This window comes from Adiantum capillus-veneris, chromosome 27, assembly GCF_014529385.1.
Source record: "Adiantum capillus-veneris isolate H3 chromosome 27, ASM1452938v2, whole genome shotgun sequence".
NCBI classification, from domain to species: domain Eukaryota; kingdom Viridiplantae; phylum Streptophyta; class Polypodiopsida; order Polypodiales; family Pteridaceae; genus Adiantum; species Adiantum capillus-veneris.
In genome coordinates, this window is record NC_140957.1 from 114,622,432 (window position 1) to 114,694,520 (window position 72,089).

General features: G+C 43.0%; 1 protein-coding gene and 1 pseudogene across 1 annotated transcript; both read left to right on the forward strand.

Moving 5' to 3' along the window:
• The first annotated feature begins 13,715 nt into the window (after positions 1–13,715).
• Positions 13,716–43,362, forward strand: LOC147422604 (small GTPase LIP1-like). The gene is made up of 7 exons (XM_086502803.1): positions 13,716–13,980; positions 41,174–41,265; positions 41,349–41,487; positions 41,572–41,870; positions 42,055–42,108; positions 42,186–42,325; positions 43,020–43,362. The coding sequence occupies exons 1-7, from the start codon at positions 13,890–13,892 to the stop codon at positions 43,198–43,200; spliced, it is 996 nt and encodes a 331-aa protein (XP_086358929.1). The 5' UTR covers positions 13,716–13,889; the 3' UTR covers positions 43,201–43,362.
• Positions 43,363–59,257: 15,895 nt separating this feature from the next.
• Positions 59,258–60,659, forward strand: LOC147422605 (uncharacterized; annotated as a pseudogene).
• The last annotated feature ends 11,430 nt before the right edge of the window (positions 60,660–72,089 follow it).

The window sequence follows — 72,089 nt, forward strand, 5'->3', positions numbered from 1 at the left end:
ACACCGCTACCACCTCCTGTGCTAGGACCGCAGCCCCCGCATCCAAGGGTCGCCCCTATGAACCAAGTGGGTTGCGAGCCATCTAATGCTTATGCAGATGGTTGTGAGGAGGAAATAGACACTAGTATTTCCTACGGACTTGATACATTGGAAGAGTGTCCTATATACTACATGGAAGATTGTTGGGGGCAAGTCAAGCCGGTTTATCAAGCTGCTGCTCTCGCATCCAGAGGTCAAAATATCAACACCCAGGCTAGGAGGCCACCTCTTCAATGCTACGAGTGTGGTGGACCACATCAGACAGCGGAGTGCCCTATTAGGCTGCAAAAGAATGCTGCACAGATGCAAATGAATCAAGGGAGCACGTCTGCAATGCCAATACTCACATGTAATCGTTGTGGCATAGATCACTTGATTGCCCAATGCCCCTATAACCCAAATGCGCCTAAAATCACACCCCTAAATTTGGTCGAAATTGCTAGTGTGACATCGCCAATACCACCCGTCGCACCCGCCTATGCGATTACACGGTCCATGCTTCAAGGGCCAGGCCATATCCTCGAAGAGAGAGATACCGCGTCAGTTATCCAAGCAAAGAAAAAGAAGACACGAAGGAAGAGGTCGCAGAATACGGGAAATTCAAAGCCAAGTTCCAAAACAAACATAGGAACAGGAGATGACCCCGTGTATATGAATGACCTCGAGGATGATTCAGATTCAATCGAGACAATGGAGACTAGAACCAATGCCACAAAGGGAAAGACCGACAAAGAAAACCGTAACATGGAACCAAATGAAAACCGAATAAGAGAAAACCATAAAGAGCCTCTGAAAACACCACAAGTGTTTCCAAATCCAATCCAAGACCCCCAAGATAAACTGCAGGGGCAAAAAGGGAAGAATCGTAAAAAGAAGATTGGGACGTACCCAAACCCAGTAGACGAGATTGAGCAAGTGAAACATCTAAGAGGTTTAGTGGAGGAGACTCAAAGGAAACTAGAACCAACACCCATGCATGTCAAAATTCATGACACAGTGTTTCCCACGCAAGTTCATCCACCCCACATGAACCATAGACCGTTAGCCATATCTAGTATCATCCAAGAAGGGAGTGAGGACGGGACATCAGAAAGTGAGCAAACACCTTTCTTGTTGGAAAGGATGTTTAATGAAGGAATACCTGATCCCATTGAGGAATATGAGATTCCATCCTCACCAGTTCCTAGTCAAGGACCTACACCCTGCAAAATGCCAATGAATGTTGCCAAACTAGTGGACTTCATGTCTTCTGAGGTCCGAACCACGATCATAGCAAAGCTATATGGAGATCCTGAGTTATTCCTTGCACTTCGAGCATTCCTTAACGGAGAGCTACGAACGGGATTACCACAATTTGCGCAACCAAATAGGCCTGACTCGATTATGATTGATGAGGAAAATCATGTGCAATCACTTGACTTAGATGGACACGAGTCCGTGATCGAGGTACCCATTAACGAATTAGGGCAGTATTTTGAAGGCGACGAGTCTAATGCGACCCTACCCATCACTACCAAGGGATTAACTATAAAGGGAATTCTTGATGGTGGTGCGGGAGTTAGCAGCGTTACAAAAGATTGTTGGGAATCCATGGGAAAACCCCGCCTCAGTGTTACTAACATTGTGGTAAAGATGGCAAATGGTACCATAGCCAAACCTATGGGGATGCTCAAGGATCTTAAGATCAAAGTTCTAGGACACAAGGTACGACATACGTTCATTGTAATGGATTTCTCTAAACACCTTATGTCATATGAAATGATTTTAGGACGACCATTCATGAGGGAAGCACAAATGGTTCACGATTGGTCTAAAAATCATGTCTATTTGCAATTCCAAGACTCTGTCCTTAGAGTGGATTTGGTGACTGGTAAGGTACACCCCTTAGGGAGTAAAACCATTATTGATCATCGCTCTGACACCACAGTTCACTCGGCCCCACTACAATATTGTTACACTTGTAAGAAGGATACAGACATTGGCCAAGATTCTCCTTACATGGATGTGTTACCGGGTATGACGGAATCAGACAACGTAGACTGGGTACACCTAGCTGCAACCATAGATACCTGGGGAAATAGAGGAACCACTTGGGTCACACTAGAGGGGGAAGAGGTACCACAAATTGCACCTCTGAACATGATAAGTGCCATACATGCATCTTCTAAGGGCAAGGCAATTGTGGACCAATCTGACAGTGACACCGATAGCTCAATAGAAGACTTTGACCAACACGACTTGGACACTGACTCCCAGAGTGAAACGGATTCTGAATCTCATGAATTAGAGAGTGGAGCAAGTTCAGAGTCAAAACATTCGGAAGGACCGAGCACATCAACCGATGATAGCTCCCCCGAGAGTGAAGAGGACACCAACGAGGACTCCTTTAGTGAGCCAGATCTAAATGCAAATCAAAAGCAGGTCTCAAATAAGAAAAAGAAAAACCTTAAGAGGCGTCGATATCGAGCCAATGTACGTGCTAGGATAAAAAAGAAGAGATCCTCAGCAGAATGGCTCAGTTATATAGGGGCATGTGATGCTCATCGAAAATTGGTAGACAATTGGGGTGAATATCTCCAAAATGTTATGTGGTGTAGACCACGACCCCATGACATAGCCCAATTAGAGATCATAGACAAGCCAAGGTTGAGCCACACTGCAAGGAGCGCACATTTTTGGCGTCAAAACCAAGAGTTAGCTCGACAACACAAGAAAGCAGAAATGGAAGCACAAACCAAAGCACAACCAGAATCCACAGACTTGCATCCTGCACCAGAACATTTCAAATCTTACACCACAGGGGAAGCAAAGGTTGTGTACACAAAAGCCCAAAGAATACCTATCGATGGGAATAATGGAATCTATGATGGTCCGGCAATAGTTAAAGAAATAGAATTAGCTGACCCCGGTGAAGAATCAAAACCTGTTTTTATTGCCCAAGACCTCACAGAAGTTGAAGAGGCGGTCCTCAAAGAGCTTCTCAAGGAATTCAAGGACGTATTCGCTTGGACATACCATGATATGAAAGGTGTTCCACCTTCTGTGGTCCAACATACAATCCCTATGATTAGCACTGCGAAGCCCGTACAACAAAGACCCTACCCGATGAATCCTAAGTACGCAAAGATCATTCAAGAAGAACTAGAAAAGCTTATCAAATGTGGGTTCATATATCCTATTGAACACTCTGAATGGGTGTCTCCAATAGTTATCGTGCCAAAAAAGAATGGGAAACTCAGGGTGTGCGTGGACCTCAAAAAAGTTAATGCAGCTACTAGAAGAGACCATTACCCCCTACCATATTCCGAACATGTACTCGAAAGAGTTGCAGGCAAGGAAGCTTATAGCTTTCTAGATGGGTACTCAGGCTACAACCAAATCACGATAGCGCTAGAGGACCAAGCTAAAACTGCCTTCATCACAGAATTTGGCGTGTTTGCATTTCGTGTGATGGCTTTTGGCTTAACAAATGCCCCTGCTACATTCCAACGATTAATAAACACTGCTTTTAAAGAATATTTGAGAGAGTTTTGTGAAGCTTTCTTAGACGACCTTTGTGTTTACTCTTCTTGGAAGGAACATCTATCATGTTTACGGAAGGTGTTTGAAAAGTGTAGGTTATATCGTATCTCATTGAACCCGTTCAAATGCCAATTTTGGGTCAAGCATGGAGTTATTTTAGGGCATATAGTATCCAAGAATGGTATCTCAACCGATGAGAGCAAAATTAAAGTGATTCTAGAGTTACCACCACCAACCAATTACAAGGGAGTTCAAAGGTTCATGGGACACGTGGGTTATTATCGACGGTTTATTTTATTTTTCGCTGAGATAGCATGTCCTTTGTACAAGCTTCTCATTGAATTTAAATGGACTGAAGAGTGTGACCAGGCCTATGAACAATTGAAGAAAACACTAGCAAGTGCTCCGATTTTAAGGACACCTAACTGGGATGTCATTTTCCATGTGCATATTGATGCATCAAACTTTGCTATTGGGTGTGTTCTCACTCAACCAGGAGAACATAAATTGGACTATCCCATTAGCTTTGCAAGCCGTCAATTGAACGATGCTGAAAGGAACTACACTACAGAGCGAGAAGGTTTGGCAATGGTTTATGCAGTAAAGAAATTTCGCTACTACCTTCTGGCAAACAAGTTTGTATTTTATGTGGACCATCAAGCGTTGCTGTATCTGGTAAACAAGCCATGCTCCACAGGAAGAATCACACGATGGTTGTTAATTCTTCTGGAGTTTGATTTCACGATTGTAGTGAGACCTGGTAAAAGGCACGTCATGGCTGATCATTTGTCTCGCATACCCAATGGTGAAGCCCCTATAGGAGTTGATGATGAATTACCCGATACTTCCCTATTCATAGTTGAGACTATGCCTGAATGGAGTGAGAACATTGTTAACTTTTTAGTTAATGGTTTTCCACCCAAGGAACTTCGTAAGGATATCGCTCGAAGGCTAGTAAAAGAATGTGAACCCTATTTTCTGATTGCCGGAACTCTGTATAGATTAGGCAAGGATGATATTCTTAGGCGTTGTGCCCGCGAGGATGAATATTTGTATATCTTGCAAGAAGCACATATGGGCATAGCAGGAGGTCATTTTTCAGGAGACCTGACTGCTAGAAAGGTGTTGCAATCAGGCTATTGGTGGCCAACTTTATTTAAGGATGCATCACTTTTTGCAAAAGGGTGTGATGAGTGCCAACGTTACAAGACCACACAGCGCAAAGACAGAATGCCCTTACATCCTATTAAAGTAACCCAACCATTTGAAAAATGGGGCTTAGACTTTGTAGGTCCAATTAGTCCCGCAGCTCGCAACACTCAATCTCGATATATTCTAGTTGCTATGGACTATGTAACAAAGTGGGCTGAAGCTAAGGCTTCACAAAAAGCTGACGCGAGGACAACAGCTAAGTTTCTTTTTGAGAACATTATCACAAGATTTGGTTGCCCTTTTGAAATTGTTAGTGATAATGGTACCCATTTTATAAATGAGGTAATAAGAGAGCTTACCACGACCTTTATGATATCCCACCATAAGTCTACACCTTATTACCCGCAAGCTAATGGACAAGCCGAGAGCACCAACAAGACTCTAATCTCTATTTTAACCAAGACGGTAGAAGCTCATCGCACTGATTGGGATTTGAAGTTGACATCTGCTCTATGGGCTTATCGTACTGCTTATAAAGTGGCTATTAATTGTACGCCATTCAAAATGGTATACGGCCAAGAAGCGGTTATGCCTTGGGAGTTTGTCATTCCTAGTCTTAGGGTAGCTTCGCAAGAAGGATGGAATGGTAACCCCTTAACCGAGCGTTTGTATATCTTAGAAAAACTAGACGAAGAGAGACAGTTGGCTGTGCAAAATGCTCTTGTGGAAAAGGATAGGAGAAAGAAGTGGTTTGATCGCCATGTGAAGGACAAGGACATCAAAGTTGGTGATAAAGTCCTTATGTATGGAGTACGTAAAGAGAAGAAAAAGTTGAAATATGCTGGTAAAGGACCATATAGAGTATGTGAAATTACCCCACAAGGTACCCTTCGTGTGGAAACTCTTGATGGAGTTGAAACCATTGGATTCCTCAATGGGAGTAAATTCAAAAGATATTATGATCCTTTAAGCCAAGAAGAACTACGGGCCATTCATCAAAAGAAGGCCGCCAAAGCACAAACCGAGCTAAACAAGATACAAGCTCAAGCTGAGGCTAAGGAGCGACAACAACGTATAAGACAAAAACGAGAGGCTAACCTTGGAGTCACAAATGCATTCCACGTGGAAATCGAAGAAGATGGGTTGGACTCTGACACACCTCTACGATATCCCATTGAGTTAAATAGTGCCTATGGAAAAGTGCTATATAACGCCTTATTGGACACGGGTGCTAAATATAATCTGCTATCCTATGGGGTGTGGTGTCAGTTAGGGAAGCCACCTCTATCTGAGAGTATTATCCAAGTCAAGGGTGTCAACAAGAAAAAAACTATGGTTTTTGGAATCTGGCACACTTCTGTCAGTTATGACAATGGGATTGTAGGTCAAGAATTTTTGGTCATGCCTACTGGAACTATGGAGGGTAATATAAACCTAGGCCGCACGTGGATGATAGCCACCAAATGCACTATTGATTGGGGGACTGGGGGTGTTACAACGCAAAAACCAACTCTTAGCCCTACCACTCAAGCCATAGTCCTTGAGATATTGCCTAAGGAAATAAAACCCAAGACGTTGCATGTCCAGGAGGTTGAACCATACGTCCCCATAGCCCAACTCTCTAGAGCTTCAACTGATGTAGTTGAAAGAAAGCTCGAGACACACAAGAACCATCCTAATATAACACAGAAAACATACAAGTGGGTCCCTAAAGCCCCTGTAGTGAGCATGGTTGATGCAAAAAAACGGAAACCTAGAAAGAACCGTCCCACTCACTCCAAGAAATGTAAAGAAACGTTGCGTTGGATTCCTAAACGACTATTGGAAGCCCAAGGATACTATGAAGGAAATGATCAAATCTGGGTGCCCAAACGTAAAGTGTACTCTTACCTGTCACCTGGCCCATGTAAACCCAATCCGATGGCTCCAAAACAAATTGAAAATCGCGGAAAGGAAAAAATCATGGAATGTTACACACCCGATCTAGAGCTAGTTTGGGTACCAAAGAAAGAACGATTTGTTCCACCTAGCTCAGGAACAGGGAAATCAAATGAAGCTTCTTGCTCTTCATGTAGTTCCTATACGCAAATAGAAGCTTCGACACAACCTCCACCTACCACTGTACATATCCATACAAGCACGAAAGAGTTTGCACCTCCCGGGGTAAGTTCACCACCTACAACAACGTTGCAAATAAAATCATGGGAGAGTACCTTACCACCCTTGCAACTAGATGAAACGCATAGGGCGGTCGAAAACTATTGGTTAAAACCTTCACCCATAACAACTTGGAACAATTGGTTTCAAAAGGTGACGACCTCCTTCCAAAAGGTATGATCTACCCAAGGAAGGGGGGAGTGTTTGCTAACATCAATCATTCACTCGCTCCCCTCTCAACCTTCCTCCCTGACCTCTCAATTCCAATCTTAGGGAATGTATATATATAGCCTTATACTCACAAAAAACAAAAATAGTAAAGAGCAAGAGCGACTAGCAACGAGAGAGCACCCTATCAGATCTTACATATAAGTCCAAATTCACCGTGTCAATTCAAGCAACACACAAAAACAACTCTTATGTTTTAAAGACCTAACCAAATCTATCTATCTTGTCAGAAATGGCTACTTCACCAGAGGCATGCACTTCTATTTTTGATGAAAGGTACCCTTTGTCTTTTCCTCAAGTATTCTACGTATGCTACCCTATACTTTCTTGCGAATGGGATTTGATAGAGAGCCTTGCATGTGAGAGAAATTTTGAGGAGTTAGAATGGCTGATACGTCTATGGCTAACTAGTGATCCCTACCCAGTAGCGAATGTGTCTCCAATGGCACATGCTTATTCTTTTGCACAAGATGAGTATCCACGCATCGCGAGGTTCTTGATTAGCATGCTTGCTCAAGAGGATGATGAAGAGGAACTAATAGAGACCGAGGAAGACTATGGCCTCACGGACAACGATTTTATTTATCTAGATGATGAGGATAGAGGCCTAGCCTTAGGGTGGCCACCCGGTTTATATAATATCCTCTTTCCTTGATTCCAAAAGGGGTGACAGATAGGTAGGTTAGGGGTCTAGATTGTGTTTTGAGTTTTTTTTTTAGGAGTTTTAATTTTTCACACTGACATGCCTCCTAGAGGTATAGTGCCTGTTTTTGGATGTGTTAGGTAGGACTTATATGGATCTCCATTCACATGGCTGAGGACATCTGCTTCAACGAAATGAGCCACTCCATACCTCCAGGTGTACTACTTTCCATGATTCATGTTGGTGGATATGTGTAATTGCTAATAATGATTTTCATCCTTTGTTTGAGTGCAATAGTTATGATTGTTATCTGCCATTATAGATGTATAAATTTGTCTTTGCTTAAGTTGATTGAACTCCAGTTTAATCTTATGGATGAGCCTGGAGATTAGGAGACCGTGACTTTAGGTTAACTCATTTACTTGACCACTAGGCCTAGCTAATAAAATTATCCGAGTATTTGAGACCTTAGGAATGTTTTAGGCAGAGAAAGGCTTGCTCACTCAAACAACAAAAAACACTAGTGCGAATACCAAGGAAATGGAAGCAAAAAAAAAAAAAACACACAAGTGCCACAAATGAAAAATCTTACGCTGAAAGAGAAATCCTGGCTTGAATTGGTACTTCACTCACATGTATTGTCTATGGTACTAGAGCCCTAGAGGTTCCCAGTGTGGGCGCTTTTCCTTGAGAAGCAAAAAACCCCGGACATACAAAATAAGCACACACGTCACATGATTGTGACCCAAAGTAAAAAAGTATAAAAATAAAAAATTAAAAATTAAAAGACTTCCATTGAGCTTACAGTTAACATTTCAAGCTTTTGTTTCCAGTTGTGAGAGCAAGTTGGCTAATCAAAGCTGAAAAGCATAATTAGGGAATCTTGCATTTAGATAATCTTCTTAGCTTAGCTAGTACTAGAGTAGTTGTTTTAACCTTAGTCATAGCTAACTAATTGATAGACTCACCCATAAGCTCAAAACTCTTGATTAATTAATTTACTCAAAGTGCAATTTATTTGTCCTTAATGGCAGTCTAACATTTCATAAATCTTGCATTTACTCATTTCCACATGTACTTTACATTCCCCTCATGATTTATGGCAATATAATTCCGCTTGCTAAAACAGTGACTTTGCCTTGCAGATTCAAATCTAGATGCTCTACAACATGGACATACCAAGCTTCAACTCAATAGCTTCCGAGGACGGAATCTACATCAGGAAGGGGGGCAATGTTAACCCTCGTGGCTCACGGACACCCTATCGCCTACGACGGACACTGTAACCGTATTATTTATTTAAGTAGAGTCAGGCACCGGGCTTGTCGGTCCAATAGGGAAAGGTAGAGTGATCGCCGATGAGAGGCGCACTCTAACATGAACATGCTAGGGTTAGTTGGCTAAGCATGGGCGCCCAAGTGTGAATGGGGTGAGCTCATATAAAAGCCAACTAAACCTAATTTTTACTCATTCTCTCATTGTGCAATAGAAGCTGCTCTTGCTCCATCTCCACCTTCTCCTTCACCATCTCCTTGTGTGTGTGCGTGTGTGAGAGAGAGAGAGAGAGAGAGAGAGAGAGAGAGAGAGAGAGAGAGAGAGAGAGAGAGAGAGAGAGAGAGTGTGAGAGTGTGTGTGCGATCGAGCGTTGCGGCGGCACGACGGCGGCGAGGCGGTTGAGCGCGGCGTAGCGGCGTCTCCCTCTTCTTCGCGGCGAGGAATCCTCTACGGCAGGAGCATAAGGCGGTGAGTGACACACCATTGCCCTCTTTGAGCTTACTAGTTAAACTAGTTGTGTGCTTGGAGCTGTCTGCGGCTCGTACACGGTGTATCGGCAAGTCCCTTGCTTCGACAGTGCGGCAAGGAGCGCACAGATACACAACAATGGTCAATAGCTTGATGGTAAAGTGTTGGCCTCTTACCCTCATGGGGTGGGTTCAACCCTCCTTCATGCAAGGGTTAAGCGGGCCTTCCTACGCGTGCAGCCAATGGTGCCAACAGAAGCCTTCAGAGCCTTGGTGCTGTCGAGCTTGCCTTGGTCGCCCGCCTTTGTCGCCCGCTATGGAGGGCGGTCGCGGTCGGCTGTCGCTATCCGTGTTCAGGACGCGCATAGGAAACTGTGCTTGTATTCTTTTTGCTGCATAGTGGAGACGTCGCTGATTGCGGAACGTGGAGGAGAAGTAGCGCGTCGCATGCACATGCAACCCGCTTTTCCCCTTCCCCAAAAATAGCTCGGATACCAATGAAAGGGCGGTGGTAATGTGTGTGCTAGTCTCCACCCAACCGTGCTATCTTATAGCCTCCCCCTAGCGTACACACTGTCCGACCGTGCCGGTGGCCTTGCCCGTAGGACCCATGTCCTTACATATACCTAGTGCCAAAAATCTGTTGAGTCGCATTCACATGCAACCCTTTTTTCTCCTTCTCCAAAAATAGCTCGGATATTAGTGAAAGGGCGGTGGTAATGCGTGTGCTTGTCTCCACCCAACCGTGCCATCTTATATCCTCCCCCTAGCGTACACACTGTCCGGCCGTGCCGGTGGCCTTGCTCGTAGGACCCATGTCCTTACATATACCTAGTGCTAGAAATCTGTTGTATTTTTGAATGATTGTAGGTCACATTCAAGGATGAAGTTGACCAAAGATTACTCTCCCAAATTCAACCTAGAAACCGCATTATCTTTTACCTAACCTGTCAGAATGCTTTCATGGACTTAAGGTCTGTTCAAGCTTTTTTTGGGCTATTTTTTAATGGACTCAATATCAAAACTAATGAAATATGGGATGAAGTATGTTTTGTATGGTCTTTCCTTGACCCCATTAAGCTTGTGGTATGCAATGCTAAGGATGTGTTTACTCACCCTATCCTACCTCTATGTCATTGTACTAAGTCAATGCCTGGTTATCACCAAGACTTTAAACATGTATTGTTTTTTGATCCCATGCTTCTTGAGAATAATCTCTTAAGAAACACACTCATGAAAGGACTGAATCACATCCCTACTTAACCTTTATGTAGACATATTGCCACCAAATGAACTATGGCCTTTTTTGAAAATCATAAGAGAGGGCATTCTGATCCTACCTCCTCACGTACATGAGGATTATGTTAAAAGTCTTTTTTGGAAGTACTGTGAAACTTCCCTCCCAACAAAAATGTCCTCTAAAATGATAACCCCATTGGATCCCTACATTGATAATCTAAATAGAAAGTTCTTTATTACTTGCTTAGACAAAGCAATTAACAACCCCGTGTTCATCCGTCCATCCTTTATGATACAAAAAGCCTGGAAGAGATTGGAAAGGATTTCCTACCTAGTAACAATTCCCCCTTGGTCACTCTACAGGAGATTCAGTCCTTCTTGGTTAAATTTCAAGCCAAAACCATCTCCCCCTCCCATATCTCATGGCTACATACAAAGCTCATAAGAAAGCCTTCAGATGTATCCCTTGTGGGTCTAATTGTTGCTTTACTGAAGCTTCACTACTATTAGCGTGCATACTAAAAACTTGTATTTTATGTCTAAAGCATCGAGCTTCTCCTATGTTTCAATATTAAGCTACTATATGATGTTGTTCTTAACCTGCGTGAACAAGTTAGCTCAGTCTACTCAATCAATATAAAGAAATGCTATGAAAATATCCCACATCATGGAGGTATCAGCCTATTCATGATTAGCAACAATTTACTTAGCTATGTCTTCGATCAACAAGGACCTTTCATCTCCTTTAAAAGCTTCCCTAGCAGATGTATATGTGGAACATGGTCACATCAGTCCTACAAGAACCACTTATCTTTTATCAAATCTCAAGCAATGGAGCTTAATTCCTGGTTGATAGATCATACGTACATTCAATGCAATGGAAGATCTTATTGGCAAGTCAACGTCATCCCAATGGGACTTGCATGTTCCCCAATTTGGTGTAATTTTTATCTTCATGCATTAGAGTATAACTACATCAAGTCTTGCCTAAAAGACCCTCAACTCCGAGTCAGCTCCATCGACTCAGGTTCTCTTTTCAGTACTTTGATGACATTCTTTGGATCAACAATGGAGCCCCAAAACATCATCCAATATATCCCCCCTGCCTATCCATAGAAAACAATGCCACCACTTTTGAAGGTACACTTGGAGTAAGCACATCCTTCTTAATTATGAAGTTGATAGCTCACAATAACTAGCTTCAAAGAACTAGAATCAATAAGGAGCTGATGGTAAATTAAGGTGCTTAAATTTATCCATAAAAGTAGCAACAGACCTACAAGATGGGCACACAAAGTCATCCTCTCCCAAATCAAACCCATTTTGGCAAATCTATAAGGGTATAAGGTGACATGGGCAGCTATTATGCAAGAGGGGTATAATCAGAGTACTACCTTACACGAGTCCACTATCCCACTATCTGGACTTAACCCTGCATGATGGTGGGAGTCAGTAGAAAAATCTATTGCAAGTCCAACCCCCCCTCCACTACTCCCACTCCCTCACCGCCACATTCTACATTTTAATTGCCATTAAATCCCACCTGTATTCTCTTGCATGGAGCACCTTCAATTGTATATGAAGGTTGTGGTCTTTGATTTTGAGGCCCTCAACTTGCAGTACTTCCTCATTGGGCCTTACAACGCTAACCAATTCTACATGGATCTCCCCACTCAGGTTAAAGGCAAACACGAGTACTTTCTCTCTAATGTGTGTATAGCATATAATGTACATCGATAACAAGTGCCCCACTTATAGGACACCTGCACTCTATAAGTTAAGTACTAACTTGTAATGGATGCAGGTATCATTTATGGAGCTTTCTAAATTCTACACACAAATCTCCCTAAAAGCACTCTATTGTAATTGCAAACCTTAATGGAAGTATCTATTTTTTGAAGAATCCTTGTACTGTACTTGTATTAAGTTGATTACACTGGCTCCCTTCATTGAAAGCTACCTATACACACACATAGAGGCATGAGTGCCTATCGGGCACCATCATTTTTTAAATTGTTGAAATTATTTTTGGCTTGAAAAACAAAGGCCATCTTAGCTTAGGCTAAGTGCTACATCCAGTCGTGTGGTTATTCACCCACACAGACACCTCTGCAAGTAATCAAAACGAGAGTTGATACAAAATGTATCATCATAAGAGGAATTGCTTGTAGCAAGCTTAACACATTCTCTTTGCTTATTACTTGAGGTAAAGATTTTTAGAAGAGTTTAGCACTACTAAATTACATGAGAAAATACAAAATGTATTATAAGGGGAATTGCTTATAGCAAGCTTAACACACTTTCTTTGCTTATTACTTAAGTAAAAGATTTTTAGAAGAGTTTAGCACTAATAAATAACATGTGAAAGTAGAATTTTTGGTGGGTGATCTAAACATCAAGAAGAAAAGCCTCCCCCACTTAAATGAAACATATTAATTAAGCAAACTCTTTGCCATGCATGGCAATTCAAGATGAAAAACTTCCTCTATTGCAAAGAAACATAGTTTTGATCTTAAAGAAAATTCTCTGCCACCCATGGAAATTCAATTGTTTGTAACGTACATGGCAACTCAATTGTAACCTGAACTTCTTCCTTGAAGGTAGCTAAACACCAACGTTTTCTTCCCTAAAGGTAGCTAGTCACAAATGCTTCCTAACGATGTGGTAATCGTTGTAGGGGGTACAAGCTAGGGAAATAAAAATTCTGTGATGATACCCTCTCGACAGCAAACAACTAGAGGAAGGTTTTGACGTAGATGCGTGCACTATGTTGGTGCATTAGTCTTCCACGCCAGGCTGAATCTCCATAATGATTGAATAAAATAAAGAGAGAGCAAGGTTAGAAAAGCATAAATGATCACATATCTCAGTTTGTAGTGTAAATTGTGTAAATTTCTTGGTTGTTGGAGGTAATGTAATTGGTTGGACCTTACTTTTAAGGCTCAATGGTGGGATAACTTAAATTTAGCCTAAGGTCTTTTAATTAGTTCTACATCGAGACGGACAGCGTGCTCTACTGTCCAGTAAAAAGTCGATATTACGCAGCAGGCAAGCAAGGGAACGATTGAGAGGGCGAGCAGGTCCCGAGTAGCAGAAAGAACACAAAAGGGAGGGAGGGGAAGTAGGTGCTTCTTGTATGTATATGCTCACCTGCAAATCCAGGTGTTATGATTTCAAGGCTGGATAAGAAGCATGACGGGTTGGATGCAGACAACGCGCCGTCTGGTCAAGTGCGAGTCCTCGTGGTGGGTGACTCAGGTCAGATCTTGCCACATTTCTCACCGTTTGCTTTCCAATACATTTTCGTTCCTTCATTTTCCCTACCCATCCTTGTATGTACCGGTCCTGAGCTCATTTGGACTGGATTAAGTAACAATCTAATCGTTACCAATTTTCCCTCGTTTTGTGTAATGCATTGAGACCTTCTCAGGCGAACGCGTATATCTCTAGCTCAGTTCTCTGAAACAAATTTTCAAATCTGGGAATGGAAATTGCCCATTTTGGTACTCACTTTAGCATATCATTGCAGAAACTGAGAGCATCTTTTAGTGTTTGTTTGGCTCAAGGGATAAAGACTGACAAACTTAACCCCAAGCACATCACAAATAATGCATCGAGGATTTGATATGAGAAGTCATATTCTATCGAAGAAAAAGAGGGGCACAAATATAATGAGTCTATTATTGGACAATCTTTATTGTTTAGTTTCACTAGGCAGAATTTATCGTCAAAACAACAGATGGAGTCTTTCGGCTTTTGTTTGAGGACATAAAATGCCGACAAATATGGTTCTATTCGTCAATGAGGATACAACATTTGACATTGTAGCATAGGGTAGGTTTATGTGGAGGTTGTACAACAGCACATGCCTCAAAGCTTGAAACAAAGTTCTATTTTGTAAATGGTTCAACATAAATCTCTGAGGCAAGGATATCAATCGGAATACAAATTCAAGTTCTAGGAGGGGTGAGTAGAAAGGAGTGTATGCATGTGAGCATGTTGTGCCAACGAGTGTGTGCAAGCAGGGGCACGGGCAAGCATGAACGCGAGATCTGCTGCTCCTATAGGTTAAGGGACTGCTGAGGTTACTGCTCCAAAAACGCAAAGAAGAGAGAGAGGTGTAGCGATGAACTAAAAAAACCCAAAAGCAAAGAGGTTACTAGAATTTAATATATGTCAAGGTCATTGAGCAAGAGATTGACAAAATGCAGATGAAAGGACATAGAGAGAATGCAAATGGACGGAGATAGGGATGAGTAAGCCAAAATGTTGGTGCATGCTAGAGTTTTGGCATCTCAAGTGAACTGCCCAATGTGAACCCATTATTTATTTTGGCTTTTAGGTTTGTTTTACTTATTTGTCAAAGTCTGGGTAGGGCAATTTACTTAGGTTGCTATATAAGCAACCTCTTGTGTCCATTGTATTACACATTCAGTTATTCATTGCCAAGGTTGATTGGTTCAGGAGACTCTCTCTCTCTCTCTCTCTCTCTCTCTCTCTCTCTCTCTCCCCTTGGTCTCTACGTGTCCACATCGTCGACTTTGACACGGTATCAGAGCCCTTGGTGGAGCTTTGTGCTTGAAGACTCTTGGAGGAGACGGAGCTGCGCAAAGCAGAAAAGAGAAGAACCCTCTTGTCGTCGGCGTTCAATCCTTTGCTGCCTCTTTCGTTTCAAAACGCTGCTACGAGTGGCGCTGGACTCTCCCCTGTTGCTGGCGTTTTGAGAAGCAACATGAACCGCGGCCTGCTGTCAAGCGGACAACGTTTTGAAACGCCCAATCGGCATTATGGTCCTTGCGAGTGTCTTGAAACGTTGCCTTGCAACTGCTAGGCAACGGCGCGTCCCCCTTTTCAGTGAGCTTTCTGAAACGCTACTCTCTGTCCGACCTTGATGACAACTTCCCCATTGAGCCCTTGAGCGTTTCAAAACGTTGCTAAGGCAAAAGTGCCTCCCTTCTTCCACTTTAGCGTTTCTAAACGTCGTGAAACGGCGATGAGGGTGTAGGCGTCTGTTGGCAATGGCCCCTTGTTGTGGTGACCCCTAGCCCAAGAGAGGGGCTGTAAGGTGCAGCGGAATGAATGTTGAACTTTGCTCAAGATGAGTGCTCCGAACTGTGCTCAAGGTTCCTTGTTCTTAGGGAAGGGAGAGCCTTCCGTTCTTTAATGAGAGTGCAATGGACACAAACAAAGTGAATGGACACTGTGCGAGAGGGTGAATGGGACTGAGAGATAGAGAGAAGAGAATACGACACCAGAATGTTGTCAAACCCTCCTCCGAAGGCCCCACTCTCTATGGCGAGAGCGGTCTACTTATGATTGCACAAATCTCTACAATGCTTGGACTTGCCGACGATGTCGACGATGATGAGGACGACGACGAGACGGGCTGAAATCTGAGAATGCTAAGGGCGAAAATCTGCAAATCTTTATCTACTGAATTCTGACTCTATGTCGGTGACGACGGCGATGACGACGCGCTGAAAACGCAGATGCTGAAATATGCGTTTTCCGGGCTGAATCTGCAAGCTTCGACGGGTTTGACCGTGCGGTGAGGATTTGCTGCAGGAAGGTGAGATTTGTGAGGTTCGGGACTTCTTTTGCAAGTGCTAACTGCTAAAAACTGAAAACGCTGATGCTTGTGGGGATTTCGTTGCGAAGATCTGCAAAAACGTTGAAGTGTCTGCAGATGCAAAAACTCTAGGGTTGAAAATCTGCTGCTGGATAAAATCCACTAACGCTAGGGCTGATCTGCTGTCGTGAAGTGGTTCTGCTGTGTCTGTTAATGCCTAAGCTCCTCTGCAATGCAAAATCACCAAGGCTGATCTGTTCTTGCAAAAACGCTAGCTTGATGCTGAGTTGCAAAAACGCTAGGCCATGCTGTTGGGGGTCCTGTTGAGAAGGTGCCTGTTGAGCGATGCTCCTGCTGCCTCTTCTGCCAAAAAGTGCTAGCGCTAGGTTTGCTTATATACAAACTTAGCAAAATTGCCCTACCTACTTTCCAACAAAAGTCACTTAAAAATAATAAGTGAAAAATATCAAAAATAGGGAAAATAGGTCCATGCACTGTAAAAATGCTCCTGATGGGTTCTGTTGGATTCTGATAAGAATGCTGATGATCATGCTGTGTGCAACCGGAGGATATGCATCTACTCTACGTGTCCGGACATGCACGGTCTGCGAACAAGACTCACAAAAGTGCCAGATCACTTCCTATTCTAGATTGACTTGACTGACTGAACCCTGGTCATGCTGTAGCTTGTCCACGGACACACAGGGTTGGATGTGTCATGTGACCCCTCCTTTTCAAAGTGAGGTACTGGTACCGGACTGTATAGCGTCGAGGGAGATCGCCAATAGCATCCGGAATCTTGAAAAGGACTCTTCGCCGGCCCACTCTGATGCGTGGGTCGTGCGATACTTGAACTCCATAAAGGTCTGCAACGCTTGCTTCTTTGGGCCGCGCTGAAAGCGACAGAGTCTTCTGTGGCTCCTTCGATGCTTCAACTTCGTCTAGAGTCATACTTCGTCCTTCTTCAAGAATCTCCATGGTTGAAAATACCACTTCCAACACAAAAACATGAACATACTTATTCCATGTAAAGTGACTGGAAAAAATCTAATCTCTAATCTTCTTAAAAGACAATGCTTGCAATGTAGATGAACAAATAGACGGAGTGCCAAACCGTTCACCACACACACGCAAACAATGAGATCGAACCTTGTCTTTCTGATGTAAATCAATCAACCGTGGCAAATCACAATGGACATGCCGATGCTTGGTGCTCATACTTTCTTGTGCTCTTTCTACAACTGTGTCGTGCCAAGGAAGAGACATGGAATGTGACTTCCTTGAATGCATACTTTTCAGCTTTTCATGAACAATCGGCATACATCCGTGCTCATTCATGAGTGAAACGTGCTCAACGTACAATATGTCATGCCTAGGGAAAGGGATCACATAAAGATGCTGACTAAAATGTAGGAAACGATCGTACAATGCGTGCGGACTAATCATGCGAACACATAATACTTCCTGTGAGGGTTCTTTGGACCTAGGCTCAAGAGCCAAGATCGGTTCTTCGTGTTTGATCGAATCTTCCTGTGGGGGTTCTGTGGACCTCGACTCGAAAGCCAAGATCGATTCTTCGTGATCGATCGAATCTGCAATGAGGTTAGCTTCACTAGAGAAAGTATCAACTAACACATCATCCTTGTGAACAATCACATCATCTTCATGCAAATCATCATGCTTGTGAGAAATCACATCTTGATCATCATGCAAATCATCATGCTTGTCAGTGTCATCCAAATCATCATGCTTATCATTATCATTCAAATCATCATGCAAATCCTGTGTATCATGCTTTGGAGAAGAAGAGACTGAGAGAGTCTCCTTTTCTCGAATCTCTTGCATCTGTGCCTGCACTTGAGAAAAGAGTCCCAATATCTCTTCCATGTGTCGGGCGCTCTGTTCGGCCCCGCCAAGCGCGCTTGCTCACACTCACGCTCCAAGTCGGCCTTTCTTTCTGCTTCTCTTTTTGCTTTTCTTACTTTGGCTTCCAAGCGGTACTTACGCTCTATGGCTGCCACTCTTTCTTCGTAGTCACGATCTATGGCTGCCCTTCTTTCTTCGTGTTCTAACTTCCTGTCCAGAAACAACTACGGCAACTCCTTCATAAGAGTTAGTGCAATCCTTGGCATAGATGGGGAAGGGGGAGGGTCGGAAAAACCCCTCGATGGGGAAAATTCTTCTTCGGCTCTCTCATGTTCATCACTCCAAGCGAAGTATCCATTCCGCTTCGAGTGATGACCATCCACTGAAGTCTTGGGTTCTTAAGTTCACGAGGAACTTGGGTTCTTGGGGTTCTTGAGTTCTAAGGTTCTTCTTTAGCTTGCAATCTATGTTAGAGAAGGATCTTCTCTTTACCCGAGTTCTGCTCTTTCTCGCGGGCGCACCCCTTGGCGGCCTTGCGCTCACACCAAGGTTGCTTTTTCCTACCTCACATCGATTGGCCGGCCGCTAAGTGCACGGTCCGCTCTCAATGAGTGAAAAGAGGCACAAGGAGAGGCTGGACAAGCCCTTCGTTCTTGGGTTTCCCGTCACTCTTCAAAAACACGATTAGGAATCGACACGCCTAAGTGAACTTGGGTTCGTGCGACCTCAACAAGCAAAAAAAATTCTGTGGTTCTTTCCTTGAGTGATACAGAACACTACCAAAGCTCTGATACCAATGTAAGGTGCAGCGGAATGAATGTTGAACTTTCCTCAAGATGAGTGCTTTGAACTGTGCTCAAGGCTCCTTGTTCTTAGGGAAGGGAGAGTCTTTCGTTCTTTAATGAGAGAGTGCAATGGACACAAACAAAGTGATTGGACACTGTGCGTGAGGGTGAATGAGACTGAGAGATAGAGAGAGAAGAGAATACGACACCAGAATGTTGTCAAACCCTCCTCCGAAGGCCCCACTCTCTATGGCGAGAGCGGTCTACTTATGATCGCACAAATCTCTACAATGCTTGGACTTGCCGACGATGTCGACGACGAGACGGGCTGAAATCTGAGAATGCTAAGGGCTGAAATCTGCAAATCTTTATCTGCTGAATTCTGACTCTATGTCGGTGACGACGGCGAGGACGACGATGTGACGACAACGCTCTGAAACGCAGATGCTGAAATCTGCGTTTTCTGGGCTGAATCTGCAAACTTCGACGGATCTGACCGTGCGGGAAGGATCTACTGCGGGAAGGTGAGATCTACGAGGTTCGGGATTTCTTCTGCGAGTGCTAACTGTTGAAAACTGAAAACGCTGATGCTTGTGGGGATTGCTCTTCTTGGTTTGCTTGTTTCTTGCTCTTTTGAGTCTTTCTCCACTTTCGGACCTCCGGTGCTTCTCGTCCTCCTTGTTGAAGTCAACTCTTCAATCTATCAAAAGGTGAGGATGAACTAGGGTCATCCACAAAGCACACGCTTCTTGGATTTACTAGCTATCTTGAGAGTAGATTTTCGACCCAAATAGCTGGGATAGTTTGCTAGGCGACTCTTTTTTGAAGAGCTTTTCGTAGTCTTCATTACTTGCTCAACTGTAGTGTCAAATTCATCTTGCGAGTACAGCTTTTGCTTATCTACATTCTGCTTTGCTTTCTGTTTCATGGCCGACTTGAGAGGTGAGTGAATGGCAGCCTGCCATCGCAAATGAATCTCGTCAAGTGGGCGGTTCTTCAAAAACTTTGCATAGTGTCGATCCTTGGAGTACTCGAGGATCTGATTAGCGCAAGTGTCAACCTGCAGTTGACATTGAAACTCCATCCTATCAAGGTCAGCTGGTGGAACAGGGCCATACTCTCCTTGGAAAGATGCCTGCTCTTGCTAGAACCTAATCTCTTTACTCAAGTGAGTAGGTGGAACAATGTCCTCTATATCGGACTCACTGCCAGAGTCCGTGCGTGTTGCGGAAAAGCAATTGGATCATTCATAGAAGAAGAATTGTTTCGTCATCATCGGCATAGTCCCATTGCATCAGTCCATTGCATTCGCATTGTACACCTTTGTGCAATCAAAGTAGACCACTCTCGCCAACGAGAATGGGGCCTTCGGAGGAGGGTTTTACAACCTCTCGGGTGTCGTATCTCTTCTCTCTCCTTCTCTAAGTCTCATTCACTTGCACGCACAACATCCACTCACTTTGTTCGTGATCATAGCACTCTCCATAAGACGGAAGGCTCTCTCCTTCCCTAAGAACTAAAAGGAACATTGAGCAATAAAGATCACTAATCTTGAGAAAAAACAACATTCATTCCGCTGCACCTAACATTGGTATCAGAGCTTCGGAAGTGTTCTGCATTACTCAAGGAAAGAACCACAAGAACCACAAGAACCACAAGAATTTATTTTGCTTGTTGAGGTCGCACGAACCCAAGTTCGCTTGGGCGTGTCGATTCCTAATCGTGTTTGTTGAAGAGTGACAGGAATCCCAGGAAAGAAGGGCTTGTCCAGCCTCCCCTGTGTCTCTTTTCACTCATTGAGAGCGGACCGTGCACTTAGCGGCCGGCCAATCGACGTGAGGTGGGAAAAAGCAACCTTGGTGTGAGCGCAAGGCCGCCAAGGGGTGCACCCGCGGAAAGGAGTAGAACTCGGGTGAAGAGAAGATCCTTCTCAAACGCGGTTTGCAAACGAAAGAAAACCTCAAGAACCCAAGAACCCAAGTTCCTCGTAAACTTACGAACCCAAGATCCCCAAGTTCCTCGTGAACTTAAGAACACAAGAACCCACAAGAACCCACGACTTCATAATGATCATCACTCGAAGCGGAATGGATACTTTGCTTGGAGGTGATGAGCATGAGAGAGGCGAAGAAGAATTTTCCCCACCAGGAGGTTTTTCCGACCCTCCCGCTTCCACATCTATGCCAAGGATTGCACTAACTCCTATGGAGGCTTTGGAGCAATTGTTTCTGAAACAGAATTTAGAACGCGAAGCAAGAAATGTAGGAAGAATGGCAGAATTTGATCGTGAATGCAAAGAAAGAATGACAGAAATGAAACGCAGACACGCAGAAGAAAAAGCAGAAAGAGAAGCCGAAAGAAAGGCAAGACAAGAACGACGCGACCGATACATGCAAGAGTTCTTGCGACTCTTGTATCCCGTGCCGACATAGATGCAAGAGATTTAGGAGAAGGAGACTCTCTGAGTCTCTTCTTCTCCAAAGCATGACACACAGGATTTGCATGATTGTGTGAAGCATGATGATGATTTGATTGACAATGATTTGCATGATGATTTGATTGACCATGATAAGCATGATGATTTGGATGACAAAGATAAGCATGATGATTTGGATGGCAATGACAAGCATGATGATTTGCATGATCAAGATGTGATTTCTCACAAGCATGATGAGTTGCATGAAGAAGGTATGATTGTTCACAAGAATGATGTGTTAGTTGATGCTTTTTCTAGCGAAGCTAACCTCGTTGTAGATTCGATCCATCACCAAGAATCGATCTTGGCTTTCGAGTCAAGGTCCACAGATCCCCCACAAGAAGATTCGATAGATCCCGAAGAAGAGATCTTGGTTCTCGAGCCTTGGTCCAAGGAACCTTCATAGGAAGTATTATGTGTTCGCATGATTGATACACACGCATTGTTCGAGTGTTTCATTCGTGAAGGTTTCGTGTATTTTAGTTAGCATCGTTATGTGATCCCTTTTCCTAGGCATGACATATTGTACGTTGAGCACGTTTCACTCATGAATGAGCACGGATGTATGCGGATTGTTCATAAAAAGCTGAAAAGTTTGTATGTAAGGAAGTCACATTCCATGTCTCTTCCTTGGCATGACACAGTTTCCGAAAGAGCACATGATAGTATGAGCACCAAGCATGGGCATTTTCATTGTGATTTGCCACAGTTAATTGATTTCGATCAAACAGAAAAGATTCGACCGCATTGTTTGCATGTGTTTGATGAACGGGTTGTCACTCCGTCTCTATGTTCATCTACATTGCATACACAGTCTTTAGAGAAGACAAGATTTTTTTACTTCACTTTACATGGAATGGGTATGTTTATGGTTTTGTGTTGGAGATGGTTTCAGGAATTTTCAGCCGTGGAGATTCTTGAAGACAAAAGAAGCAGGATACTCGACGAAGTTGAAGCATCAAAGGAGCCAAAGACGACTTTGAGTTGCTTTCGGCGCGGCCCAAAGAAGCAAGCGTTGCAGACCTTTATGAAGTTCAAGTACCGCTCGACCCACACAGCAGAGTGGGCCGGCGAAGAGTCCCTTCCAGGATTCCGGATGCTGTTGGCAATCTCCCTCGACGCCATACAGTTTGGTACCAATACCTCACTTTGAAAAGGAGGGGATGTCACGTGACACATCCCAACCCTATGTGTCCGTGGACAAGCTGTAACAGACTTGGACACTCCAAGTCAAGAATCGACCGCGACAGCACCAAATAACCACTTCAAAACAATTCACAGATCACAATAGATTTGCACTGGCCCGGCGGAGTTCCGTGCCTAGAGATATTGGCCCCAAAGATTGGCGCCCCTTTCGGTATTTCTTTTTATATTAGTCAGATCAAAGTACAAGAGAGCGGTAAGGGTTTCACTCTCAGACTCTGCGTCCAGATGCTCTGAGAAGTGAGGCCCTCACCACTAATTTAAAGGTTACAAGGGATGCCCAAAAGCAGTGCCCCAAAAGCTTCAAATCAAAAGCAATTGCTCTCTCTCTCTCTCACAGAGAGTCAAAACTTGAAAGCAAGAAGCATTCTCTCTCTCTCTCTCCAAAGAGAAAAAGCAAAATTTGCGTCGCTCATTTTAATTTTTTAATTTTTTTAATAGCCTCCGCGATTTCCGGAAATTAGGGTTTCTGCTGTCCGCCACGTCATCACTTTGTGACATACCCCCCTCTTGAAAGCATTGTAATCGACCGCGATTACGCCTGCAAAACCGACAAAAGCCATAAACCGTCTTAGCAGACACTGACTGTTAGTACCTACGTACTAGGAACACACATCTAGCACATGTACAAAATCGACAGTCACATCACACGACATCACAGGACATCACCAGACATCACAAGACATCACATGACATTCAACATTCATTCGGATCTTAGACCATGATTTATCGGCAATACAATCACATCTAGGTCCAATCGGGACCTCATCGATGTCCGATTGACTAACCCCTATTGCAACCATGTCTATTCGAGAGCAATCAGACCAAAATGCTGCAGTCATTTCGTCTATCAGTTCCTGCACTCACAAGAAGTCAAGAACAAATCAGTATCATTATCAGGAATTCCATTTCATAAAGTCATCTAGCAGAATACTGTCAGCTCTCAGTATCCCTGAAGCTCAAAGAGACATCAGTGACTTTAGTATCAAAATCAAGGCATCTGTTGACAAGGGAGCGGAGTGACTCCCCTCTTGTGCATCCCACTGCACCAGATCTCCGGCCAAGCTGAATTTTGGGTTCCGTTTGGAGTAGACTATGCTAAACCAAAACATCGAGGTAAAGTTCCACAATCCGAGGAGTATCTGCTAGGTCCTCCTCCTCCATCCACTTCGCATCAAATGCAGGAAAGTTTTTGAAGTTAACCAAGAACCCGCCTTCGGACTTTACCTTTCTTCGTATCGTTATGTGCCAAAATCTGTTCAGGAACAAGGACTTCCTCGTTTTCTTCCTCTTCGGGTTGCTCATCAGGCTCCCCATCATCAGGAACATCACCCTTAACAGGGTTCAAGAGACTCACATGCAATGCATTATGAATCCTCCAAGTATCTGGCAGTTTCAATCGGAAGGAGACATCATTTATCTTGTCAGTGATCTGGAAAGGTCCGTAGTATCGCATACTAAGCTTTGGAAAAAGCCTCTCCTTTCCCTTTTTCTTTCGTAGGCGTGCCTTCTCAAAACGTAAGAGCACCCAATCATCCTCCTTCAATTTCAAGTCGCGACGATGGCGATCCGCTGCCTTTTTCTGTCGTTCTTGAGACTCCTGCAAAGTCTCGCAAACCTTGGCAAAAGCCGTATCCAAATCTCGCGAATATTCATCCGCTTCAAATATCTAATCTTTCGTGCTTAGGAAGGATGGAACCTTCGCAGCACTTTCAACAATCTCACATGGCGTCTTCCCCGTCGAAGAGTGTATCGTGTTATTGTAGGCAAATTCCACCAAAGGTAAGTTCTTTTCCCATTGAGTCTTCTGATCCGAGATACAAGACTTCAATAAATCTAAAATCACTGAATTGGCAATCTCAAATTGCCCGTCAGTCTGCAAGTGGAACGATGACGAGAACTGCAACTGCGTGCCAATGTTCTCCCAAATTGCCTTCCAAAACCAACTCATAAATCTGGGGTCTCTGTCGGAGAGAATCATCTCAGACGTGCCATGTAATCGGAAAATCATCGTGATCATTCTGTGTTCTCGGGAGATCAAAAAAATGAAATCCATTTCAATATTTTCCCAGGGGCGGGTGGGTATGGGTAAAGGCTGTAACAATCCCCGTGCTTTATGCCTGTCAAACTTGACCTTCTGGCATACCAAGCAACTGCGCACAAACTCTTCCACATCCTTCTTGAGTCTCCGCCAAAAGAAATATCTCTCTACCCCTTTCATGGTGGTAGCAATGCCGCGGCGACCCGTAAAAGGTGGACAGTGGCATTCAGTCATAACCTTTTCCCTCAACGGCTGTGTAACGCACAACATAGTCTTTTTCATCAAGTAGCCTTCTCGAAGGGAGTATCCAGCTACTGTCTCCCCATCCCGTATCCGTGTGAAAATATCTGCAAAATTTGTATCTGTGGCACACTGATCAACCATATCCTCGAAGCTCCTATGATGTATCGCGGAAATAGCCAGAACCAACGGTTTCCGAGACAAAGCATCTGCCACCACATTCTTCTGTCCCTGCACATGGACAATCTTGAAGTGGAACTGTGACAAGATGTTCACCCATCGCATCTGCTTTTCCGAAAGCTGCTTCTGTTACAAGAAGTAGCGCAAACTCTAATGGTCTGTAAAGACAGTAAAATCCGCTCCGAGTAGGTAATGCCACCACTGAGTAAGAGCATGGATAACCGCCAAAAGCTCTTTCTCATAGATCTGTGCTGTCATCTCCGGCCTAGAGAACAAACGGCTCTCGTAAGCTATGACATGGCCTTCTTGCATCAAGACCGCACCCAGACTACGACCACAAGCATCACAATACACTTCAAATGACTTCTGCAAGTCCGACAAAGTCAAAACAGGTCCCGTAGTCAATTTCTCTTTCAAAGTCTGAAAGGCAGTCACCTTTGTGGGTCCCCACAAAAAAGGTATTCCTTTCTGTGTCAAGGTATGCAAAGGGGAAGCAACCTCTGCAAACTTTCGTATGAACCGCCTGTAGTAAGAACACTGTCCCAAGAAGCTTCTAACTTCATGGACATTCCTCAAATCGGGCCAATCATGGATAGTCTCTATCTTGGCCGGGTCCATTTGCACTCCTGCTGCTGACACAATGTGTCCCAAAAAAGTGTATCTCTGGTAGGAAAAATTCACTTTTCTTTGCATTAATCACTAACGTGTGATCTCGTAATGCCTGAAAGACTTGAAGCAGATGATCTCTGTGTTCTGCCTCATCTTGGAGAAAACAATGATGTCGTCAAAGAAAGTGCCAACAAATAGCCTGTACTCTCGAAAAATCCTGTCCATCATCCGGTTAAATGTCGCAGGAGCATTGGTTAAGCCAAAAGGCATCACCAAAAACTCAAATAACCCAAAAGTCGTCCGAAAAGCTGTCTTGTAGACATCTTCTGGCGCTATCCTGATCTGATGATATCCACTCTTCAAGTCAATCCTACTAAAGCACAAGGATCCCTGTAATCTGTCGAGTATATCATCGATCCTAGGAATCGGAAATCTGTTCTTGATGGTGATTTCGTTGAGAGTGCTATAATCGATGCACATTCTCCAAGATCCGCCTTTCTTCAAAACCAACAACATTGGAGAGCAATACAGTGAAGTACTAGGCTGGACAAGACCCTTTTCCAAGAGGTCTTTCACTAGGTTCATAATCTTTTCATTCTGTACTCGGCTCACACGATAAGGTGGCCGATTCGGTGGCGTGCTTCCAGGTATCAGATCAATGGTTTGATCTTCAGGCCCTCTGAAAAGCAATCGGCATGAGTGTGGAGAAAAATCTTGGCGTTCTTTTGATCAGGTCAAAACAAATTCAACCTTTATCCATCGTTCAGTTCTCTCCCAAAAGAATGAGTAAGACACTGAAGTTCATCAAGTACAATCTCTAAGCCCTTCATTTATCAAAGTCGCTTTCTCGGCCCGGTAGTCAACCACGGCGTAGTTCTTGTGGTACCAAGGGATCTGAGTAGAATGTCACTCGCGTGCCCTGAACACCCCTGTCATTGCAAACAAAGTTTGCCAATGCTCGGTGTAATGGCAACATCCCATCCGGGTGCCAGTCGAACTACCTCCTCCTATGGCGTCAGTCTGTCGGGCGTAATTCCAAATCGAAGCCGCCGATTCCAAGTGAAAAGAAGTTAGCCTTGGCTCCTTCAAAAGAGCTTCCTGATCCTTCACTTTGCCCCAAAAGCGGCAAAGTTTGTACTTTCATTCATTAGATTCGGTACAGGTCCCATGCCATGTGGTACCAGTTCTGCTTTTCTATCTGTCTTTTCTGCCACATTCCTCAGCTGCTCTCGAACTCTCAGGCCTGTCGTCGTCTTTATCATTCTGTTCTTTCTGTGCCTTTTTAGGGCACTTCGCGGAGATATGTCCATGTTCCCCGCATCCAAAGCACTTCCCCTCTCTGATGAAGCGAGCTCTCTCCTCAGGAGGAAGCTTGGGTTGTGCATCCTTTTTCTCTGGGTCGCTCTTTTTCTTTCTACTTTCATTCCCAGAAGTCTGTTCGGCTCGTTGAGTCATGGCCTCATCTATGGGGTAGGTCAGACTGCCAGAGTGAATGGCAAAGCCCCGCTTTGCATGACTCATCAACTCCTGAATAGAAGCTGACTTCTGTTCCAAGCAGTGATCTCGGATCTCTATAGGTAGACCCAAGGTAAACCGCTCAATCTGTTCTCTGAACGAGATCTTCTTGAATGAAGAGGCGGGTAGAAAAGAGCTTTAGAATCTTTCACAATAAGCATTGATTGTATCTTTCTTGGTCATCCGAAGATGGTTCCAAGCAGCTCGTACATCTCGTTCATATTCTTGCGTCAACCAAGAAGAAATAAAAAGCTTCTTAAATTTCAGCCATTTAACTGGCGCACTCTTGTTAAAAGAAGGGTGGACCACCAAGTACGAGCATTCCCCTTAAGGTAAGAGGTAGCTCTCCGAATCTTGGAGTGCTCTGAATAGCGTCCTCCCGCGAAAGCGATGTCAAACTGCTGTATAAAAGACAGCCTTCGAAGCATTTGAGTATCCTGAAAAGTATCAAACTTGATCGAGCGGCCACCTTCCTTAAACTCTCGGACTTCCTTGCTTTTATCTTCGAGAAAGTCATACTGGTTGGCTTTGTAAAAATTCTTCTTGTTCGCATAAAACCTTCCGTCATCGGAATCTGAGCCGTCTGTAGACAAGTCCTCAGTAGAACTGTCAGTCTCTGGGCGAGATGTAGCCTTCTTTCCCTTTTTCTTGCCCCTTCCGAAGCTTTGTTTCTTGCTTCGCTTTTTGCTTTTTTTTTCTGTCTTCTTGGCTCGAGTCTGAAGAGCTAGAAGAACTGTCAGAAGAAGAAGAAGAAGAACTGGGTACTCCTTCAAATCGAACACGCTTCTTCTGTTTCTTTGCCTTGTCAAAAGTCGACCGACGACCCAAATATCCCGGGAAGTCAGTGCCTTTCTTCTGCTTTTTGCCGTGCGTTTTGCCTTTCTTTTGCACGTCGAAAAGCTGAGCAATTCGTGCATCAACCACGTTCTCCAGTTCCTTCTTCGTATATTTCTTGGAGGCAGAAGGTTTCTTGAGAGCGGGTTTCGGGAGTGGTGTTGTGGTTCCCTGCCACTCCATCTGTACCTCTTCCAAAGAGGTCTAGTTCATATATTTTGCCATCTTTGGGTCCTTGGCAAAATTGAGCATCATCTTTGTTGCATCGCCAATCAATTGACGACGCTCCATCTCTCTTTGCTCCGCCTGAGGAGGCCAAGGCGGGCCATACTCTCTGTCTGAATCTTCGTTGTGATCCTAGCCCGCATCTCCAGATGCAGAGGGAGTCGACTGATCATTGCCTGAAGCCATAGGTGCCGCGGAAAAAAAATTTGGGGATCGGATTTCCCGTAGAAGAGAAATCGGCCGTGCTCTGATACCACTGTAACAGACTTGGACACTCCAAGTCAAGAATCAACCGCGACAGCACCAAATAACCACTTCAAAACAATTCACAGATCACAATAGATTTGCACTGGCCCGGCGGAGTTCCGTGCCTAGAGATATTGGCCCCAAAGACTGGCGCCCCTTTCGGTATTTCTTTTTATATTAATCAGATCAAAGTACAAGAGAGCGGTAAGGGTTTCACTCTCAAACTCTGCGTCCAGATGCTCTGAGAAGTGAGGCCCTCACCACTAATTTAAAGGTTACAAGGGATGCCCAAAAGCAGAGCCCCAAAAGCTTCAAATCAAAAGCAATTGCTCTCTCTCTCTCTCACAGAGAGTCAAAACTTGAAAGTAAAAAGCATTCTCTCTCTCTTTCTCAAAGAGAAAAAGCAAAATTTGCGTCGCTCTTTTTTTTTTCTAATTTAATAGCCTCCGTGATTTTCGAAAATTAGGGTTTCTGGCAGAAATTAGGGTTTGCAGGAATTTTAGGGTTTTTGGCAGAAATTAGGGCTTCTGGTGTGCGCCACGTCATCACTTTGTGACATAAGCTACACCATAGCAGTATTCCCGTCAGTCAAGTCAGTTAAGATTAGCAGTGATCTGGCACTTTTGTGAGTCTATTCGTAGATTGTGCATGCCCAGTCACTTAGCATAGATGCATATCCTCCGGTTGCACACAGCATGATCAGCGGAATTCCCATCAGAATCCATTAGCATCAGTTAGGGGAATTTTCAAGTGCATTTAGCCTATTTTCCTATTTTTGGTTATTTTCACTTATTATTTTTAAGTGACTTTCCAACAAAAGTAGGTAGGGCAATTTTGCTAAGTTAATATATAAGCAAACCCAAGCTAGCACTTTCTGGCAGAAGAGGCAGCAGGAGCTTCCCGCTCAACAGGCAACTTCTCAGCAGTACCCCCCAGCACCCCCAGCGTTTTGGATTCCATCCTCGCCGGGCAAGTCCCCACCCTAGCGTTTTCACCTATGCCTCATCGCCAACACTCCAGACCAGCAAGAACCACTAACGCTAGGAAAGGGTATCAGCGTTTTTCATTTGCAGCAGACTTGTAGCAGATGCACTTAGCGTTTTTGTTTCCATCAGCAATTTCAGCGAAGGACATCAGCGTTTTTGATTCTCAGCCCTTACCACAACAGATACTCGCAGTTTTCAGCCTATGACACAGAAGGAGATCAGCCCCTAAGCTGGTCGCAGATGATCCCCCATTTTCAGCCATAAAAACGCAGCCAAAACAGTCATTTTCAGCCACCAAAACAGTCCCGAAAATCAGCAATTAGAAGACCAGAGATTTCAGCCACCAAGTCGTCGTCGTCATCATCGGCATAGTCCCATTGCATCAGTCCATTGCATTCGCATTGTACACCTTTGTGCAATCAAAGTAGACCACTCTCGTCGGCACTCTCGCCGACGAGAGTGGGGCCTTCGGAGGAGGGTTTTACAACCTCTCGGGTGTCGTATCTCTTTTCTCTCCTTCTCTCAGTCTCATTCACTTGCACGCACAACATCCACTCACTTTGTTCGTGATCATAGCACTCTCCATAAGACGGAAGGCTCTCTCCTTCCCTAAGAACTAAAAGGAACCTTGAGCAATAAAGATCACTAATCTTGAGAAAAAACAATATTCATTCCGCTGCACCTTACAGGTTTAGGCCTCGGCCAAGTTCTGTCCGTCGGACCATGCCACGTAATCAACTTGTGACACGTGTAGTACATACGGTTCCACCATGTATATTATGTACACATCAACCTTACTTTGGCGAGGCGGTAGAATCATTGCAACAATCACCGAACTGAACCAAAATAGCAAATACTTGAACTTGAAGGAGAGAACATCACACTCTACATAATCACATAGTACAATGCTAGGTGCAGCGGAATGAATATTGCGCTTTGCTCAAGATGAGTGCTCCGAACTGTGCTCAAGGTTCCTTTTGTTCTTATGGAAGGGAGAGCCTTCCGTTCTTAATGAGAGAATGCTATGATCACAAACAAAGTGAATGGACACTGTGCGTGCAAGTGTATGAGACTGAGAGATAGAGAGAGAAGAGAGATACGACACCAGAGACGTTGTAAAACCCTCCTCCGAAGGCCCCACTCGTCGGCGAGAGTGGTCTACTTATGATTGCACAATCTGGTACAAACTGAATGCATGTGACTGATGCAAGTCTAGGCTATGTCGGCAATGACGACGGGGACGACGAGACTGACCTAAGGGCTGAAATCTGCAATCTTTCTACTGCTGTCCAAAAACGCTATGGGCTGAAATCTGCGACTAGTCCAAAATCGCTGATTTGGGGGGCAATTTCTGTGGGTCTTTGTCCCTGAAAATCTGCAGGTTTAGGGCTGAAAACTAAGGTTTCTTAGGCTGAAAACTGCTAGTCTTTCTGGGCTGAATCTGCTACTCTTTAGGGCTGAATCTTTTATGACCAAAAACGCTAGGTGCTGGGGTTGGTATCGGTGAAGATCTGATGCAAAAACGCTAGCTGAGGAGGATCTCCAGAAATGCTAGGTGCTGAAGCTCCAAAAACGCTAGGTATGATGTTTTTGTTGCCGACGACAAGCGCTGAAAACGCTGATGTTTGCAGTTTTGCCGACGATGGAACTTTGCAAAAACGCTAGGGATGAGAGGATCTGCTGGTGATGATGCAAAACGCTAGGGCCGAGTCTTGCTTGGGGGGAAGTCCACCAAGGGGTCTTGTTGAGAAGTTGCCTGCTGAGCTTGGCTCCTGTTGCCTCTTCTGCCAAATAGTGCTAGTCTAGGTTTGCTTATATACAAACTTACTCAATTTGCCCTACCTACTTTCCAACAAAAGTCACTTGAAAAAAAATGTCAAAAATAGGTAAAATAGGCTAAATGCACTGGAATATTCCTCGGAAGGATTCTGATGGGAATGCTTATGATCATGCTGTGTGCAACCATAGGATATGCATCTACACTAAGTGACTGGGCATGCACGGTCTACGAATTGACTCACAAAAAGTGCCAGATCACTTCTAATCTAGACTGACTGAACCTTTGCCGTGCTGTAGCTTGTCCACGGACACATAGGTTTGGATGTGTCACGTGACATCCCCTCCTTTTCAAAGTGAGGTATTGGTACCGAACTGTATGGCGTCGAGGGAGATCGCCAATAGCATCCGGAATCCTGGAGAGGAATCTTCGCTGGCCCACCCTGATGTGTGGGTCGTGCGGTACTTGAACTTCATAAAGGTCTGCAACGCTTGCTTCTTTGGGCTGTGCCGAAAGCGACAAAGTCTAGAGTCCTGCTTCTTTCTTCTTCAAGAATCTCCATGGTTGAAAATTGCTGAAACCATTTTCAACACAAAACCATGAACATACCTATTCCATGTAAAGTGAGTGGAAAAAATCTTGTCTTCCTCAAAGACTGTGCATGCAATGTAGATGAACAAAGAGACAGAGTGCCCAACCGTTCACCACACACACGCAAACAATGAGATCGAATCTTTCTCTTATGATCTAATTCAATCAACTGTGGCAATTCATAACGGAAATGCCCATGCTTGGTGCTCATACTTTCATGTGCTCGCTCTACAAATGTGTCATGCCAAGGAAGAGACATGGAATGTGACTTCCTTGAATCCATACTTTTTAGCTTTTCATGAACAATCCGCATACATCCGTGCTCATTCATGAGTGAAACGTGCTCAACTTACAATATGTCATGCCTAGGAAAAGGGATCACATAAAGACGTTGATGAAAATACAGGACCCGATCATGAATGAAACACTCGAACAATGCGTGTGTATGAATGATGCGAACACATAATACTTCCTGTGAGGGTTCTTTGAACTTAGGCTCGAGAGCCAAGATCGGTTCTTCCTGAATGATCGAATCGTCCTGTGGGGGTTCTTTGGACCTCGACTCGAAAACCAAGATCGGTTCTTCGTGATCGATCGAATCTACAACGAGGTTAGCTTCGCTAGAAAAAGCATCCACTAACACATCATCCTTGTGAACAATCACATCATCTTCATGCAATTCATCATGCTTGTGAGAAATCACATCTTGATCATGCAAATCATCATGCTTATCATTGTCAATCAAATCATCATGCTTCTCACAATCATGCAAATCCTGTGTGTCATGCTTTGGAGAAGAAGAGACTGAGAGAGTCTCCTTTTCCCGAATCTCTTGCACCTATGCTTGAGCTTGAGAAACGAGTGTGTTGGTCGCTCTTTCCTTTGACGGCGGCAGCCATTCTTTCTTGGTGTCTACGCTCCATTTTTGCTTTTCTTTCTGCTCTACTTTCTATGTGTCTGCGTTCCATTTCTGCTGTTAGGTGCAGCGGAATGATTGTTTGCGCTTTGCTCAAGATGAGTGCTCCGAATTGTGCTTAAGGTTCCTTTTGTTCTTATGGAAGGGAGAGCCTTCCGTTCTTAATGAGAGAGTGCTATGATCACAAACAAAGTGAATGGACACTGTGTGTGCAAGTGTATGGGACTGAGAGATAGAGAGAGAAGAGAGATACGACACCAAAGACGTTGTAAAACCCTCCTCTGAAGGCCCCACTCTCGTCGGCGAGAGTGGTCTACTTTTTGATTGCACAAAGTGGTACAATGCGTATGCAATGGACTGATGCAATTTGGACTATGCCGATGACGACGACGGTGATGACGACGACGACTTGATGGCTGAAATCTGTGGTCTTCTATCTGCTGAATTTCGGGACTGTTTCGGTGGCTGAAAATGACTGTTTTTTGAGGCTGAAAATGACTATCTTCTGCAATCAACTAGGGCTGAATCTGCTACCGTCTTCAAGGCTGAAAACGCTGCTTCATCTGCTGCATGTGAGGCTGAAAATGAAAACGCTGATATGCTCCTGTAGCATTAGTGAAAACGCTAGGGACTCTGGGACTGTCAGCGATGGTCAAGGCTGAAATCGACAATGCTAGGTGGAGATGCTGATGGAGACCAAAAACGCTAGGCTATGGGAGGTGAAAACGCCAAGGTTGGAGGGTACTGCGGGTTCTTGCTGAGAAGATGCCTGTTGAGCGGGGAGCTCCTGCTGCCTCTTCTGCCATTTAGTGCTAACTTGGGTTTGCTTATATATTTTCTTAGCAAAATTGCCCTATCTACTTTTGTTGGAAAGTCACTTAAATTAATAAGTGAAAAATGTCAAAAATAGGGAAAATAGGCTAAATGCACTGGAAAATTCCCTTGATGGAATCTGATAGATTCTGATGGGAATACTGATGATCATGCTGTGTGCAACCAGAGGATATGCAACTACACTAAGTGACTGGGCATGCACGGTCTACGAATAGACTCACAAAAGTGCCAGATCACTTCTAATCTAGACTGACTTGACTGACTGAACCCTTGTCGTGCTGTAGCTTGTCCACGGACACATAGGGCTTGATGTGTCACGTGACATCTCCTCCTTTTCAAAGTGTGGTACTGGTACCGAACTGTATGGCGTCGAGGGAGATCGCCAATAGCATCCGGAATCTTGGAAGGGACTCTTCGCCGGCCCACTCTGATGTGTGGGTCGTGCGGTACTTGAACTTCATAAAGGTCTGCAACGCTTGCTTCTTTGGGCCGCGCCGAAAGCGACACAAAGTCTTTTGTGGCTCCTTCCTTGCTTCAACTTCGTCCACAGACCTGCTTCCTTCTTCTTCAAGAATCTCCATGGCTGAAAATTCCTGAAACCACTTCCAACACAAAACCATGAACATACCCATTCCATGTAAAGTGAAGTAAAAAAATCTTGTCTTCTCTAAGGACTGTGTATGCAATGTAGATGAACATAGAGACGGAGTGACAACCCGTTCATCAAACACATGCAAACAATGCGATCGAATCTTTCTCTTATGATCTAGAGCAATCAACTGTGGCAAAACACAATGGAAATGCCTATGCTTGGTGCTCATACTTTCATGTGCTCGTTCGGAAACTGTGTTATGCCAAGGAAGAGACATGGAATGTGACTTCCTTACATACAAACTTTTCAGCTTTTCATGAACAATCAGCATACATCCGTGCTCATTCATGAGTGAAACGTGCTCAACGTACAATATGTCATGCCTAGGAAAAGGGATCACATAAAGACGCTGAGTAAAATACAGGAAACGATCACGAATGAAACACTCGAACAATGCGTGTGTATCAATCATGCGAACACATAATACTTCCTGTGAGGGTTCTTTGGACCTAGGCTCGAGAGCCAAGATCGCTTCTTCCTGAATGATCGAATCGTCCTGTGGGAGTTCTTTGGACCTCGACTCGAAAGCCAAGATCGGATCTTCGTGATTGATCGAATCTACAACGAGGTTAGCTTCGCTAGAAAAAGCATCCACTAACACATCATCCTTGTGAACAATCACATCATCTTCATGCAAGTCATCATGCTTGTGAGAAATCACATCTTGATCATGCAAATCATCATGCTTGTCATTGTCATCCAAATCATTATGCAAATCATTGGCATCCAAATCATCATGCTTATCATTGTCATTCAAATCATCATGCAAATCATTATCATTCAATTCATCATGCTTCTCACAATCATGCAAATCCTGTGTGTCATGCTTTGGAGAAGAAGAGACTAAGAGAGTCTCCTTTCTCCAAATCTCTTGCATCTGTGCCTGAACTTGAGAATAGAGTCGCCAGAACTCTTTGTTTTGTCGGTCGCTCTGTTCTTGTATTGCTTTGTTCTCTGCTTGTCTTGCTTTGTTCTCGCGATCAAATTTGGCTTGACTTTCTTTTTCTTCCAAGGCGTACCGACGCTCTATGGCTGCCATTCCTTCTTCGTATTCACGATCTATGACTGCCCTTCGTTCTTCGTAGGCCTTTCTTTCTACTTCTCTTTCTGCTTTTCTTTCTTCGCGTTCTAACTGTCTTTCCTTAAACAACTGCTTCAACTCCTCCATAGGAGTTAGTGCAATCTTTGTCGTAGATGGGGAAGGGGGAGGGTCGGAAAAACCTCCTGGCGAGGAAAATTCTTCTTCGCCTCTCTCATGCTCATCACCTCCAAGCGAAGTATCCATTCCGCTTCGAGTGATGACCATTCTGAAGTCGTAGGTTCTTGTGGGTTCTTGTGGTCTTGGGTTCTTAAGTTCACGACGAACTTGGGTTCTTGCGGGTCTTGGGTTCTTGAGGTTTTTTTTCGCTTGCAAACCGTGTTTGAGAAGGATCTTCTCTTCACCCGAGTTCTACTCCTTTCCGCGAGCACACCCCTTGGCGGCCTTGCGCTCACACCAAGGTTGCTTTTTCCCACCTCACGTCGATTGGCCGGCCGCTAAGTGCTCAGTCCACTCTCAATGAGTGAAAAGAGCCACAAGGGGAGGCTGGACAAGCCCTTCTTTCTTGGGATTCCTGTCACTCTTCAAAAACACGATTAGGAATCGACACGCCCAAGCGAACTTGGGTTCGTGCGACTGCAACAAGCAAAAAAGATCTTGTGATTCTTGTGGTTCTTTCCTTGAGAGATATAGAACACTGCCAAAGCTTTGATACCAATGTTAGGTGCAACGGAATGATTGTTTGCGCTTTGCTCAAGATGAGTGCTCCGAACTGTGCTCAAGGTTCCTTTTGTTCTTATGGAAGGGAGAGCCTTCCGTTCTTAATGAGAGAGTGCTATGATCACAAACAAAGTGAATGGACACTATGTGTGCAAGTGTATGAGACTGAGAGATAGAGAGAGAAGAGAGATATGACACCAGAGACGTTGTAAAACCCTCCTCCGAAGGCCCCACTCTCGTCGGCGAGAGTGGTCTACTTTTTGATTGCACAAAGTGGTACAATGCGTATGCAATGGACTGATGCAATTTGGACTATGCCGATGACGACGAAGGTGATGACGACGACGACTTGATGGCTGAAATCTGTTGTCTTCTATCTGTTGAATTTCGGGATTGTTTCGGTGGCTGAAAATGACTGTTTTTTGAGGCTGAAAATGACTATCTTCTGCAATCAACTAGGGCTGAATCTGCTGTCGTCTTCAAGGCTGAAAACGCTGCTTCATCTGCTGCATGTGAGGCTGAAAATGAAAACGCGGATCTGCTCCTGTAGCATTAGTGAAAACGCTGGGGGCTCTGGGACTGTTGGCGATGATTAAGGCTGAAATCGCCAATGCTAGGTGGAGATGCCGATGGAGACCAAAAATGCTAGGCTATGGGAGGTGAGAACGCCAAGGTTGGGGGGTACTGCGGGTTCCTGCTGAGAAGATGCCTGTTGAGCGGGGAGCGCCTGCTGACTCTTCTGCCATTCAGTGCTAACTTGGGTTTGCTTCTATATTTTCTTAGCAAAATTGCCCTATCTACTTTTGTTGGAAAGTCACTTAAATTAATAAGTGAAAAATGTCAAAAATAGGGAAAATAGGCTAAATGCACTGGAAAATTCCCTTGATGGAATCTGATAGATTCTGATGGGAATACTGATGATCATGCTGTGTGCAACCAGAGGATATGTATCTACACTAAGTGACTGGGCATGCACGGTCTACGAATAGACTCACAAAAGTGCCAGATCACTTCTAATCTAGACTGACTTGACTAACTGAACCCTTGTCGTGCTGTAGCTTGTCCACGGACACATAGGGCTGGATGTGTCACGTGACATCTGCCATTCTTTCTGCATGTCTTGCTTCGCGTTCTAACTTCCTTTCCAGAAACATCTGGTCTAAAGTCTCCATAGGAGTTAGTGCAATCCTTGACGTAGATGGGGAAGGGTGAGGGTTGGAAAAACCTCCTGGTGGGGAAAATTCTTCTTCGCCTCTCTCATGCTCATCACCTTCAAGCGAAGTATCCATTCCGCTTCGAGTGATGCCCATCTACTGAAGTCGTGGGTTCTTGTGGGTTCTTAAGTTCACGAGGAACTTGGGTTCTTGGGTTCTTGAGGCTCTTGGTTCTTGGGGTTCTTGAGGTTCTTGAGGGTTTTGTTTCGCTTGCAATCTGTGTTCGAGAAGGATCTTCTCTTCACTCGAGTTCTACTCCTATCTGCGGGTGCACCCCTCGGCGGCCTTGCGCTCTCACCAAGGTTGCTTTTTCCCACCTCACGTCGATTGGCCGGCTGCTAAGTGCACGGTCCGCTGTCAATGAGTGAAAAGAGGGACAAGGGGAGGGTAGACAAGCCCTTCTTTCCCAGGATTCCTGTCACTCTTCAAAAACACGATTAGGAATCGACACGCCCAAGCGAACTTGGGTTCGTGCAACCGCAACAAGCAAAAAAAATTCTTGTGATTCTTGTGGTTCTTTCCTTCAGTGATACAGAACACTGCCAAAGCTCTGATACCAATGTTAGGTGCAGCGGAATAAATGTTTGTGCTTTGCTCAAGATAGTGCTCCGAACTGTGCTCAAGGTTCCTTTTGTTCTTATGGAAGGGAGAGCCTTCCGTTCTCAATGAGAGAATGCTATGATCACAAACAAAGTGAATGGACACTGTGTGGAAGTGTATGAGATTGAGAGACAGAGAGAGAAGAGAGATATGACACCAGAGACGTTGTAAAACCCTCCTCTGAAGGCCCCACTCTCGTCGGCGAGAGTGGTCTACTTATGATTGCACAACCTGGTACAAACAAAATGCATGTGACTGATGCAAGTCTAGGCTATGTCGGCGATGACGACGAGACCGACCTAAGGGCTGAAATCTGCAATCTTTCTACTGCTGTCCAAAAACGCTATGGGCTGAAATCTGCGACTAGTCCAAAAACGCTGATTTGGGGGGCTATTTCTATGGGTCTTTGTTGCTGAAAATCTACAGGTTTAGGGCTGAAAACTGAGGTTTCTTTAGGCTGAAAACTGCTGGTCTTTCCGGGCTGAATCTGCTACTCTTTAGGGCTGAATCTTCTATGACCAAAAACGCTAGGTGCTGGGGTTGGTATCGGTGAAGATCTAATGCAAAAACGCTAGCTGAGGATCTCCAGAAATGCTAGGTGCTGAAGCTCCAAAAACGCTAGGTATGATGTTTCTGTTGCCGACGACAAGGGCTGAAAACGCTGATGTTTGCAGTTTTGCTGGCGATGGAACTTTGCAAAAACGCTAGGGATGAGAGGATCTGCTGGCGATGATGCAAAACGCTAGGGTTAAGTCTTGCTTGGGGGGAAGTCCACCAAGGGGTCTTGTTATGTGCAGCGGAATGAATGTTTGCGCTTTGCTCAAGATGAGTGCTCCGAACTGTGCTCAAGGTTCCTTTTGTTCTTATGGAAGGTAGAGCCTTCCGTTCTTAATGAGAGAGTGCTATGATCACAAACAAAGTGAATGGACACTGTGAGTGCAAGTGTATGAGACTGAGAGATAGAGAGAGAAGAGAGATACGACACCAGAGACGTAAAACCCTCCTCTGAAGGCCCCCACTCTCGTCGGCGAGAGTGGTCTACTTATGATTGCACAATCTGGTACAAATGGTATGCATGAGACTGATGCAGGTCTAGGCTATGTCGACGATGACAACTGGGATGGCGAGGCCGACAATAGGGCTGAAATCTGTGTGGATCTAACTGCTGTCCAAAAACGCTCACTGCTGAATTCTGTTGCAAGTAAAACGCTGATCTTCGGGCTGACTTTATGCTGCTAGAAAAACGCTGAAATTGCGTGATAAAAATGCTGATGACTGCTGTGTTTTAGGGCTGAAAACGCTGCTGTCCTGCTGCGGTTTAAGGCTGAAAGCGCAGGTTTTAGGTGCTGCTGGTCAAGGCTGAAAACGCTAGATGCAAAGGGGGTGAAGCTATGCGGTATCTGCTGAAATCGCCAAGGCAAAGGGATGGCTAGCGATGATGCAAAACGCTAGTGGCTGAACTTGTTGGCGACGACCTTCTGATGGAGAAAACGTTAGCATGGGGGTTCTTGCTTGGAGGGGGAAACCGCCAAGGTCCTGTTGAGAAGTTGTCTGCTGAGCTTGGCTCCTGTTGCCTCTTCTGCCATTTAGTGCTTACTTTGGTTTGCTTATATATTTTCTTACCCAAATTGCCCTACCTACTTTTGTTGGAAAGTCACTTAAATTAATAAGTGAAAAATGCCAAAAATAGGTAAAATAGGCTAAATGCATTGGAAAATTCCCCTGATAGAATCTGATGGATTCTGGTGGGAATACTGATGATCATACTGTGTGCAACCAGAGGATATGTATCTACACTAAGTGGCTGGGCATGCACGGTCTACGAATAAACTCACAAAAGTGTCAGATCACTTCTAATCTAGACCGACTGGACTGACTGAACCGTGATCATGCTATAGCTTGTCCACGGACACATAGGGTTGGATGTGTCACGTGACATGTCTTGTTGAGAAGTTTGGCTCCTGTTGCCTCTTCTGCCAAATAGTGCTAGTTTAGGTTTGCTTATATACAAACTTACTCAATTTGCCCTACCTACTTTCCAACAAAAGTCACTTAAAAATAACAAGTGAAAAATGTCAAAAATAGGTAAAATAGGCTAAATGCACTGGAAAATTCCCCTGAAGGATTCTGATGGGAATGCTTATGATCATGCTGTGTGCAACCAGAGGATATGCATCTACACTAAGTGACTGGGCATGCACGGTCTACGAATAGACTCACAAAAAGTGCCAGATCACTTCTAATCTAGACTGACTGAACCCTTGTCGTACTGTAGATTGTCCACGGACACATAGGGTTGGATGTGTCATGTGACATACAACTACCCCGGGGAGTCGTCCTCTACATCCGTGCACCCATGCATTGATCCCCATAGTAGACCCCCAAGGCTCTTCAATAGTCACTCAAGCGTCTTCACATTCACAGTTTATGCAACTACTTTATAAACGCTACGAGGCCCACAATTAAAGCACCTTTGCTAAAATTTGGTGCCCGAAAGCTCAACTGCCTTCAAACTGCTCCTAAAAGCTACCTGCCCATCTACCATGTCATCAGCCAGTAAACACGGTGTGATTTGTGGCACATTTTGTGGTGGAAATTTCGGGTGGCTGGAGGGAGACTCGGATCCTTTTGATCCGAACTGGAGAACATGTGGCCAATGCTCTCTTCACTGGGTTGAAACAGTCATGCTAGGTCATCACTTTGTGAGAGGTGTAGGTGGGAGATCATCTTGGAGAAACAAGTGCTCAAACTTAGCAGATAACTCACCGTACCTGTTGGAAATAGCCAAACTATTTGATGTGCTTCCAATGGCGTTTGCATGTAGCTTAGAGCAATGGATCCATGTATTCAGTATTGTGCCAAGCAGAGAAGAGAAGTATGATGTGCACAAATGTGCCTATAAAACTCATTAAAACCTGTAGGTACCTTGCAAGGTGGAAGTTGAATGGTAACTTGGGCAGCATAAGACTGGAAGCTATTTGGCCCATATAAGAGGAGGGTTTGGGCAGTCATTTGGTGGGTGAACATAGACACTGTTGGTTGTGTGTTTTTGCAGGAGATCTTTAGCACCAACATTAAGTTTCCTTAATGCTATGTCAATTTGATTTTTGAAGAAGAGTGCACATAACTTTTAAAAGACCAATTATTCTTTCCTCTAGTCTCAACGCTAGGCTCTAGCTTTATGACGAGTAATTGCAAACCATAGTTGTTCTTTTTTACTCGTCCAGCCCTAGTACTAGAAACTTGGAATGGTCTTTTCGCAGTCCAAGCTTGCGAATTTGTGGATTGTTTTTTCTAAGCTTAGTGTTCTGAAGCATTATTCCTTCCTTGCAGGAGTCGGGAAAACATCTCTTGTTCACCTTCTTCTCCATGGTACACCCATTGCCAAGCCTCGGCGAACAGTCGGTTGCTGTGTTGAGGTTAAGGTAATATTCCTGTACCTTCGTTATGAGCTTGTAACATTACTGAAAGTTATGAACATAAATTTGATGGTATTACATTGCCATAGCATATAAAATGTGGGGGCAACAGCAGCTCATTAAGTACGCTAGCAGGCAAGGAGCGTGACTTTTTTGTGGAGATATGGGATCTGTCTGGCCATGAACGTTATAAGGATTGTAGGTCACTCTTTTACGCTCAAATCAATGGTAAGGATTTGAAACTCAACTTGCTAGATTTTACTACGGATCTTCATACATGCTCTTATTCTTTGCTCGTTGACGGAGCTGTAGGGGTTATCTTTGTGCATGATCTTTCTCAAAGGAAGACAAAGGTAAGCTTACAGAAATGGGCAGCAGAGGTTGCCGCCAGTGGAACTTTTTCGGCACCTATGGCTACATTTAATGCAGCAGGAATCCCTGTCCCTTACCTTGTGGTAGGTAATAAAGCCGATGTCGCACCCAAGAACACAGGAAGCAGTGGTAACCTTGTAGATGTTGCCAGACAATGGGTTGAAAAACAGGGTTTTTTGACGGGTGGGGATGAGCTACCTGTTACAGAAAGCTTTCCTAGAAGTGGAGGATTGATTGCAGTAAGCTCTTCTTGTCAGTGATCAAACGAGGGTTTTATTAATGGAAAATGTTATGCTTGGAAGGGTGTTTGCTTGGTTTATAAGAAATGTGTTGGCTTGTGTGTTGTGGATATGCATATATGCTGCTACCTTTAGTTAGCTAGGACTTCAGGTTTTCATAATTCGTGTTTGATGGCTGATGCAGTCTGCAACGGAAGGTCGTCTCGATGTTGAAGCTCTTCAAAGGTTTTTCCGTGATGTAAGCCATGGCGCTATCTTCATTTCATGCAATGCATTGCCTTGCTATGATTGACTTTTATTTCTAACTGGGAACAGCTAATAAGAAGAAGATATTTTGGAGAAGAAAATGTAAATTCTCCTCTGCCAGCATGGACCAGTCCATCAAGAAATATAAGCCCTTACCACTCTAGTGGAGGGTCTTTGCACGAGGATGACTTTGATAATAGCTATACAAGGTGCTTCCTGTTTCCTTTCTTGTGCTTGCAAGTGAAGTGCCGAGTTCTGGTGACAAGCAAATACTAAAAATTGCTTTATGTTTCCGTAAGTGCCACCGTGTGAGCAACATGCTTTAACTCCTCTAGAGTTGTCCATAGGTTGATATCGAGCCTCTATGCCCATATGGGCACCATCATATGCTTGAAGGGGTAGATTCCGTGTCTCAAAGTCTGGGATGCACCAACGCTTTCACAACTTGTTGAGAATGGCCAAGTGATCGATCTGGATGCATCACCCTTCTAGGACCATGTGCTTTTGTGAATTTGAGCACATAGATAGAATGCTACCAGTTATACACACTACTCGTATTGGCTGTGTGAAAATGCAATGAATTACATTTATAGGTTAGGATGTAGGGTTTAGGGTCCAGGGTAGGTCTTGTTGCCTTCATATTGCAGCATGTGATTCCTCGAAGTCGTATATCAGAACACACAGCTTTGTAGGATAGTTCTATATACTTTGATGAGGTCTTCGTCTTAGTATGTTGAAAGAGAAGCTAGGCAATCATACCTTAAAAAGTTTAGTTGAGTGTCAGCTAGGTTTTCTTTTGAGGTGATTAAGACCTCTGGATGTTCACTTTTAAGTGTTGCTTTGATTACCGAGTGAAAGCTTGCCAATAAGACTGCGTTTTGAATCAGATTGATTTGTTTTCAGTGTAAATGGACAAGCGGCTCGATATAATGCGCCGGTTCCTGCACAAGCGACTCTTCTGCCACCCCCATTTTCTTATCCTCAGCAACCTCTTGGCACAACTGAGATGCACCTAACGGCAAGATCACACTCAGCAGCCAAGTCCAGCTCTTCTTGGTCATCCGATGGTGACCTTCGCCTATGATTCACTTTCAATAAGATGAAAGCATTTATTGGTTAAGAAGAAAAAGATTTGGAAGTGCACATTCATTTTTTGTGCCGCCATCATTCTTTGCTCTATATAGGAAACATTAACTTCGTTTGCTTTGTATATCTGCTTGAGCTTTTAAAGAGTTTTTAACCTGCTTAGGAAGCTTTTGATGGGTATTCCTGAGAGCGAACAGGATGCCCCTGGCACGCATGCATGCATACTAGTTCTTGATTCATATATTTCTGTGTGAGTTGAAGAGATGGAAAAAGGGTAAATTGGATGACTTCTTTCATTCACGGCATGTACATGAATATATATTTGGGCATTATGATGGTACAACTGTTTTTTTCGGTTTCGTCTGTCTATCCGTGATCGGTCCGTTTTTCTATATTAACACCTGTACATATTGATCCTTAATATCCGAGGACAGAAAGGATGTATTTCCTCATTGCACCAAATCGCGCACGCTCACGCAGAGAGAGAGAGAGAGAGAGAGAGAGAGAGAGAGAGAGAGAGAGAGAGAGAGAGTATCGTCGACAATGAGCAATATTGTTGTGTAGGTAACAGGCCTTAGATCAATAAAGTGAAACTCTAATTTTTTATAGGTGAAAATTTACTTGGCCAAAATGACTTAGAATAGTCATTAACATTAGAGATGCTTTTGCATAGATCTGTAAGGTGTATCCAGAGCTGGATAAAATTTTCAACCCCTTTTGATGGGTCTATTTTGCTATATTCACAAGCACCTTTGCCAATTCTTGAAGTGGAAGAACCATGGCCACAGGACCTGTGGGAGGATATGAGAAAGAGGAAAAATGGAAGCACAACACTTCATTCAACTCCTATACATTGAGATCCATTTAAAACATGAGTTCTACTCCAATGATATCCGATCACTGTATGGTGAATGGTGTAGGTACAGATAGGTCGGAGGACATCAAACCTCAGTCATTGAAGACGTTGCCTTCATTCATTGGCAACCATGAAACTAAATCAGAAGTAAGGAAAGTACCATCTCAATGGAAATTTGGTCTTAAGATGATGGATACCAAAACCCTTAACGAGTTAATGTCGTCCCCTATTCGTTGTACGTTAGCTCTATCGCATGTAATACCTCATCTTTGGGAAGAGGTGGAGAATTTCTTTTGGAGAAAATAGGATTGGTAATTTCGCCACCACTCTCCAAAAACAATTGATGCTCCTCATAGTTGCAGTCCAGGTTTAGGATGTAGGGTTTAAACGCATTTATCTTGTCCTATGTTATAGTTTTGAGAGTTAAAAGGTCGAGTGGTGAATGGCAATGTGTGTGCAAGAAGGGGTCAAAATGTCAAGACTAACCCTTTCCAACGGGGAGCGCTATTCGATAGGGTCTTACTACAACCCAATTGCAAAGTGGTTAGAACATTGTAGGAGTGGAGACTAGTTTTATCTTAAGTTTATTTTGCAATAGGAGTGCATTATGCTTTACCATGATAAAGACATCATTATGATTATCAGTATTTTGCAAAGAGAGTGCATTATATATTACTATGAAAAAGATTTCATTCATATTATTGGTATTTTGCAATGAGAGTGCATTTTGTTCTACTACAAAGTAGATACCTTTGCGATTATCGTTGTATGAAGCTTAAGTTTTTGATTTGAAAACAAGAAGGAATATGTTGAGCATGTGCATACATTGTGTACATATCTTTGTATGTGGTTATAGATTTATTGACTTTAGGAATGTAAACTTCATTGGGAGGTGTTACATGTGTAGGCTAAAGCAGTGAACTAGTCACGATTCTTTGGTGGGCATCGCTTGAAGTGTAGCTTCTTCTATAGTTGATAGTTTTCACGCTTTCACATATTTCAATATGCTCGTTTTGCTTTGATGTAGGCACCAACTTTTGGGTGTACTTTTGCTAGGTTTGATCCTAATGAAAAAGGTAGGAGCGCTCTCTGTCTTCCATAACATCCATTGTACATTGTTCTTACTGATGACCAGTTTGCCCTTGCCTCATCTAACATGAATCCTACAAAATCAATTGGCTCTTGCCCACATTGTTCCATGGTTGCACTAAGGCTTCTCCACATTTCACATGAATCCTACAAAATCAAGTCGCTCTTGTCCACATTTTTCCATGGTTGCATTGAGGCTTCTTCAAAACAAGACAGGACTCTTCATTCTCTTCTTTTGCTTCACAAGTTGCGATAACCTGTAATGTTCGCATATTGGCAATGTTGCATAATCAATTAAACATTGCTTAGAATAAATGTTTCATATTCTCAACCGTATGCAAACGTACTTCAAATCATATGTAGAGCACCTGTCTATCCTATGTGTATGGCCAAAGTGAACCCAAGTATTTCTCAAATCATGTTGTCCAATTCGTCTCATTCAATTGATTGGATTCATAACCCTGATGCTGAATCTTTTGTACACATCTTGAAAAGGTAACACTTTTCTCTTCCATTGTCTTGATTTAGGAATTACTATCATGAAAAGAGAAAATTATATTGTCTTAGTTAAAAAAGATTATCATATATCTGTCACCCGTTTGAATACCTTGCTTTTTTTTTTCTTTGAATATTATACCTTTAAATCTGCATACAACATCCATATCAAAGCAAAAGAAATAGATTAGCAAACATCGTTGTTTTGCATTAATGGTATCATCTCCTCAAAAAAATCAAAGTAAATCTCTTTCAATTGTAACCTCCTCATCTTCTCTAGTGAGAGATTCAAACAATATTTTTTGTACCACTAGCATTCGTATTTTTCATGGTCCACCCTTTTTAAGTTTAAAAGTTGTGCTAACCAAGTTCTGCATTTTTTATAATTAGCTCTTGAAGTGCCTAGTTGAATACTATGCTCGTGATAATGCTCTCATCGAAGGGGAATACATAGTAGATCGTCATCTTGCATACATCAATGCATGCTACTGACACACGATCCATCGTTTACTACGTCATAAAAATTGCTACAAAACTACTCAAACAGGTCGTCTTAAGGTCTAATATCACTCTTCTATAGTCAAAATGTCATAAAACAATGATTTAAGCACTCAAAACTGAAGATAAGGCTCGTAGATGTGAGATCACAAACCACAACAAAACTTGCAATGCTTACATTTGAATCAAAGAGCAAGAGACGAGGAACACAATGCAATTTTTGGAATTCGAATTAGATTATCCAATCATGAAATAGGTTGATTATAAATTTGAGATGAGTAGTTGCTTGACTATAAGTACAATAGAGCTCCTTCCTTTATCCCTAAGAATGTCCTTTCAAACTAGAGCAATTAGCTTTTATACCTAAGGGGCTTTAAAGAATGGCCAATGGCTGGCTACTTTAGACCTTATATACATAAACAAACATTACATCTCAGAAATCTGTAGCTCTAGGATCAAAATATTTACATAGCTCATGTACACTGTTCTCAAAAAAATAAGGTACAGTATATCAAAAATTTGACTTTGAAATGTGTGTTCGACTAGGAGGGTTCCCATAAGGTCTCTCTCTCTGACACACCTCTCAAAATGGTCCACTCTATGCTCTCTTTCCCCTCGCTCTGTGCTCTCGCTCCGCCCAGTCTGGCCTTGCCCTGCGTTCTTGCTTTGGCTCTGCTTGGCCTACTTGCCCCATGCCTTCGTGCTTTGGGTCTGCTTGGCCTGTGCAACTCCATGGTAAGGCTCTTAGCATGTTTGCTTTGATTCAGATCTGTAAAAAAGCTCCAAGATTGTTTGCTTATAAGGTTTTCGAGATCTATAAATGTCTTACACAAGTGCAAAAAAGGGGGGCGAATCCCCGCAGACGAACATATGTTGATAAAGAATGTGAGATTTCTTGCAAATTGTAGAGAATTTCTTACAAATAAAGGAAAAAAATCGAGAGGCTCCGACCCTCCTTTTATTTGGCAATATCTGTAAGAAATTTGCAAACCGACATGTAGCTATGCATGACATCAAATGTACGATGTCATTATAATCAAATGTGCCATGGATGTTCCATTCTCTTGAAATGTATCATATGCCGTCTATGTGAGACTCCTATGCGCCATGAATGTGAGACTTCTTGCAAATGCAAAGAACTTCTTGCAGTCATTGTAAAAAAGGGGGGCCTCAATCGTCCGAATTATCCCATCTTTGGGAACTGGAGAGTCTACAGTCTTCTATTACAAGATGAAAGGAGACTATTTTTGGTATCTTTCTGAGTTCAAAACTGACAGTGAATGGAAAGAGGGTATCGACCAATTTTTGAAAGCATATTAGGTTGCATCCAACACAGCTACAACTGGTCTACCTTCGACTCACCCCATTCGACTTGGTCTAGCATGGAACTTTTCTGTATTTTACTATGAAATTTTGAACTCTCCAGAGAGAGCTTGCCATCTAGCCAAGTAGACATTTGATGAAGCAATTGCTAAGTTGGATACATTTGAGTGAAGAGTCTTACAAAGATAGCACTTTGATCATGCAATTATTGAGAGACCATTTGACTCTTTGGACCTCAGACCTTCAAGATGACGGAGGAGACGAGCACATACGAATGGATGACTTAGAAAAGGTTGACAATGCTAAGTGAAAAAAAGTAGTGAAGGCAAATTAAATAAGAGTTTCAAATAAGCGTTTAATGTGATCTTTTTGGTTAGGGTAGTAGGGTAAAACCCCCAATTAAAAGTCGGGTCCTTGTAGAGGGTAGCAGGGTAAAACCCCCAATTAAAAGTCGGGTCCTTGTAGAGGAACCCATTGACCCCTAACACTAGTACAAGAAAGCTCCAAAAATGACACATCGACTATTTAGTTCTGTCGTGGTTAGCATAAGTGAGAGCAAATTTTTGTCGTCGGATTCTGTGTTCAAGCCTTGCTAGCGCATTGTCTCTCTACTCCCCTTGGGAGTGTTTGCTCACTAGCCCCCAATTTTGTTACACTATAAAACTACCACATCGTTGTTCATCGCCTCTGTATCGCCGCTCGATTTGCGACTTTTAGTGCTGATAGATGTTGCCTTTAGCCATCTGATGCACCCCTTTGAGCTCAAAACAGCTCAACGTAGAGGTCAAAATTTGCCCGCCAACTTAGTTGGTCAACTTTTGGGGCTTTTACCCCAGTTCTCTTGACCTCTCTTTTGGACGGTAATGCAGATGGCATAGTTCTATAAATTTACACCCTGGCATTTCCTATTTTTCTTTGGAAATTGAAGGCATAGCTTTCATCGAGTGGCAGTTTCTTTTTAGGTGAAGCTCATAACTGCACAATATAGTTATGTATTGGATGCATTCTTTTTCCATTATTCATCTTCTAATACAAGGCTTCTTGATTGGATTTTTCCTCAAGATGCCTTTAGTTTTTTTTTTTTTTAGAGAGAGAGAGAGAGAGAGAGAGAGAGAGAGAGAGAGAGAGAGAGAGAGAGAGAGAGAGAGAGAGAGAGAGAGAGAGAGAGAGAGAGAGAGAGAGAGAGAGAGAGAGAGATGGGAAGCACAATTAAAAGCCCAAGGGTTTTGAGCTGGAAGCTCGTGCTACTGCTCTGAAGACTGTGTGCCCCATCTGCAATGCACAACTTGCAAATCATAATCAGTTGAGTGATCATTATGCATCCAAGCATCCCAAAGAGGCGGCACCACCACCTCCATTAGGTACTTCATGACAATGGAGGTCCTTCATGACAGTCTGCAACTTAAACAGTCCCAAAAAACGATCTAATTCGTACATGAAGGTTCTTCATACATAAATATAGGGGTTGTGGCCATCTGTAGAAGGATTCCGATTGACAACAATATTTTCTTATGTTGTGTGGGTATGTATTGTATGTATACTTGTGACAATGTTTTCTTTTGAAGACTCTTCATATAAAAACTTGTGTCGATGACCATTTATTTTCTATTTTGAGTATAGCTCTTGCTATACAGAGATGAGGGGTGAGTAATTTGTGGACCAAATTTTCTCATTGTGAAATGAATATATGAATGATTCAAAGGTATGACGAAGAGAGAGAGAGAGAGAGAGAGAGAGAGAGAGAGAGAGAGAGAGAGAGAGAGAGAGAGAGAGAGAGAGAGAGAGAGAGAGAGAGAGAGAGAGAGAGAGAGAGAGAGAGAGAGAGAGAGAGAGAATGACCATACATGCATGCATGTCGAGTGTTAATTTTTATGAGTATCCACAAAGCAACAAAGTCTTGATTTTTTATGAGGGATTGAACTAGTCGTGGGAAAGTTCTTTTTCCTCCAAAGCCAAAAATGTAGAGATAGCCAAGCAGAGGCTTAAAATGATTTTAATTTCTGATAGGTGTGCAATCAGTGACTAAGCAAAGCAAAGAATTGTGGATAATGTGGGAGCACTCACACATTTTGTAGAAATAGAATAGGAGAAGAAAGTTCAGCTAAATGTGTTGGCCAATCCACATCTACACATTTTGTAGAAATAGAATCGGAGAATAAAGTTTAGCTAAATGTGTTGGCCAATCCACATCTTAGGACTATCAATTCAATGATTGTGCCAGTGCGTCGTCGTGTAAAGGCTGAACATCAAGCTTATAGTCACAATGCGAAAAATATGAAATATGGAGAGACGATTGGGCAAATGATAACTCTTGATGTGAGATTCCTAGAGGATTTAGAGTGACAAAACTTGTCACTTTGGGTTGCATGCTATTATGAGCCTGTGCATGTGAATGCTTGTAAATATGTATTCTCAATGAAGTGCATATATATATATACACATGTGTGTGTATATATATATATGTGTGTGTGTGTGTGTGTGTGTGTGTGTGTATATATATATATATATATATATATATATATATATATATATATATATATATAGAGAGAGAGAGAGAGAGAGAGAGAGAGCAAAAAAATATCGCTCTAGAAGCTAGCTCTGAAAACTCTTTTTGGAGCGAGCTTTTTAATGAGATTTGGTCAGTTGAGCAATAACTCAAAAAACATCACTCTAAAGCTCGCTTCAAACCTCAATTAAATGATATGTTGAGCCAATTTGTAAAGGACGATGCCCCCTCTCATGCCTCTTTGTAGATTGGTGGCTCGTAAAGCTGTTAGATTTTCCACCTAGTGGTTGATACCTTCATTCAATTCGGCTGCTTATTCAACTCAGCTGCTTACCTTGAGACTATGGGTCACTTTCTTGTCTTCGTAAAAGGTCCTAGAGGGGAGATAATGCTTGCGACAAATCGGAAATCTTGAGGAGTGGGTATCGGTATGATATCCAAGAAATGATGAGTTTGAGAGGGCTTTTGGAAGAGAGTGGCATGACCTTACGGGTAAGAAATTTTTGGTATGAGATGGTAACCACATGTTGAAAATTTGGTGGAGACTCATTAAAAAAAGTACGTAATAATTTAAATATTTCCCTATATCCATGTTATCAATGAAACTTTTGTATAATTTGTATGTTTGCTGTTTTGAATTATAGAGTATTTAGTGCTCAATACCATGTTAGTGTACGATGTCAATTTATTGAAGTGTCAGCGACAAAAGAAGGAGAGCTACTACTTGCATTGAGCATCACTAATGCGTGTCACTTAACTTCAATTTTGCTCTGTATTGACTTCTCACATTGGGTTTTTTTAATAGACTTCAATTATTGTACATAAGGTTTATATGGTACATCAATTTGGTATTGTCAACAAAAAATCCATTCTTGATAGATTGAAACCGGAAAGGAAGAAGTGGTCAAAAGTTGAGATGAGTGTAAAGGTGCGATATTATCATGTTGTTACTTCATGGTATAACTCTCATTGCAGATGGATTTTGCTTGTGTGAAAGTTGATTACTATACTTAATCCTCTCTTAGTGAAGAAGAAGAAGACGACAAAAATTTCATTACCCATGTTTAGAATAAAAGAGAAAAGCAACAAAAAAGAGTGATCGACTCACAGGTAGCACTAGACAAAGAGCAACAAAAGCAAGTTTCATTAGAGCTTAAAAATGAAACAAAGGTGGCTAAAGAAGAATAATCATGTAGAAAGCAAAGAAAAGACAAGTTATCGTCTCCCTCTCCACACCACACACCACTCAACTCTCCATTGAGAATCCAAACATCCTTGCCCTTGGTTGATTTTGACTAGAATCGTGGGTAGTGGTAGTCACCTTCTTTGCAGACTAATGTGAGCTCTATTTTGTTTTTTAAGTACACTCTCTGTTGAGAGGCACATGTTAGAAACTGACTCTGAATAGCTAAGTCGGATTTTGACTTATCGGATATTTACTGAGCTGTATTTTGCTAAGTCGGATGTAACTGTCTTTCAGTTGCAGTCTGCTGAATGTCTTGTGACTGGGTAGTTAAGTCGGATTTATATATATAAGTGGGGAATGTATCTGCGCACGATGTATCTGTTCTCTGATATGAATGTGATGATGATGGTGCAGTGCAGCAACTATTCAGTGTATTGTCTCTGCTTACTCTGATATTCTTTGAGTAGTTATGTTTACTGTGTCTGAATTGTTGTTGATGAAGTATGGTGGAGTAGATGGTTATTCTTGCTGTGTATGATGTTCATGTGTTGACCTAACCCACAACACATTTGGCGATCCGCTGGGTTAACGTTTATTTTCAAGTAATGATGTATGTCAGAGGGAGACAGGAGAGTAGGAAGAGTGTACTACACAAGGGCTCAAGCACAGGCTGGAAACATTGATCCATTTAACTATGATCATGACAATCAGCAATCACCCGATGCTCAGGGGCAGCAACCTGTAGACCAAGGAGGGGTAGGATCAGGAGCAGCAGGAGAAGAGAGAGTGAGGCAATTTATTGGAGCTTTATTCCTGGCAGGAAGAACCACCAGGAGAAGGATCCAGTTTGACCCACTTCAGGGGGCTACTAGGCAAAGACCTAGGAGACCACCACAACCCATTCCAATGGCTCAACCACCACCCAACCCAAAGGTCAAGGCAGCCAAGTTTAGAGCAGGGAGTAAGGAAGATGCTGACTGTCATGTGGCACAGTTTGAAATTAAGTGGCAGGCAAGTGGCTATCAGGTGATGTATGCTGATGGAGTTAAGATGGAACAGTTTGCTGCCACATTGGAAGGAAAGGCCATGAGTTGGTTCAGCCAATATGGCATTGCACATTTTGCTACTTATAATGCTTTGAAGCAGGCATTTCTGCAGAGATTTAGAAAGGAGAAGACTCCGAATGATGTCCTGAGAAAACTCAGAGACATTAAGCAAAATAAGATGCTGGTTGAAGACTATGCACAGAAGTTCAGAATTTTAGTAGAAAGATTGCAGGGGAATGAAAGACCCACTAATGAAATGTTAGCAGGTTATTTTTTGAAAGGATTGAGAAGCAGCTTAAAGGGAGCAGTAGCTAGCATTGATATTGCTGGAGGTCTGGATGACCTTGTTACTGCTGCTGCAAGGGTGGAGAAGAGACTTGGCATGACCAAGGCAAAAGGAAAAGAAGACAGTGACTCAGATTCAGAAGAAGCATCTGAAGACACAGATTCCAGTGGGAACTCAGATTCAGACTCACCATCAGACAGTGATGAGGAAACAGAAAAAAGAAAGAAGAAACAGAGCAGTAAGAAGAAGAAAGTCAAGCAAAAGCAGAGCATTGAGCAAGATTTGGTAGGCAAACTTAAAAAGTTTGGTTATTCTGTTGTAGCACCTAAAGAAAAAGTGTATTGTCACATTTGTGAAAGGGATGGACATAACACTGCTAGCTGTTGGTACAATCCAAAGAATAGAGGGCAGACAGCACCTAACATAGGAAGAGGAAGACCAGAAGTTGGAGCCAATCAAGCAGTACCATTTAGGGGAAGACCACCATTTCCGAGGGCAAGACCTCCTAGACCTCCTTGGAGAGAGCAGGAGAACAATAATAATAGGAGACCCTGTGTGTACTGTGGTGCACCAGATCACTGGGTAGGTCCCAATTGTGCTTTATGGGTGAAGCATAGGGAAGAAAGGGGAATGCCCATTGTGAGATATAATCAGCCCAATCAACCTGGAAATTAGCAACAACAGCAACAGCAACAGCAACAGCAACAGCAACAGCAACAGCAACAGCAACAGCAACAGCAACAGCAACAGCAACAGCAACAGCAACAGCAACAGCAACAGCAACAGCAACAGCAACAGCAACAGCAACAACAACAGCAACAGCAACAGCAACAGCAACAGCAACAGCAACAGCAGCAACAGCAGCAACAGCAGCAACAGCAACAGCAGCAGCAGCAAAATCAGCCAGCAGCTCAGGCAAATGTAATCTTGTTTGATGTGTTTTCTCAGGATGAGCAGATTCAAGATACTGACCAAGAACAGGAGTAGCAAGGGAATGAAGAGGAACATCAATGGGCTTGTGATTGTAACCAATGTGTGCAGGAGGATCATGTTGAAGTTCTAGCAGTGACTAGGTCTAAGGATAAAGCACCTTTGGATTGGAAGGAGCAAAAAGGGGTAAGAGATCAAGTTACAAAAAGGATTGCTAAACACCAGGCAAAGCAGGTGGATGTTGAGGATGACCCAAATGAGAAGCAAGAGCATAATAATGGGAGTAAGGAGGTGGAGAATAAACAGGATAAGGACTGGTTTGAAATACTTATTAGCTCACCTCTTCAATTATCTTTGGATCAGTTGTTGCAATTGGTTCCAGCTTTCAAAGACAGATTGTTCAGAAAGCTGCAGAACCTGAATGGACTTGGCACAATGGACAGGCAGTTGTCTCCAGCAGTAGCAAATAGAATTGATCCAGCAGATGTGGACTTTGTGGTACCAGTTATTAAAGTACACTTTCTTGGAGAAAATTTTGATGATGTGTTATTGGATGGAGGCTCTGGGGTGAATATTTTACTAGAGGCAGTGTACAAAAGAATGGAGTTGGGAGCTCTGGCTCCAGCACCTTTTCAGGTGAAAATGGCAGACCAATCTAGGGTGCAACCTTTGGGAATTCTCAAAGCACAGGAAATTCAGGTGTCAGGATTATCCTTTTTTGTTAATTTTGTTGTACTCAGAATGTCAGACTCAGCAGCTGCATATGAAATGCTGTTAGGAAGACCTTGGTTCAGATTGGCTAAAGTAAGACAAGACTGGGGAGAAAATGTTGTCATATTGAAGAAAGGGAAGAAGAAAGTAACCATACCTATGAGGGGAAGGAAGATGGTTCCATTAAGTGAGAAACCACTGTTTGCTCAGACTATTAATTTTGCTGATGAGGTCACAGATGACCAAGAGGAAGAGTTCTTGATGGCCAATACAACTGTTGTACCTGTGTTTGAAGTAGATGTGGAAAGCATGTTACAGCAAGGTACGGAACAGGATGAGCCAGATACAGGTTTAGCACCAGGACAGACAGTGCAGGGTAAGGAACTGTAACAGTTGGTGGACCAGAAATATGCTATCTCTGTTAAGGAACAGATTCAGCAGGAAGAAAAGGAGGCCAGGGATATGGCTGAGAAAATTTATGAAAAGAAGTTTGGGGCATCTAGCAGGGTAGAAAAGGATGAACTTCAGGAGCTGAATTTAGGAACAGAGGTAGAACCAAGAATGGTCAAAGTGAGTGCACACATTCAAGGGGAATTTCTGGCACAGCTGTTGCAATTATTGGTTGATTATAAGGATGTGTTTGCTTGGGATTATTCTCAGGTGAGAGGCATTGACCCAGCACTACATCAGCATAGGATTAATTTGAAAGAGAGTGCAAAACCAATTGTGCAGCAAAGATATAGAATGAATCCTAACTTTGCCAAACAGGTGAAGGAGGAGCTTGATAAGCTCTTGGCAGTAGGGTTCATTAAACCTGTACATGAAGTATCATGGTTGTCTCCTATACTGGTTGTGCCAAAGAAAAATGGAGCCTTAAGAGTATGTGTGGATTATAGAAAATTGAATGTAGCAACCATTACTGATCCCTTTCCTATGCCATTTTGTGATACTGATCTCTTTTGGGAGGAGGCTTATCCTGTAGACATGATATCCACCTCATCATCCACGTCAATCAAAGGTATGGTAGGATCAACGCATCTACCCCACTTTTTCAACGACATTAGATTCAACCACTTGGCATTGGGTGGCAAATCTAACAACTTTATGAGTCACCAATCTACAAAGAGGCACGGGAGGGATCATCAGAATGCTCACGAGCCTTACAATTTGAAGGTTATGGATCTATTCTCAAGTTGCTTAGTCGGATCTAGTGTTCGGGAAAAATCAATTTCACAAACATACAAAAATCCCTTCAAGACAAATCTGAACCGGAAATTTTACAATATTGGCTAATATTTTTACAAAATTACACTATTTTCCATGTATTTTAAGCGAAATTTTCTCCTTCTTGCCCTCCCCTCAACCTGCTACTTTGATTTTGCAACCAGCTCAAGCCTAAGCTGAGGCACACTTTTCCCGAACACTGGTCGGATCTGATGTCTTCAGTGATACCCTCTTTTGAAATTGGCGTCCCTTGCAACCTTGCCGCCTGCAAGCTCGATCCCGTGCTCTTCTCTCTCCAACAGCGCCGCCTCCTCAAATCCCTCCATTTGCTGCCCTGTGACTGCCCATCCTGAGTTTCTTAGCCTTGCCCAACCCCTTTTATTGCAGCTTAATGGGCCAACCTTGAAAGTGCCCCCTTCTGGTTGCACCTCGGCTCCCTTTCTCTGCGCTCACATCTAAGCAGGGCCCTAGCTCTTCAGGGCTCTCTCCTTGCTTCTCTGAATGAGCGACGCAGTGCCCGGTATGCAGACTCTCTTGTGAGCTCGCTCCTCTTAATGCCTCTCTTAGCAGCCCCCCTTTCTCTGAAGTTGGCGGCCCCCGGCCCTTTTTGAATGCCCCTTTGCTTCTCTGGCGCACATCGCCGCTCACCCCCTCTCGCTCTCCTTTTTTTGCAAGCTTGTGCAGGCTTCCAGAGCCTTATCATGAGCATCGCCTCCCATGCTCCCTTTCCCCTTCCTCTCTCTTGTGAGAGCTTGCTTCTTCTCAGCTCTCTACTCCAGCGCTCACAGAGTCTCCCTTATTCCTTATCCTAGTGTAGGTTGCAACCTACTGTCCTCAAGCTGTCGGATGACCTACAACCCCCTTTGAACGACCATTAGCCAACCCTCTCTCTTCAAAGCTTCTGAATGGCATGCCTAGCTCCTTATAAGCCGCCCTCCTCACTTCCTTTGATTTGGTTGCTTTAACAGGTTCTCCTTTCCTTCAGATGGTGCCCCTTCATACATCCCCTTAGCACCTCCACTCTTCAGCCCTTTCTTCTCTGAGTGGCCCGGGTCCGATGGCTCCCCTCCTATGAGGGCCCGTGTAAAGCTCTCCCTCTCTTGAAGATTTCTGCTCCTAGGAGCGACTCTTCCTCTCTACCAAATGTAAATCAAATGAAAAAACATCTTTATATTTGTCAACACTGATTAAGTTCATTACATTAAAAAACAAAAAATTAGACTGTTTATCTTGACGTATAGAGAAAGTAGACAAGCAATAACACCAATAAATAGGGTGGGATCTACGATGGGGGCATTGTGGGTTGTAGATCTTAGTGGTGGCGTTAAAAGTAATCTAGGGTACCTTAGATTCTTAGATTATTTTTTATTATAAAAGTTAATTTAGTGTACCTTAGATTACTTTTGGCCGTCGCCTTTGTGTATACATTTATAAGTAAATTAGGGTCCCCATGTTTCAGAACGCGTGTATGACGTAGTGGTTAAGATATGGGCTTCTCATGGATATAGTCATGAGTTCAAAACCCACGTCCACAAAAGGGGGTATCCTAGATTACTTTCAAAACATAGGTACCCTAGACTACTTTTTACAAAAGTAATCTAGGGTACCCACATTCCAGATCTACGGCCCACGATCCCGCGGTCGTAGATCCCACCCTCCCATGCCTCTGCCACTTAGTCTCGAGGGTCAGCCTGAAATTCGAGAGTGCTATGTTGATAACTACACTTTGAGCTAAAAGACCTTCAAATGACACCTAGATTTTAGATATTCAAATTCCAAAGTTAGATGCCAAATATCAGATCTAATGAAATGAATAGAATCAAACTTCAAAATACCACACGAAAAAGTTAGATAAATCTCTGAACTGAGTTGAAAGGCTTAATTCAAATGACGCTCAGACAATTGGATTTTAAATATTCAAATTCATGATTGGTTCAAAAGTACAACTCTAGAAGTACAAACATTACTACACTTAATGCTCAGTTACAAGATGATACAAGAGTTTTGACAAACCATGATAGATACAAACATGCTTGGAGAAAGACTAGTGACCAAAATGAAGGTATTGGGTCCTATGGATAGGTGCTTGTACTCAATTTTGACTAAGTATATAGCTACTTAGACCCTAGTAGCTACTCATAACTTCACTAGGTAACTTGTAGAAGTGGTTTTTGCGTACACTATGTTATAGAATTGATATTTTATTATTTATTGCAGCTGACAGGTGGAAAAGACTAGACCCAGCTTCGCCTATGCGAATGGATATGTATATCATGTACATTTTATTATTCAAGTGCTCTTTTATGAGCTTTGGCCATTTATGACCGGCCCGCGAGTTTGTAACCAATTTGACCATTCAAGAAACTATATAACAAATACGTGCAAGAGGGAAATGGTCACTCTTGCACGGGGGGAGATTGCACCCAGCGTCGTCTTATTCTTCTCTTCCCTCCTCTCTTCTCTCTCGTCGTGTTAGGCGTAGCACTCCGCTCTAGGAGGTGCGCCTGCACAGGATCTCTTGCTCTCTCTCGCTCTCTTTCCCTCTCTGTTGTGTTGTGCTCGATTATGGATTTGCGTGAGTCGACAGGTACGTAGATTCATTCATTTTCATCTTGCTATGTGCTATTTTGAGTATTTTGCAGGGCAGCCAGGCTTCCGACTGTAGCAGTGGTATCAGAGCACGAGGCTACGATTTGGGTAACAAACAACTTGGCATCCAAGTAAAACTCCATGATTTGCCTTTGAGGAATATAGATCCTTGAGATTCTACACTATAGATAAGTTACTTAAGCTTTTCTACTCCTTTGAATTTTGTTGTTTTATCTCTCTATGATTCTGACAAAATATTTCTAGATCTTAATATTAATCTTTTATCATTTTAAGAGAGTTAGTGTAATCATATTAATTATAGATAATAAGTATCTGTCGGTGTTTATTATAAGAATACTTATGGCAAGATTGTTTCAGTTTATAGAATTGGTTTAGAAAATCAAGTGGGCATATGGGATTAATAATAATAATAATAATATCAAATAGAACGTAGAGGTAATTAGAGAAAGTATTAAGTTACTAGGAACTCCTCGAATGATTAGATAAACCTTGTGTTACAAGCTTAAGCAAAAGAGTGTTAAGATAATAGATATACGAATTCGATGGGTAGTAGAAGAATGGAGGAAGCACGGACCAGGGACACACTCTCAGCTCTCAGCTCCAGGGGATGCTTTCTAGCAGAAAAACCCCTATGAGGTGCTGCCTTCAAATTCCACCAAGACGGGAACACCTGCAGCCGCACATGTCGCCATCCAATAGCTGAGGGCGCTATCAACCTTGACGTCCGTAGGACAGAGCCCACGTCAACCTCGTCATCGGGCACGTCACGAACTTTGGCTACCGTTCGTTAAACACCCACAGCACTGAGCGTTCTCTGTCTCTGGCCAAATGGCAGTGCACCCACACTTCCGCCTCTTACTCTCTCTCTTAGTACTCTCTCTTGCCGTATCTCCCTCTCAACCACTCGCACGCGCAAGTTTGCAACCTCCTCTTTTTGCATGGTTTTCACAACCAACAGCCGGATATCACCTACCACCTCATGCAGCAACAACAAGTGGCTCTCTGTCTCCTCCTCTTGCAGAGTAGACTAACACCAGTCTCTCTCTTTCTCTCTCTCTCTCTTTCTCTCTCTCTCTCTCTCTCTCTCTCTCTTTCGAGTGGCGACCCAAATCTCTCTCTTACTCCCGACGACTCCAACTCCATGTAGCGGTTGTCTTTCTCTCTCTCTTTGGCCCACTGGCAGTCCCTCACACACACCTCTCTCTCTTTGATCCATGTCGATCAATGCTCCTCTCTCTCTCTCTCTCTGTGATATCGGCCATCCAATCTCTCTTTCTTTTCTTTTTTTTGTGTGCATGCTAACATTAGCTACTTGTTTCTCTCTCGACTCTCAACAACCGCTCCCACACATAGACACACACACCAGACGACGTCAGGCCATCATCATCTGCAACCCTCCCCCAAGTTCTGGCTATGGTGAGCTCCTGGAGCGCGTCTCCTCCCTGGAGCAGTCTGTCCAGAAGCTTCTTTCAGAAAAGAAACGCTCAAATTCTCAGTAGCATCTGTTTCATTTGGAGCAGCAACATGAGACTTTCTCATCTCCCAGGTTGCGAGTGCCTTACCCTTCCACATTTGGAGTGACCAGTGCTTCCGTACCTTCCGTTTTCCAGATGCCCCTGCACTATCCTCGATTCTCACGTGCGGACTATGAGGCCATGGAGGAGTGGAGGCTCGCTCGTTTGCTGGAAGAGTATGGTCTGCCTATCCCTTCCACTCTCGCTGATATGCGCGAGCTTGCCATTGGGAACTTTCTATGGGAAACATAGAAACGCTGACAAACTATTTACTCTTAGTCTTTTCCATCAGTAAAGGGTAAGGTTCCATTTCCTTATATGTCATTCAGATTTCATGGATTCGCATGTAAGATATACATGCACACACATCACCTTGGAGAGTCTTTTGTTTGGCGGCTTTGAAATTTTTCTCTGATGAAGGTTATTATCTTCATAGAAATTGGTATCAGCTGTTTGTGTTTGCCTATAGTGGGAATGTTATATGCCTTGATTTCCATTGCTGCTGGTTTTCTTATGTCGGCTGCCTGTCCTTGAAGAACAATGTGTTAATTTGTGTGTAGCTTTATGTGGTAGGTGTCTGCTAGCAGTGTTCAACCTTTAATGTGCTATCATTTGCTTTCCTGGCTTGATCATTCAAGCATGCTCCATGCTTTCAGGAATTTGTTACCTACAAATGTGGATGTGCAAGGAATTATAGGAAAGTGTCGTTTCTTCCCACGAGGCTAGTTTATGTTCCAATAGCAGTAACTGCAACAAGATTATGGAATGGCAATGCTGTGAATTGGGCTTGCCCAATGTCGAAAATGCTTCAGCTGAATTGCTTACAGAAATCTATGAGCAGAGGTTACTGTACTACCAGTGGATTTGTTTACATTATGCACAAGACTACATTAATTTGTTGCTTTCTATTTTGAAAGCAATGACTTCTTTGTATCCATTGCTTATGTAACCTAATGTAGAAAGAGTTCTCTCATAACTAGGTAAAGGGAGCAGAAAGCTTGAAGAGATGGACACCTCCAAGAAGCGTCAGCAAGGCATGCCCCTGGGCACTTGGGAGCACTCTCTTCTCCCTCTCTTCCGCAGGTCGCTGTTTACAGAGGCGGACATTAACGAAACTCATCAGCGACTACTGCGATACTTTCTCAAACTGATTTCAATAAACGATCGTAGGAATTTTTTTTAAAGGTTTAGTCTTATTTTTAAGAATTTCACTTTATTTCATTTGATTTTGTACCCCACATTGTATTAGATCCATAAGTATTCTATTAGTTTGTTCCCATAGGCCTTTGGAAGCCGGATGATAAAACATTTCATTTCATTTCGCTCTCTCTTCCCTCTCCCACTACGACTCTTTGTAACGACGAACACAGATGAAGCTCTCCAATAAGCATACAATAGCCTTTCGGACATCACCGGGTTGCCAAGCATATTCGGACATCGACAACGCTCCTCAGCAACCAACTTCTTAACATCGCGCCTGCCGACCATCCCGGGCATTGAGATGATCATGATGATGATGATTTCAGTCTTCCGATATTAATTTAGTCTTTTAATTCAATTTTTCACTACACTTCATTTTATTTTGTACTCGACATTGTATTAGATCCATAAGGATTGTACGAGTTTGACCCCATGGCTTTTAAAGACGAGTAATATAACTTTTCATTTCATTTCTCTCTCTCTCTTCCCCCCAATACCACTACCTACAACGATGGACAATCACGACGCTCTAGATGCAATACTTCCTGCAACAATGCTAGAGCATTGACGATGACGATGATGATTTAATTTTACAGTCAGACTCGATGCCCTTTAGTGTATTTTAATTTCTTGAACTTGTAAATTCCCCATTACCTCTTTTGCTTGCCTTAAAGAACAGTCACAAATTTACACAAGTTTAGTGTAATTACCAGTGATAGCTTTATTATATTTGACCTAAAACCGCTCGAATTTCAAGTTTGAACTTATTTTCAATGATTAGCATAGAATGTATTTTTTCTACCTTGTCAAAAATCACTTAGCAGAGCATGCAAATCCAATCAAAATTCATTACACCATCGCTATAGACTGTCGTTGCCAATTCCATTCCTATAAATACTCTGCCTATTATGTATGATGATGTTATATCAACCATTAGAATGAGGATCAAGACACATAAGTAATTATCTACTAAAAAGGAGAAAATTGCTCTCTCCTCACTATCTGCATGAGACATTATGTCAGTTATACCCATTAGCAGTAATGTAATTTACTTAGATTTTACTTTGATTGCTCTATAATTATCCTAAACGTTGAATCATCGGGATAGTGAAATTATTGTTGCATATTACTCGATATTGTTTCATCTATTTGTTTCTGCATCCCACCCCTCCCAATGTTTCTAATACTCATTGATATAAGAGTTTGATAAATCCATGCTCATTCTATTTAATTTCTTTCAAGTAACTCTATTTACATGCGTTTTCACAAGACTATACCTAAGCAATTTTTCAATATGTAAGAATATCATCGGTTATTTTTAGAAGAGGGAGCTTCTTTACTTGTTCGCATATGTTATAAGCTTCAAAATCTATTGTTTCTAATATCATGGCTCGTACTTACTTTGATTGAAATCTTTACTGAGATGACTTGTCACACCACTACTTACATGAGCTCAGTTGGTGTGTGATGATCGCTAACATTTGGTACATGCTTCCACACTCCAGTCTATTCCAATTTCATTCAAACAGGTCTTTTATTTTCCACTTTGTATGTCTTGTCTAATCCATTGGTCACAAGCACACAGATTCGCCGATTTAGGCAGTGTGTCAATGCTCATCCTAGTGCAGATTTAGGCAGTACACCAACAAACTGCAGATTCATAATTTTCTTCACCAAATGCAGATTCGCCGATTTAGGCAGCACGTTTTATTGGTGTAGATTCGCCGATTTAGGCAACACCAACCACGAAATCATGCTACAGTGGCTGGCCACCACTGTAACTGGCATGATTTTGTTACCCGGGTACATCATGAAAGTGACTTGGATTTGGACTTATATTGTGGAATTGGAATTGGATTGGGATTTGATATCTGATGATTATTACAACAATGTTTATGTGATGAGACTTGACATTATGAGATTGATGATGAGTGTGACCAATGATATCCTGATTCATCAGGGTATGACATATACTGCTTATTCTAGTGGTATGGGACACTAGAATAGGTAGTATGTGGATGACGACAGGCATAAGCAATGTTGTCTAATTTTATGGAATTTTTAAACTATTTGATACAGATTTCTAATCATTGTTTTTGACAAGTATTGTTTGCAGATTTTTTCGCAACTGAGGACAGTTGCTTTCCAACAGAGAGGTATGTTATAGAATTGATATTTAATTATTTATTGCAGCTGACAGGTGGAAAAGACTAAACCCAGCTTGGCCTATGCGAATGGATATGTATATCATGTACATTTTATTATTCAAGTGCTCTTTTATGAGCTTAGGCCATTTATGACCGGCTGGCCAGTTTGTAATCAATTTGACCATTCAAGAAATCTATATAACAAATACGTGCAAGAGGGAAATGATCACTCTTGCACGGGGGGAGATTGCACCCAGCGTCGTCTTATTCTTCTCTTCCCTCCTCTCTTCTCTCTCGTCGTGTTAGGCGTAGCACTCCGCTCTAGGAGGTGTGCATGCACACGCTCTCTTGCTCTCTCTCGCTCTCTTTCCCTCTCTGTTGTGTTGTGCTCGATTATGGATTTGCGTGAGTCGACAGGTATGTAGATTCATCCATTTTCATCTTGCTATGTGCTATTTTGAGTATTTTGCAGGGCAGCCAGGCTTCCGACTGTAGCACACTATCTCCAAGGGTAGGTTCCCATTATCTACACCCTTCATAGATGCAATCACCTATGCTTGTACCTTGAAGACATGTGGCTTTATGCTGCTATACAACCACTCATGCCCAAGAATTGTATTGGCTTCTCACATGTTCATAACCTAAAAATTGATGCTCATAGGATGGACCTGTCTTCCAATGAAACATCCTTTACCATAGTGCCCCAAACACTTGAGCCTTGTCAACCTTGCTTAAGAGACTCTGTATAGCTTTGTGTACTCTTTGTTTGTGGAAGCTTCATCCACTTCACCAAAGAATAATTAAGAAAGTTATGTGTTGCACCGTTGCTGATGAGTATACACACCTTGTGCCTATTGATGTAGCCATGCATGTAGGCTAGTCCAGGTGGACCCACTAGCTCCTGTCACATTGAAGCTGTAAGGAAGCACTCATGTGCTTCTATGGAGTGAGAGACTTCTACCTATGGAAACTTTCAAGATGGATTTAATTACACTAGCTGGACATTATGTAGGGCCTTGCCTTGTCTCTTTGTCATTTCCCTTGGCTTTTTCCTACTCTATGCTTTTGTTCAAAGGGAAATCCTACTTGGTGTGCTTGTCAAAAAGGCACTTAAACACAGGTTATCTTTCTTTGCCCTAGAAAATTTTATTGTAGGCAAAGGACCTTGAGGGCCCTTAGCCTTATTTGCAACTTCATGATCATGAGAATATGCCTTGCATTTATGGTTGTGATTATTTTGAGAAGTAGCGCGAGTATTTGTTGCAGGTTGTCAAGCTTGTAGCCCCTTTTCATTACTAAAGATTTAGAAATTTTATTTTCCAAAGTTTTAGGATGCAGGTCAGAGATCTTAGCTTAACTTTAGAATGCACATGGGTGATTTTAGCTTTAACTTTTGGGTTTAGTCCTTGTAGGAATCCCCATACTTATTGATGATGAGGATCACTTTTGGTTGATAGCATGAAATATAAATGCTATTCATGAAGTCCATCCCAAGCCCGCCAATTTATATCATCTTTGTTGCTAGGACAAAACTCTTTTTAAAACATGAACTGGAATCGCCGCAAGATTTTAGGTTTTGTCTTTTGCTTCAGCGGCATCCACCACTTGTAGGCCTTGCTTTTTTGCCATTTCAACATACAGGTGCCCACCTAGCCGGACACCATATTTTTGATATATTTGTGCTCTGTTATTCGTTCGAGCTAGTCTAGTTATACTTTGTGTAAATCCTGATTCCAGAGTAGCATATCTATTCTATGAGTTGTAATTCTTTCATCATATTTGTAAAAGGTCCATGTGAGCTTGGGCATTGGCCATTTCGAAATCCCTAGATATAAAATATAATAACCTTCTTATGATAAGAGGCTTATTTTTGGAGAATAGCTCTGTGTACGTGCGCTCAAGCGGCCAAGCAACTCTAACTTGTAATCGACTTTTCTAATATTGGTAATCTAATTTTGATTTCAAAACTTGCATTGTGTTCCTTGTTTCTTGTACTTTCATTTGAGTGTAAGCATTGTTAGGTTTGTTGAATTTGATTTTGAACAACATTCAAAGACTACAATAAAAACACCACGGACTGTTATTAAAAGGGCTTAAAGCACACAACTTAAAACAACAACTACAATAAGATAGATATGGAGAAAAAAGCAGTACAATGTGCTAATATGGTATCGAGGCCTTATTTCTCCAACATTAGCGAGGAAAGGTGAGATCTAGTTGTTGTTGTTGTTGGCTCCATTGGCTATTCCTTGCACAACAATGTATGCCATCCACACTTCTACCCAAGCCTTCACATGTCGTTCAAAGGATGCACACTTGTGGGGTGGGAAAACCACGTTTCCCCTAAATCATACTTGCATTATTGGCTAGTGTGAAAACTTCATCGATATCCCCTTTGGTTGGATGTGCATTGAAATCAAGGTTTTGCATAGCGTTGAATCTCATCGACTGCACGAAGAGAGTTTGTGTAGTTGTGTGCACTCTGTGCTCTGCATACTGCATTCATAGCATATATACTATTGAGAATATAATTGGCGTGCACATTGTTGATGGGGTCAACACGGGGAGGGGGTTGACCACGCTGAATGCGCTGTCCGCGATTTTTTCTAGGCATGGTAAATATGTGAATGAGAGAAAACACAAGGAATAACTTTTGAAAATAGATACTTAATTAGCGTGACTTGCGCACGAATGAATGAATGAATGAAACTAGTGTTCTTCGGGCTATTTATAAACAAGAGGAAAAAAAGTGATAAATCACGAGGCCTGCCGCAAGAATTAAGGGCAACAACAAGTAGTGAGTAATTAACTTACATTAAAACGGACAAGGCTTATAGAGAACTAGTAAAGTCTTATAGAAAAGTTGTTTGATCTTGCATTGCATAAAACCCCTAAGGAAAATTTTTTTGATCTTGCAAAAGTTGCTCTCAATTTCAAGCTTGAGCCCACGTCGCCCAATGGCCTCATGGGCCTAATGCCTACAGAGCTCATTGTTACAGATGCGCTATCACCACCAAAGACTATTGATGGGAGATTTTTCTCCGTGCATCTAGAACTGATTGGTGATGGTACTGTTGGCCATTGATTTCTAAACTCACAAGTCTTCGCTACCCTCCACACCAAAAAAATTGGCCCACCATTTCTTGCCTGCCACTTGCCTTGCTCCTTCACGCTCCCTTACCTTTTCCAGTTTTTCTCGACACTTCTCTGAGAGCTTCTGCAAGATTGTCTTTAAAGAGACTGACCTACTTGGAGACTTGGAGCTTAATTTTCTCGTTCTTTTTTCCTTGCATAGCAACCATTGTGCCACATAGAAAGAATCGATCGATGTGACATGTGGGGAGGCTGCTATTTTTGTGCAGCCTTCCTTTGGTATGTGACCCGACCAAACAACCAACATCCATCGCTTGCTTATTAAGGAGTGTATCAGATCAGTCGATTGCAGGCATTTCTCAGCTTGTCCAATTGCAGGAACCTGTGATTTGAGAGCGAGGCGCTATCCCTGATGCATTGCACGTGTGTGCAGATGAGGGAGAGGACTGAGAGCGAAGGTAAGAGCAACCCGACAGTAGTCACCATTCACACGATTGAAGCGATTTTCTAACCTACTATAGCCAGCTTGTAAAATCTCTATTCCCTGTTCTTTTTTAACCCTGCCTTCCCAGCCAACAACCCTCTTTCCTCCTGGCTGGAGCTGGACACACTCTCTCTCTCTCTCTCTGTGGACAATCCTCTCTCTTTGTGTGAATGTGTATGCACATATGTTGCTGGCTATTTTGAGTGTGGTTGTCTGCTACAGCATTGTTTTCCACTCGAAACATCTCTGCAACAAAAGCGCACAGGCAAGCTTGAGTGAGATCTCCTCAAATGGTTGCAAGGCAAGTTTAGCCATTTTGCTTGTTCCCAAAATTAGTTTTATATTGCTGTACAGTTATGTGCCAAAACTAATAGTACTGATTAGTAGGTCCTTGCAATGATACGCTCTCAACAACCAAAGTCAACTCTTAATTTCTTAATTACAGATGCCTGATGACCTTGGTTTGCTTGCAAAGGATCCATAATCAAAGGCTCTAAGGTGTGGATTGCCTGCTATGCTGGAAGGAAGTGACCAGCTTGTGTGAGGGCTCAAATTGCAGTGCATTTGATGCGCTCAAGCGAGCACGACAAGAGATCTGCAAATCCTCATACCTTTGTAGATACTCACCATGTAGAGAATAGTGAAGGCATGTTTGCTTGGACTCTAATGAGAAATCAAGCAACAAAAGTGGATAATAATTCAACAGCCAGCAGTTCTAATGACGCTCAAATCAGTAGAAAAGCAAGCAATGCCAAACACACATAGGAAAAGCTCTCTCTCTCTCTCCCCTCTCTCTCCACACACTCACAAACACCCACATGAGCCAGCCCTTCCTCTCTCTTTGAACCCATACCTCGCCGCGTATAGAGCCATTATGGAGAACGTAGAAAGAGGTGGCATTACCGTAGCCACAACAACACTCAAGAATGGATGCGGATGGCTTTCAAGCAAGAGCACCTTGTGATGTCAAACACTCATCAGAGGGACTGTGAAGCTGCTACTCCCTCTCTCTCTCTCTCTCTCTCTCTCTCTCTCTCTCTCTCTCACAAGCTTGTGAGCTTCCATGGAGAGTGATAATGTGACCTCCTTGCTCCTCTCTCTCTCTCTCTCTCTCTCTCTCTCTCTCTCTCTCTCTCTCTCTCTCTCTCTCTCTCTCTCTCTCTCTCTCTCTCTCTCTCTCTCTCTCTCTCTCTCGCACTCTCTCACACAAGCTTGAGAGCTTCCATGGAGCGTGTTAATATGACCTCCTCTCTCTCTCTCTCTCTCTCTCTCTCTCTCTCTCTCTCTCTCTCTCTCTCTCTCTCTCTCTCTCTCTCTCTCTCTCTCTCTCTCTCTCTCTGTGCGCATTGAAGTCAGGATGGCACGAGTGAAGTTTGGGTAGGCTTTCCATGATTCAATGCAGACGTGAGTATATTGGCTGTCCCCGTAATGAGTATCTTGTGTATCTTCTAGCCAATAAAAAAATTGTGCATTCTTTTAAAATTAACCTCCTTTTTTGTTAGCAACTAGGGTTTCAGTATACCTAAACCTAATGAGAGCTCCCTCCACGGAGCTCAACGAGTCTCCACTCCAAAAGAGGGAAGAATAAAACCTATCCACTCATTATATGGTCTCCCACCAACCTCACTTAAGGCTTCCAGCTTGCAAAAACGCCTCTTGACCAGCCACCTAACCTTTAATCTCTAGAACCACTCAAAAGACACCCAATCCAATGAACCTGTCCTCTCAAGAGTCACTCAAAACCATATAGGTTATTTTTTATTTCTTACTTTTATTTTTAAAATACATGTGACATTTTTCACTGAAAAAAGGGAAACCACCACTATGGCCTTAGCCCCTTTGGGCAGGCCAAAAAACCCCAAGTGACTTTACTTCAAAGGTCATTCACACCATGTCCTCCACAATATTTTCACTTAAAATATTACGAAGAAAAAAAAAGTCACTGAAAGTCTAACCACCATCGATTGACTTGCCTTCAAAAATTAAACATAGTCACAAAAATAAAAAAAGAACATAGAGCAAACAAATATCAGATTGAGCGAAAATTAAAACATAGTATGATCAACCATTAAGTTTTGGTGTGTCATTACATAGAAATAAGTTAATATGGAGTAATCAATACAAGTCGAAATCTAGGGTCCCGATGGGCGCAAATACTGTGGAGGTTGCGCTATTGGGGTGTGTGTAGGTGGGGCCCCCATGGCCAGTGTGGGAAATAGTGGTCGATAGAGCGGTTGACCATAGCTTGGCCAACTAGGAACTATGGATGAAGATCTGCTTGGAGGAGGATCAGATCGCACAACCGACTCTTGGAGACGTCGTAAAGGAGACGAGGGTGGCTGTGACTGTGCCCTACATGATACCTCACCCACATGATGAGTCAATCCTAGACCAGTAGGAAGCCGCTGCTGCAATTGAATACGTGCCAAAAACAATTTCTCATCCAAGTCAATGCTGATGCAATGTCATTGTAGACACTCGCACTCCATTGCTAAGCCACCACAACCTGCAAGACTATCTAAAATTGCATCCCCAACCTTTGTGAAGATATTCAACAACCACCTGTTTACAAAAGCACAAACATTAGCAGACATTTCAATGGGACATTAGCGGACTAGTTCAATGGAAAAAAATGAGCATAAAAGTGCCTGTTTAGACTTATCGAGCAAATATCTCACTCTTCTTCACTCCAGGCGGAAATGGTGCTCCAAGGGCATCTAGTGTCCATGGAAAGTCCCATAGTGGCTCTCGGATCATGTCACAAAATCAAACTTGAACCCATCGTTGCACTGAAAGGTCTTCAATTTTACGTGTAACATGACCAACAATAAGGTCGCGAACTGCAATATGGGTATTGTTCAAACAAAAAACACACCAATATCTACCGACCGTGAAATTTGTGGAGAAATGGTCGAGAACTTACTAGATCCGTGAAGTCATCTACCATAGCGTATGTGCGTGACACCATACGAAGAAAAATAGTGCAAAGATGACAAAATCGTGCAAGCGGGCCTCCTCGATGATGAGTGCCTAGCGGTCTGCCCGGAACGCCATGACTACTGCACCATCCGATAGTAAAAACTCTGCATCCAGGGTGAGCACATTGGCAATGAGCTTGACAGAGAATGAATTCCATCAGGGTATGCCACCAATGCCGGAGTCAAGTTTGCAATGTGGGAAGGTCTGCCCACACAAGTCGCACCCCTCCAAGCCACTGATCATGCTCAATTTTGATAGATTGTGAGAGAGATCCAATCAAATGTTGGATCACTCAAAGGCTCCTACAATACATAAATACCATGCAAAAGAAGATTGAGAGAGTGCTTACCAAATTCAAAGTGGATGCCAAAGTGTCATAAAATCACTCAGAAGAAATCTTTGGATCCATGATAGCCTTCTGTAGATGGCATACATCAACAAGTACTGCGAGATGTACTGGGACTACTCCTAACACTTCAAATTTCTACCATTTTTGCGGTAGAGTGAGTCGAAACTGTGTCAAATGCAAAATTTAATAAAATGTTAAGTACCACAACTTTGTTGTTGTCAAAACATGCATTTGTTTGTGGTGGCATTTCTTACCTGGTGGAAAGGAGTCAAGTGGTTTGGGTGGCCGAATAGAAATTGGGTGGCTTCCCTCGCTTTGTCCTGTAGCAATGGATATGGTTCGCTCGGGACCCCGGGATCTCAAAGCTTGGAAAGGGTCCCACGATTAGCCAAAAATGCATTGAATTCATGAGACATATACTCCCCCCCCTCGATCGGAATGGGAGGTGTCCATAGTACATTTCGATACATTTTCAGCCATAGCCTGAAATTGTTTGAAGCACATAAAAACTTCGGACTTCGCTTTAAGCAAAAATACCCATGCATGCCTGGAGTAATCATCAATGAAAGTCAAGAAGTAAAGGTAATTGCCCAAGGACGGAGTTTGCATGGGCCCACAAACGTCACTATGCACGAGCTGCAACTTGCATGTGGCCCTAGCTGAACCATCCTTTGGAAACTTAGAACGTTGCATTTTACCCAAAATACAGCCTTCACAAACATGTTTAACATGTGCTTCAAGAGGCGGCAAAGAAGCAACCATATCAAATTTTTGCAAACGCAGCAAACTGGCAAAATTCAGATGCCCAAAACGTGCATGCCAAAGTTTTGCATCTGAAATACCCCTTGAATCTGCAACTGCATTTGCAAAATTTTTTCCACACTTGTCATACAAAGTGAGCTTATACAACCCACGACACAAAAGCCTAGATGCAACAATTTCATCACCAAAAGTGAGATCATGAACTGTACATCTGCCATCACAAATTTGACTATACAAAAGATTCTTCTTGAGCCTAGGTACATAAAGTACATCAACAAGTGTGAAAGAACCGCCATTTGTAGCAGTAAACACAATCTTTCCAACCCCCTGAACCAGATAAGAGGCATTGTTGGCACAAGTGACTGAATTCCCATGAGGGACAGACTCGAGAGAGGTGAACAATTCATGATGTGAGGTAATGTGCTTTGTAGCACCATTGTCGTAATACCACACATGTGAATCTGCAGCAACTGACATGCATGCATCATGGACAACAGGATTGTAAGTGCACTCTGCACTAAAAGACCATTCTGCATCAACATTAGCATTACACTCTCCTTTTACAGAAGACTGAACAATGGCTGCATCTGTAGTGAACCAACATTTGCAGTGGAACCACCCACTTTCTTCTTAGCCCCTTTTGCCTTCCACTTAGGACACTGCTTGATCAAGTGATCATTAGCTTTACAATAATGGCAACGCATCTTCTTTTTGCCCTTATCACCAGAATTGCCAGATGAAGTGCTGCCAGCAGAAGCATTGGGAACAGAAGTTTTGCCACCTGCATCAACAGAACTATAAGAAGTGGCTGCATTGCTGTTACCACCTTGAAGCAATAAAAGACTGTTCAACTGCACGCTGTCTAGTCCTATTTTTTTTGAAAAGTGACTCTTGCAACAGCAATGTGCATAATGCATCAAACTTGACAACTTCTCGATTTCCTTGGGTCATAAGTCTCCAAGTACTAGCAAAAGTCTGGTAAGAATCTGGTAAGGCATCAAGAACAGTCTGCACAAGGGAACTGTCTGAAATGACTTCACCTGCACAAATAAGTTGCTCATTTATATCCTTGAAACCAACAAAAAAGTGTCCATATCATCTTCCTCATGCATAATCTTCGACTCCAGCTCTTTACGCAGCAAAGCAATTTTAGCTTCATTGTGGCTTGCATAAGACCTGTTAGAATATCCCAAGTCTGTTTTGTAGATTTTGCTGAACAAATGTGAGGAACAATGGTGCGCTTCACAGAAAATGCAATCAATGCATGAGCCTGCGCATCCTTTACATCCCAACGAGATTGTTCTGCCGTAGGCAAAACAACACTGATAACATCAATTCTTGCAACAAGACCTGCAACATCCTCAACATTGCCTGCATCCTCAGAACTAGGACGTACATCAATGCCCTGCACAATATTCCAGACACCCTTTGACACAAGAACATGCTGCATCATGTAAGCCCACATAGGGTAATTGTCCCCATCCAATCTGCCCTCAGCAACATCAAACATCTTGAACACATTTGTGTCGTTGTCAGCCATGGTAAATGCTGCACCTGATGTGAAAACTGCCCAAAAAGAGGAGAAACGGAGCGGGAACA

Coding starts and splice junctions, on each gene's coding strand:
- LOC147422604 (XM_086502803.1), top strand. CDS start 13,890: ATGATTTCAAGGCTGGATAAGAAGCATGACGGGTTGGATGCAGACAAC. Junction 41,871..42,054: donor GAAGTGGAGGATTGATTGCA/GTAAGCTCTTCT, acceptor TGGCTGATGCAG/TCTGCAACGGAAGGTCGTCT. Junction 42,326..43,019: donor TTTGATAATAGCTATACAAG/GTGCTTCCTGTT, acceptor ATTTGTTTTCAG/TGTAAATGGACAAGCGGCTC.